The 71,764-nt window shown below is 43.9% G+C and overlaps 4 protein-coding genes and 2 pseudogenes across 4 annotated transcripts; 2 read left to right on the top strand and 4 right to left on the bottom strand.

Annotated features, from left to right (window-relative positions):
- The first annotated feature begins 4,381 nt into the window (after positions 1 to 4,381).
- Positions 4,382 to 6,546, top strand: LOC136485715 (CBS domain-containing protein CBSX5-like). Its single transcript, XM_066482561.1, has 2 exons — positions 4,382 to 4,862; positions 5,569 to 6,546. The coding sequence occupies exons 1-2, from the start codon at positions 4,540 to 4,542 to the stop codon at positions 6,383 to 6,385; spliced, it is 1,140 nt and encodes a 379-aa protein (XP_066338658.1). The 5' UTR covers positions 4,382 to 4,539; the 3' UTR covers positions 6,386 to 6,546.
- Positions 6,547 to 8,629: 2,083 nt separating this feature from the next.
- Positions 8,630 to 10,748, top strand: LOC136458070 (uncharacterized). Its single transcript, XM_066458079.1, has 3 exons — positions 8,630 to 8,645; positions 9,103 to 10,514; positions 10,620 to 10,748. Exons 1-2 carry the CDS (start codon positions 8,630 to 8,632, stop codon positions 9,738 to 9,740), a joined length of 654 nt encoding a protein of 217 aa, XP_066314176.1. The 3' UTR covers positions 9,741 to 10,514; positions 10,620 to 10,748.
- Positions 10,749 to 11,821: 1,073 nt separating this feature from the next.
- Positions 11,822 to 13,642, bottom strand: LOC136485710 (uncharacterized). Its single transcript, XM_066482549.1, has 5 exons — positions 13,420 to 13,642; positions 13,048 to 13,271; positions 12,771 to 12,932; positions 12,436 to 12,671; positions 11,822 to 12,345 (listed from the first exon to the last, which is right to left on the bottom strand). Exons 1-5 carry the CDS (start codon positions 13,493 to 13,495, stop codon positions 12,084 to 12,086), a joined length of 960 nt encoding a protein of 319 aa, XP_066338646.1. The 5' UTR covers positions 13,496 to 13,642; the 3' UTR covers positions 11,822 to 12,083.
- A 6,718-nt stretch (positions 13,643 to 20,360) lies between these two features.
- Positions 20,361 to 21,695, bottom strand: LOC136485687 (protein RMD5 homolog; annotated as a pseudogene).
- On the bottom strand, positions 21,569 to 31,183 carry LOC136485700 (protein HEAT INTOLERANT 4-like; annotated as a pseudogene).
- Positions 31,184 to 38,072: 6,889 nt separating this feature from the next.
- On the bottom strand, positions 38,073 to 39,673 carry LOC136485677 (uncharacterized). The gene is made up of 5 exons (XM_066482528.1): positions 39,517 to 39,673; positions 39,185 to 39,402; positions 38,946 to 39,107; positions 38,606 to 38,841; positions 38,073 to 38,486 (listed from the first exon to the last, which is right to left on the bottom strand). Exons 1-5 carry the CDS (start codon positions 39,587 to 39,589, stop codon positions 38,231 to 38,233), a joined length of 945 nt encoding a protein of 314 aa, XP_066338625.1. The 5' UTR covers positions 39,590 to 39,673; the 3' UTR covers positions 38,073 to 38,230.
- Positions 39,674 to 71,764: the final 32,091 nt, after the last annotated feature.

Here is a 71,764-nt window from a genome sequence, read left to right as displayed (position 1 = left end):
CGTCACTGTTTTTGTTCATAATGAAGTGTTTAGGATTGATCCCAGTTTGTCGTCTCTCTTTTCCGGCAAAGTGCCGGTCCTGAGATTTTTAGGGCCTCAGGGCCCTTCAGTATAAACATCAAAATAATACATTAATATTACTAAACACATGTATAAACGGAATATTACCTATAAACAGTTAAAGAGTATCAAATGCAATATTCATATCAAATAAATTATAATATTAAATTACTTTAAAATTTCTTCAATGTCTTCTACATGGTTGATTATCTACATTAGTAGCAATTATATCTAATTCGTATGGATTTCTTGATGTGCTTATATGACTTTTAAAGAATTTATCATTTGATACTCTCTATGATTGCAACAATTCATCGACTTGTTTTCTCTTTATTTTCTCACTGCCGAAATTTGGTATGAATAAACTAATTGCAATTGGAAGAAAAGAAACGATGCTGTAATTTTAAAGAGAGAAATGAAACGATTACTAATGCAATTGGAAAGGCACAAGCTCTCATTTTATACATGCAGTCTTCTTCCTCGTTGAGGGGCTGTTTGCCGGGCCCAAATGGTCAATTGACAATGAATTATAACTAATAACTACTCCCCCCGTTCATAAATGTCTGTCGTTTTCGTTTTCCGAGAAACAACTTTGACTAATTATATATTAAAAACATTAATATTTATAGTACATAATTAGTATCATTGGATATATATTTGAATCTAGTTTTTTAATAAATTTATTTGGAGATACAAATATTGCACGTATTTTTTATAAATCGAGTTAAACTTATTGACACGCAAATCGTGGCGATACACATCTCTTGTGTTCTTGCCCCTACTTTGTTGTAAAATTGTGATTTTGCCCTTGTTTTTCTAACTTTGTGATTTTGCCCTTAACTGTTCACAAGTCAACGCGATTTTGCCCCTGGTCAACGGTAAAAACAGGGGCAAATTCGCGTTGACCAAGGGCAAAATCGCGTTGACTTGTGAACAATTAAGGGCAAAATCACAAAGTTAGAAAAACGAGGACAAAATCATAATTGCACATCTGTGTAAGGAGCAAAAACACAATTTTCCCTAACTAATAATACATACATATACATACCATATACCAAATATATTGCTACCTACATCAGTACTAGTATCGGAGGCCCCTTGTCCCAGGGGGCCTAGGGCGGCTGCCCCGCTCGCCCCCCTCCAGGGCCGGGCCTGGATGTCATCTATACGTGAGTAGATTTTTTGTACGTGCGTGCTTTCATTTTCTGATGGATGCGTGTTTTCCGAGACAGCAATACGAAAACCACATCTCCGTACGGACGGTGTTGTAACCAGCCAATTCGAGCTGCAATGCTGCATCCATGGTCAAGAGAGCGGCGGCATAGCAAGCACGGGTCTGGAAATTCGTGAGACGTGACCAACGGCAGGCTTATAAGTCGTCATTTTTCAGTCAATGAATATTATTTTTTTTCTAACAATAAATCAACTAATAGTACTTTTAGCTATGGCTTATCAATCAAACAAACATGGCACAAGTTGATCTCGAAGACAGGACGACGCGAGGAGATTTTTTGCATACGAAACGCGTGATATATTGATATGCATTTTCTTTTCTGTGCGATTGAGTGTGCGGCCGCGAATTTGAAGCCACGGTAAGCATCGTCATTTTACCAATCCACTCGCTTTTTCTAAAAGGGATGACGGGTGTTAAAAGTTGATAACGAAAGATTAAAAGAGAAAAAGCCTATTTACTTGGTCGTATTTGGTTTATAAGCCATGGCTTATCAACCAACGAACAATATTTTTCTCTTATACTAAATTAGCCAACGGTACTTTCAGCCATAATTTATAATCCAATCAAACCCAAACCAACTGGGCGAAAGACCGTGCCCGTTGGGCGTTGGCCCACTGCCAGGCAGCTAAGGTACCGTTTAGTTGGCAAAATTTTTGGCGAAATGCCACTGTAGCACTTTCATTGTTATTTGACAATTAGTGTCCAATCATAGTCTAATTAGGCTTAAAAGATTCGTCTCGTAAATTTCGTCTAAACTATGTAATTAGTTTTATTTTTTATTTATATTTAATACTTCATGCATGCGTCAAAGATTCGATGTGACAGAAAATCTTAAAAAAATTAACATTTTAGAGTGGAACTAACATGGCCTAAAGCAGCACATGTCCAAATGGCCTAAAGCAGCACATGTCCAAATGGCTGCGCTCTGGATGGATGCGCAAATGGTGGTCAAACGAAAGTCCAAAAAGTTACCCCTACCACTACTTCGCTACGCTACTGCCCGCCGAAGTGGACCAGCATGCCAAAGTATCTCACATAGACATGCTATTACATTATTTCTGTATAGGTAAATAACTCAATGTAAGAAAAGTATACATCAATCATATATTTATTTCATCTGTTCAAAATTATATTTTTTGTGTTTTTTTCTTGGTACATGATTTCGTTTTATAAATTTGGACATAATGTATATTTAACACATAACAAAAATTATATAAAAACATAAAAATAACCTATAACTTAGAACAGACAAATTCAAGATGATATATAGCATCGAGAGAAATATATAAACATCAGCCTAATTTTATTTCCTGTATAGAACATATTTGATTAATGAATCCTAGTGTACAATTCGCTTCCCCGAAGCTCGACACGGGTAATAATAATAGAATTGGAGAGCATTGCAAAGGTTTGTGCTAAGCCATGAAGTCCGGTTGTACTTTTATGAATGTTTCTGGTTAAGTCGAATTCGTTCTGACCTTTCAAAAAAAGTCGAATTCGTCCATCTAAGTAGTGGCACCAATGCCCACGTTAGATTTAATTAGATCCAGCATGGCAGCAAATGTGATCTACATAAAACAAATCAATTGGTATAAACTAGGAATTACTACAGTATACGATAATAAACATTCAATATGATATATATAGTAGACCTAATGGCCCCATTCGCTTGGCTGAAATTGGCTCAAAACGTTGTTTCGGCTGAATTGTTGTGAGAAAAAATATTGTTCCGGCTGAAAAAAAAGGATCCGAACAAGCTGGATTATAAGGTAAGCCGAACGGGACCAATATTTGCTTAATCGGCAGTGCTAGCGCCCGCACGTCCGGACAGACGCCTGCGCTCGCACCCCGTTCCAACGCTGCACTCCGCGCATAGCCCGACCCCACGCGGCGTCTGCACCACTCTCCTGACTCCTCGTGTCCCCTCCAGCAGCTGCAACAATCAGTCTGATCTACTTTTAAAAACATCTAGATGCAAACAGTTGCAACGAACATCTGAAGACAGATAAAATACTTGAGACATGCGTTTGAAACATTTGAAAACAAAAACACCTGAAACACTTGAAAACCATTGCAAATATACACAACATCCAGATAAACACACTTGCAACATAAGTCTGAAAAATAGATGAAACATTGGGAACAGACGTTTGCAACATATGTGTACAACCATTGCAACATATGCAACATCCCGATCTACTTTTGCAACATCTATACAAAACACTTGCAACATACTTGTGAAACATTTAAAACATACGCTTGCAGCATGCAATTTCAGCGCAACATCTCTTTGCTGCTTAGGAGAATGTAGGCTCGTCGGTGTATGGACTGGCATGAGATCCGTGGCTGCTTGGGGTTCATTTGGGCTAGCGTTGTGGCCCACGAACGAACGCTTTCGGACGGCCGGACGTCCTGCTCCAAGCATTACTTTGAAAGTTAGCTAGGTAGATAAACTCTAGTCTAATAAAGCAATCTGAAAAAATTAATATACGTTGTATACTTTAAAAGGAATTTTTGCGTATGAGTTTCATATTTTTTACTGAAGAAACGTCACTTGAATTGTGTTCTACCTCCGTCTAGAAAAAAACGTAATTCTAACTTTAAATCTGAACAGGTGGAGTAGATTATTATAGAAAGTTTATTTTTTTTAAAATGTAATAAGAAACATTAAACAAATCGTATGGAGTCTTTTTTTGCAGCACTCCGACTGTACTGCCTTTACTCTGGACTTCTGGAGCAGAGAAGGAAACGTTTTGCAGTTTGCTCCACCGGCAAACCTGCAGAAACAGCAGATCCCTTTCCACAGTCAGCACTCGCAATCAGCCGAAGCCAGCTCAGCTCGGCTCGACTCAGCTGTCAGCTCAGCTTAGCCGGCTTCAAAACTGTACGCCGTTCGACGCCACCACCGAGTAAAACCGCGGCGGGGGTTTTCTCCAGCTCACCCCAAAACAACCCAGCTCTCGCCTCTCCCAGGCCCACGAATCAGGGGACCCACATGTCATTGAGATACCCTAACCCACAACGCGTCGCAACCCCCTCTCCCACCCGCAAAGCGGCAAAGCCTATATAAACGCCCTCCTCCCAACGAGCCGCGGCTGAAACGAAAATCCGCTCCTCCCCCTTCTCGTCTTCCTCCCAAATCCCACCAAGAAACGCGTCCCGGTTCCTCGCCGCTCTCCCTCCTCCTTGAAATCTTTGAAAGGGGTTTCGATCTCGAAACCGCCCAGGGCCCGCCCCGCAAGTGCATGGCAGTGAGCTTCCTGGCCAATGAGGTGTCGGACCTGTGCATCGGCAAGCCGGCCGTGAGGTCGCTCCCGCTCTCCGCCGCCTCCGGCGACCTTGCCGCCGCGCTCCGGAGGGTGGCCCGCTCTGGCGCCGCAGCCTGCGTCGCGGTGACCGGACCAGCGCGCACCGTCGTCGGCCGGGTCGGCCTCGCGGACGTGCTCTGCTTCCTCTGCACCGACCCCGAGGCGCTCGCTCGCCCCGCCGCCGTGTTCTCCAAGCCGGTCTCCGCGCTCCTGCCTAAGGACGGCGCCGGAGAGGTCCGCCGCGTCGATCCCCGCTCGAGGTAAGGCTCAACCTTTTCCCCTCTTCCTCTCTTTTGGGTTTTTGGCTTTTTTGCAAACGACGCGTGGGACTCGTTCAAGATTGGACGTTTGCTAAGGCTCTCACTAGGAAACACGATTTTTGGTCAAAAATCCCCATAAAAGCTGCGAAAAAATAAATTGATGTGCCGGCTAGTGTCATTTTTTATTTTGGGTCCAAGTCCAAGACAGAAGAGCGTTCATCCTCATCATAGTTCCTTGGAGAGTTTGATGTCTGCTTTCCTGCTTGGAATATGCGACCCGATTCGAACAATTGACTGTCAGTACTCGTGGTGGTGAAGAAAAAGCCGCATCCGGGTCAGATCGTCCGACTCAGCGGAGACAATCTTGTGGTGCAGCTCGGTGTGGCCCGGTGTGGGTTCCCGGAGATTGTGACATGCACCCCTGTCTCCTTGCGAGATGCTTGATAGGATCAGGATCAGCTGCTTCTTTTGGGGGGGTCTACTTGTGGCTGGAAAACGGCGCCGCTTGATCGAGTCTTGCAATGAAAGGAGGATCTTGGCATGTGGTTGGAAAAATTGTGCGTCTTAATCGAATCTTTTCTTGAAAATAATGGTGATTCTTTTGGGATCCTGTCTCCGTGTCTTGTTTGTTGCCTATTTAATCACGGGATTCACGGCATAGATTCGGTTCGTTTTGAGCTGACCAGTGTGAGGTTTCTTTCTGCAGTATCTTGGAGGCGCTTGATGCGATTCTGAGCGGGGCGCAGGTGCTCGCCGTCCCACTCCGCGCTGGCGGGCGCAGGAAGCAGCTCGGCGGCGGCGGCGGCGGCGCCTCCGGCGCCGGCGACTTCTGCTGGCTCACGCAGGAGGACCTCGTGCGCTACTTCCTCAACTCCATCGGCCTCTTCTACCATGTGGCCGCGCGCTCCGTGTCCTCCCTGGGGCTCGTGCGCACCGACTTCCTCTCGGTGCGCCCCGGCGAGGCGGCCCTGTCCGCGGTGCCCCTCATCCGCCGCGCCGTCGCCACGGAGACGGCCGTCGCCGTGGTCACCGAGGACGGCCACCTCGTCGGCGAGATCTCTCCCGCCCTCCTCGCGGCCTGCGACGAGACGGCGGCCGCAGCCATCGCCACGCTCTCGGCGGCGGACCTCATGGCCTACGTCGACTACTTCGGGTCGCCGCCGGAGCACATCTTGCGCGCCGTCAAGGCCGGGTTGAAGGACAAGGGCCTCGATGCCATGCTCGCGCTGATTGAGGACGAGACGCTGTCGTCGTTCTCGTCCCTCTCCTCCGCGTCCTCGTCCTCCGACGAGGAGGCAGGCCGGGCGCAGCTGAGGCGCCCGTCGTCGGGGAGCTACGGCCGGCGGTCAGCTGAGGAGCCGGTGGTGTGCAGCCCCGCGAGCTCACTGGTGGCCGTCATGGTGCAGGCCCTCGCGCACCGGGTGAGCTACGTGTGGGTCCTCGACGAGGACAACGACTGCCGCCTTGCTGGCATCGTCACGTTCGCGGACGTGCTGAGGGTGTTCCGGGAGCAGCTGCTGTGAGATCTGAAGAGTGTTTGCTGGTAGAACATGAGCTGTTGTCAATGGACAAGTGCCTTCGTTGGTGTGCTTTAATTAAATTGCTTATATATTAATAATAAGGCAGCACTGTTCTAAATTTTAAATAGTACACAACCTAAAGGTGCTTTAAATGATTTTGAACTTGTGGACTTGCTTTGGAAGTGGAGCACACAAATCTCCCGTGTGCTTGATCTGTCTAATAATTATGTGCATGTGAAAATGACTTTGTTTGTGTGGAAGTCTGATATATTTTGCCATCGGTAAAAATTTGGGGCTAAACATGTACTCAGTGTATTTACTGAATAAGTGTCACTGTGTCTAAACACACACCAACCAGACATCAGTAGAAACAAAATCTTGCATTTTTATTTCTAGATTTCAATACTTCACAAATTCAGAATAAAAATCTCTTGATTCATTATATATAAACCAGAATCTGTCATGTTTACAAGAAAAGTGGTTTCTATCCAAAAGCTAATTACATTAACCATGGGTTCATCAGAAACCATGGTGGCAGCATGCCTGCCCAGTCCATTTCCATGGCAGCAAGGATCTCCACGTCGGTGTAGTGCTGCAGAGTTAATCCATGGAGTCTGGGCCGGAGCTCCATCTTTCCTGGTCGGTGCGAACTCCATCTTCTCCTGACCGACGCGAGTTTCGCCCCCTCCGGGGAGGCGTAGTAGGGCTGCAGTGGTGCAGGACGGGCGAGCTTGCGGCGACATCCCGAGCAGCGGCGGCGTGAGCAACGGGAGGGCTGCGGGGGTGCGAGGCACTGCGTGGGGAGCGGGAGGAGCAGCAGCGCGAGGCGTAGAAGGGCTGCAGTTGGTGCGGGAGGACAGCAGCAGCGCGAGGCACTGCGTGCAGCGCCAATGCGGGCGGAGCAGCGGCGGCGCGCGGCGTGCGGCGTGGCAGGGCGGCGGCGTACAGTGTGTCCTTGTGGCCCGGCCCATAGGAGAGATATAATTTTTGTTTAAACCGATGGATTCTCTTTGAACGTTGGATAGAAGGCCGAAAGGTACGCGGTGCCTTGCCAAGGCTCCGAATCTGAGTCCGAGCGAAGACGGGCCGACGATGGTTTTTGCCATTTGGACCGTGGGTTTTGCCGTTTTGGCACTTGGACGTTGCTCGTGCAGTCGAGCTGGGAACGGTAGCATATAGTTTCTTCTTTCTAAAAAAAATCATTTAGTAATTTAATAAGTATTTCAAGTCACTCAAAAATGTTAAGAGCGTATTTGTTGGTTTCCTCCACCTTTTCTAAAATCTCGCTCTTAAAAGATAGAGTCCGTTCGGCTTGCTGAAACTTGACTGAATTGGCTGAAAAACACTGTTCTGGCTGAATTGTTGTGAGAGAAAAGCACTGTTCCGGCTGAAAAAATAAGCTAAATAGTGCGGATTATAAGGTAAGCCGAACGGGACCAAAAAATAATTTTTGCATTAGAAATCCCGAAATATTTTCAAATTATTGCAACTACTTCTATATTGGTTGCCCGTACGTGGCTTGGCTTGGCTCGCGAGATGCAAAATACTCATGATTGGTTGTCTGGACTAGTACTTGGGCTTGAGCCGGCTGATGTAAAAAAGGGTTGGCGAGCCTGGATCCCAGAGTACACTGAAATCATTTGCTTTCTCGCAGGCCTGACTGCGGCTGTGCACCACGCGCATTCGTGCAAAGCCCAATCAGCGTTGGCGCGTAGCTTGATCTAGGCAACCAAACAAAGTCTTTAGCTAGCCATGTTGAATTACAATAGGTAACTAAACATAGAGCACTTGCATGCACGTAGTCTGACTGGCTAGAGCCTAGCTACCAAATACGAGCTAGGCTACCAACATACAGCAACCAATCATTCCTTAAGTCTTAGCCCAGCTTTGCCCACCAAGAAAGCCAAGGAGAAAACATGTTTGGTTTGTATACTAGTTTGCCTCTGATTTTTTGTATTTGACTCGCTCGAGCAGACGAGCCGATTCGGCTCGGCTCCGCTGGTTTGCCTTGCCTAGCGAGGAGAGGAGAGGCTAGCGAGCGAGACACCCAAGCAATCTCAAAGTTATAAGGCGTATACAATAGAGATTGTTTCTATTCTGGTTTCATCATATTAAATATGAGTATAGTATCTAGTTTCTTACATTGTATACTCGAATATATAAAGAAGCCACTCATATTCATGGAATTCGCTCCCATCCTCCTATCAACAACGACATTTCAAAGACATCCCGGTGCACGGTGGTTTCATGGCTCCGAGCAATGGTGAGAGATGCGGCCCCTTCCATGTTGAGGCTTTTTTCTGTGTACCATTAAAAAAGATGGTCTTTTCCTACAGGTCACTAAAAAGTTCGGACTTACCTAGGTGTCATGACACTTTATTTCTTTGCCCCTCAAGCCATTCCGTCCATTTTCGCTGGTAACGGTGTGTAACGACGAGGAGAAAAGACCGAAGTGCCCTCAGTTTAGGGAGGATGAATGAAATTGCCGTTTGCCCTGTGTGCCACTCCCTGACAAGAAGGCTTCACACTTTCACATTTGCAGGAGTGAAACTCTGTGTCTGGGTGATGTTCTTTTTTTTTATACGTTACGGTTAACATGACTTGTTTATCTGACCCTTTTTTGCAGCAGTTGTAGATGCTACTTATATATTTTTTTCTGTAGTAGCTTAAGCTTACAGAGAATTGATTGGTTGATGTTGTTGGTTCATTCTGTTTTCTAGCTTTCCATTCGACGGTTCTCTTTGGCCAACCTGCCAGGAGCCCAAGGAGGCAGGAGCTGTGTGCGAGGGCCCGCGCTTCGCCGCTTCATCGGCGGCGTCGCGGGCTCGCGGCGACGGCAACACGTCCTACTTCCACACGGGCGCAGGGACCGGGACTTCTGTCTGCTCTCCGAGGCCAACCTCCACATCAACGCGCACTTCATCTGCAGACCAGGGCGGCCAACGGCGTCGTGGTGGAGCTCGCCGGGGCGTTCAGGATCACGGCGAACGCGGTGCCCATCACCGAGGAGGACTCCAGGGCCCACACCTACGGGCTCCGCGATGGTGACTGCCTCACGCATCTGGACCTGGCGTTCAAGTTCTACTCCCTCACCGACGACGTGCACGGCGTGCTGGGGCAGACGTACAGGCGCAGCTACGTGAACCGGCTCGACGTGTCGGCGAAGATGCTCGTCATGGGAGGCGAGAGGGACTTCGCCGCGTCCGGGCTCTTCGCCACTGACTGCGCCGTTGCCCGGTTCGCCCGTGGCAGTAGTAGCGCCGACGATGTGCTTGCCGTTGCCTCCGATGATGACCTGGCCGGCGGTGTCAAGTGCTCTACCGGCCTCGACGGCGTTGGAGTGGTGTGCAAGAAGTAAGATAGTCTTCACACGCTCTCGTGCCGTTCGTGCGTCGCAACAGATAAATAAAGTGTGGACACGTACGCACATAACACAATTGTGGGCTCAAATCAGTAGCTTGCTACTCCATGAACCGACGAAAGTAGCCGTGTGAAACCACGGAATGTGTGTAGCTCCTGTGTTCGTGTAACACGTGAATTATATTTGGGGAGCGCCGGCGCCCGGACGTCCGATGGATTCCATGGACCCACTCTCTCAGCGCGCCAAGACAGCCGAGCAGGACTATGCCAGCATGTACCTGTAGCGGCGCCTGGAGGAGGCGGAGGCAGAGAAGCAGTTCCTTTTCGAGAAGATCAAGCTGCAGGAGAACCAGAGGCCAGCTGTGGTTGTGGGCAGCAGCAGCGGCGCTGGAGGGGACTCTGCGCAGACGATGATGCTATCAAGATTCAGGACCTGCTCAAGAACGTCCGCAGCATGCCAGCAAAGTCGGAGGGTCACTAGTCAGAATAAGAGCTACTGCTACTGCTGAGATTTTCGGTAATTATGTGTGATCTACTGATTTGTTCGAGTTGAGGTGTAACGAATTGTGTGGTGCTGTGACAAATTTGAATCCCTTTACGTTATTGTCGCTAGGCGTGTTGATGCTGTTGATGTACTGTTGTAGGCTTATATACGTATTAACTCGGTTGTTGCAGGTGAGCATAGTGTGGTTCAAACAATGTTAAAGCTACATCGTTAGACATGAAACAACATAACCAACAGTTGTGGCTCTCTCTCTATATATACACATGCGTGAGTTACTGAGCCCTAGACCAAACACTTGTATGCTTGGTGAGTATGTATTGATCTTGACTGATGCGTAGACATCTTATTCTCTGATCTCTGTACCCGTGATAGGTCGTCATGTAAGCACTGAAGCACATGTAACATCTGTTATCGGGCTGACACGATTGGGTTGAGGGACATGCGGATGCGGTGGGGAAATAAGGTGACTTGCAGCGTCACTTCTGCAAATGTGAAAGTGTGAAGCCTTCTTGGTCAGGGAGTGGCACACAGGGCAAACGGCAATTTCACTCATCCTCCCTAGACTGAGGGCACTTCGGTCTTTTCTTCTCGTCGTTACACACCGTTACCAGCGAAAATGGACGGAATGGCTTAGGGGGCAAAGAAATAAAGTGTCATGGCACCTAGGTAAGTCCGAACTTTTTAGTGACCTGTAGGAAAAGGCCATCTTTTTTAATGGTACACAGGAAAAAGCCTCTTCCATGTTGGCACCCCCATTCTAGCTAGTGCGTTATCCAAGGCTGGCGCCCACATCCTTGCCATGTTGTCCCCTAGATCAGGCTGTTGGAGATGGCACCTCGAATAGAACAAGTGAAGTGGGCGACGTGCAAGAGAGGGGAGGGGATCAAGCCATGCATGGTGACGTGGAAGAGAGGGAGCGGCAGGAGAAAAAGGAGGTGGCGGCGGATCGGCTGGAGCGGACAGATTGAGAGTAAGGGAGGGCGTCAGATAAAGTGGGGGTACTTGTTATGCATGCATGTCCATTTCTAAACATTAAGACAAAATATCAACGGAAGTTTTATCACTTGTGGGTCTATTTAAAAGAGCATCCCATCTTTATACAATACAGATGTTCTTAGAATCGGACTGTCATACATTGAACATGTAAGGGAGAGATTGGTTTGATGACCAGTAAAGCCTAGCTTCCTCCTACAATGGGGGCTGAGGGCTGAGGGCTGAGCTGGACAGACATGTTGTATATAACATCCTCGTATTTAATTCACTGTAGTAAGAAGGAGAACGTTTGTGTTTTCTGTGAACGTTTGTTGCATACTCCTAGGTCACTGTAAAAGCTAAAAATGAAACCCAACATCTAAAGGAAACGTGTGGTTTTCGTTGGAAATATGCACCTAAAATTAAGTTGAAGAGGACTGTAATCTGAGTGACAGGGATTCATGAACATATTTCCCCAACCAGATGAGCGAAGCTGATTTCCCGTAGAAGCTAATGTTTGGGATGGACTAGTCTTGCATTCCTGCTGAAATTATATTGGATAACAGGAAAACAGGTCAGAAAAATAAAGTGACGCAGTCCTCGTCCACTGAAACAGAGGCATCGCTTGCCCGATGTGATGGGAGGCCAAGCAGTTCACACTTCATTCTTTCTATCAGTTCACTGCACAGGCGAAGCACCAATGTCCGTCAAGCAAATTGCTCCAACATCATCGACATCGAGTTGAGATACAGGATCCCCAATTCAGTTAAACAAGACGCATAAAGAAAATTCAGACCAAGCCAGTGGGCCAAGCATCCGATGGCAACAGACACGCAATTATTGCCGCAACTGCTAGTAAAATTCTCACGATGCGACGGGGTGGCCCTTGGCCTTGAGGAAGTCGAGGAGGAGCTCGTTGACCTGCTCCGGGAGCTGCTCCTGCACGAAGTGGCTCCCCTCCGGGATGTAGGTGATCTTGAGGTCCGGCATGAAGTTGTCCATGACGCCGCTGCGCAGGGCGGTCTCGAACCCCGGGAACTTGAAGCAGTAGTCTTTCTCCCCCATCACCATGAGCACCGGGGCCTGGAACTTGGCGTCCAGTCGGTTCGGCATCTTGTGTATAGACCTGCCCATTCCGCGAAAGCAAGCGGTAAACCTGGCAAATGGCAGTATGGCACCATGGAGTTTCTCGTAGCAGGATGACAGCTGCTCTCACCTGTATGGCATCTGGAGCGGGTAGCGGAAGCCGGACTTCTCGTAGAGCTTGGCGTAGACGTCCAGGTCCTCCTCGGTGAACCACTCCGGGAGGGGAGTGGACAGGTCGGCCAGGTCCATGATCTCCTGCCCTTCCTTGGCAATCGGGATCTCGGCGCCGGAGAAGAGCACGTAGACGGTGCGCACCACGCGCCTCACGTCGTACCGCCCGAAGTCGGCCTCCGCCCTGCCAGGCTCCTGCAGGAAAAAAAAAAGGAACGAACTGGTGGTGATCAGAAATTGGAGAACCAGAGCAGCAGCTACTCCAATCATCAGAGATTCAGAGGTGGCACGTACACCCCAGCGCAGGACGTAGAAGCCCTCGGGCATGGTGTCGAAGGAGAAGGGAACGGGGCTGAAGGGGATGCCGAGGCACACCACGCCGCAGGTGCGGTCCGGGTGCTGCAGCGCGAACTCGTACGCCGGCATGGCGCCTAAGTCCTTGCCCACCAAGAACGCCTGCGGGCACGTACGTTCGAGTGGACGATGACGCATCGATCGATCAGTATCTCTACGTAGCCCGTACGGTACGGTCACTGCAATGATCTGATCTCTCATCCGATCCATTTCTTACCTTTGGGATGGAGAGCGCGTCGAGGATGGAGAGCGCGTCCGCGACGAGGTCGTCCCAGGACCAGGAGTCCTCCTCGTTCTCCGGCGGCTGGTCGGACAGCCCGTACCCGCGGCAGTCCGGCGCGATGGCGCGGTACCCCGCCGCGGCCACGGCCAGCATCTGGTGGCGCCACGAGTACCATATCTCCGGGAAGCCGTGCAGGAACACCACCGTCCCCAGTTCACCTGCCACAAATTAAACGAGCCAAGAATGACGACGCGAGCATGAGAGAGCAGTCCAGCGACCACCGGCCACTCGCTCGCTGCGTTGGCACCGAATGGAACACGGATTTGCAGCCAACGACCACGCAGCAGAGGACTCGATCGATCTCACCTTTGCCGACCTGAGCGACGTGGAGGTTGATCCCGCGGGCGGGGATCTGGGTGTGCTCGATCTCCTGGTGCGCCATTGATGCTTCGCCTCTGCTTGCTCCTCGAGACCGGACAGAGGGCGAGATGCTTCAGCTTATAGGAAGGAAAGGACACCAGCTGGTCAGGCCCCAGCTGCTATGCGCATCAATGGCTGGTGACTTGCACACTTGTATCTTGTCTCTTGTCTGGTCTGCGCCTCCCTCTGTCCGGGCTTGTCCTGAGACAGACAGACAGATGCTGGTGACTCGCACATTTGGCGGCCAGTCCCTCGTGCTGATTAATGTTTTTTTTTTGGGAAAAGCTAAAGGCCACCTGGTTGTTTTGTTTGCTCTCAACAACCGATTTCTCCGCCATCCGATCGGTCCTTTCCTCGTTTCTTATGCGTTGGCCTGCTCTCGCCTGGCTGTTTTGTTTTACCGTAGTACTAGTTTAGTGGCACACGTGGAGGGATGGCTGACGTGTGCTATTGGTGTCGTCGTGTGGACGTGGTAACCTATACTATAGTGAGAGGGATTTTCTAGATTTCTTTTCCCGTGACAAGGTGAACCTGCAGTTACATAGTGAACAAACGAAGTTTTACTATTTTAGCAATGTGTGGGGCTGCAACGGCAGGAGTCGATGGTACGCGCGAACTGAGTCTAGCAGTTGGTTAGGTTTGTTATGGTCGAACCTGTCCATTTAAATTTAAGTTCTCGATTTACTATAGGTGCTTGTATGTTTCTAGATTTATTTTAAGATTTAAGAGCGTTGTACTTTCAGTGGTAGATGATGCTCTCATGGACAGTGAGGCGCTTGTGGTGACTTCATCAATCTCGAAATGTGCCTGCACAGTCTTTCGGAGGTACTTATAGAGGGTATGGTTTGCGTACGTGTGTTTATAGAGGTGAGTGTGCATGTGTATTAAGCGTCTGCGTCTGTACTTGTGTAAATCGCAAAAAAAGAGTTGGTGGTACACCATATTCTTTTATGTAGGGTTTTGTTTTTATAATTTGGTCCTCAGTTGACAATTTGTTCTTTTTTGCTTATTGTTTTGGGTTGTTTTTACAGTTTGATATTTAGTTGGTAGCTTTATTTTTATTTCCTGTTTTTCAGGGTTATTTTAATACTTTAGTGTCGATGTTTCACCACCGATAGCCTGCCATGGGGGTACCCGGGGCAGTATGTTCGGCCTTCAGCGTATGCAGAACTCAACGGTAAACGCAAGAGACAGACGATTTATCCTGGTTCGGGCCCTCGATCGTGATCGAGTAATAGCCCTACGTCCAGTTGGCGTTAGCCTTTGCGTTGGATTGATTGTGAAGTGTTGTGTTGCGTTATCTTCTGTCTAGGAACTCCGCCCTCCTTTATATAGTCAGGAGGCTAGAGTCTTAGTCAATTTACAATAAAATTCCTAGTAGGATTACAGAATAATACTACTACTAAGTTTACAGAGAAAGAAATCCTAGTTAGACTAGATCTTCTCCCTGCATTATGGGGTATCCGGTGGGTTCTGTATCGACAAGCCCCCGATACTTCATGGTTGAGCTCTGGAATCCTCATCTTGTTCCTTCAGGTCTTGCTGAGCAGGAATAAGCGTTGTCCGAGTGCTTTTCTTGAGTGAAACCGTGTAGGTGTAGCGCTTCTTGGGATCTTCGATTGGTGTGTGCTTTTTTGAAGAAAAAAATACATCCGCCTCAGTGTAGCCCCCGAGCCTCTTGCTATTTGGAACAAGAAGCTGGAGGGTCTTGTCTTGAAATTGTTCTGATTCCTCGTCCAAGTTTTTTATCAAAAAGAACTCGGATATTGCATGGTCCGAGTTCTTTTTGACATGAGTCCTTAAAGTTGTTTGTCTTGAAGAAATCTTCTTGGTGACGTGCGCTTTTTTCAAGGAACTCAGATATTGCTTGGTCCGGGTTCTTTTTGACATGAGTCCTTGAAGTTGTTTGTCTTGAAGAAATCTTCTTAGTGACGTGCGCTTTTTTCAAGAAAAAAAATACACTCACTGAGTGTAGCCCCCGAGCCTCTTGCTATTTGGAACAAGGAGCTGGAGGGCCTCGCATCTTATGTTGTACAAAAGAGCTGAAAAACCTCTTCTGTTGCAGCCCCCGAGCGTATATCTGGGTTCTTTTACCCAAAGAGAACTCGGGTGCATGGTCTTGGCATATTCTTTGGTATTCTGCTGTTGTCAGATGTGGTTGTATGGTAGTGGTTGATTGTAAATGTCATTTGCTCACGAGTTGTACCGTGTTGGTATATCCTTTCGAATATGCTTGTCCATGAGTACTGTTCCTTCACGCCTGAGTCCTCTTTCATTGAATTCTGTCTTTTCACTGTGCCCTTTGTTAGGTTTGTTCCGTTGGTGCTCCTGGTCCATGTGCACCGCTTCTTTGGTCTATAAATACCCTCCTGGTGTGTTTTGATTTATTGAGCATTTTGTTGAGTGGTCTGAAATCTTCGTAGCCATGAATATAATAGTTTCTGAAGCAGAGCAGCCCCCGGGCGTATCTCGTAGTTCTTGTATATCTCGTCGTAGCTGGAGGGAGTCTTGTGATAGAGATTAGAGGTAGACTAATCTCGCAGCGGCATTGTACCAGGAGGTACGTTGCGGTAGTTGGAGGAAGTCTTGTGATGTGGGATACGTTCCTTCATCCAGCAGTTCTGGGTAAATCCCCTTGCTTGCCTTGCGACTGTCCGGTGCAGATCAACGCTTGATCTGGTGTCACGTCGGACTTGGGTAGACAAATGCCTGCTGGGCTTCCCTGTTCTATGTTGCCCCGCCGTGCTGCTGACTTCTGCCTCGGATGTTCTATATCCGTCCTTTGAAGAAAACAGTGTAGCCGAGTGCGGTTTGTTCTACCGAGTAGCAATTTGGAACACATAGTCGTTCTAGAGCCTAGTTGTGTCCGGGTTCCTTTTTGCTACCTTGTTCGTCGTAGTACCAAGTTCGTTGGGTCTTGTTAGACGTGCAATCTTATATTTTTTAAAGCCATTTATAATGGAAAGAATCTTGTCTTCTGGGTTGTTATTCCTTTTTCTGCTGATGTCCTGGTTGTTTGCGAGATTTCTGAGTTCTTTCTATAGGAATCGAGTTCTTGTGTTCCTTATGAGGCAACCCTTCGCTGCTTCATTGTTGACGAGTTCTTTTTGTAGCGATATGTTAACTCTGCCTTGGTGCTGGATGGATAAGTTTGAAATCTGTCCGTTGAATTGTACCGTTGTGTAGAAGTGTGCTGGCCGTCATTTCAGCTTTGTCAGTTGTGTTGGGAAATGAACCGTTGCGTTCTCATGCCGTATTAAAATGGGCCTAATGGGCCGTAAAAATCTATTTAAAGGCCTTCTTTTTTTTCTTTATTGCCCTGCTTTTGCCTTGAAACCCTAGTTCTTACTCTGCCGTCGCCATTGTCGCCGTCATCTGAGCGCCGCCACCTTACCGTCGTCGTTTCTTAGTGCCTTATTACCTTCGCTAGTATATGGGTAGGAAGAAGTCCGCGAGCAAGTCCCAGGCATCCTTTGTAGACGAGGAGGCATCACTTTCTGTGATCAAAAATCAAGAATTCATGGTCATGAGGGCTGCTCAGAAGGTCTGGCCGGCTCCGACTATGACTGAGGATCAGTTGCGCAAGCTGCTATGCGCATCAATGGCTGGTGACTTGCACACTTGTATCTTGTATCTTGTCTGGTCTACGCCTCCCTCTGTCCGGGCTTGTCCTGAGACAGACAGACAGATGCTGGTGACTTGCACATTTGGCGGCCAGTCCCTCGTGCTGATTAATGTTTTTTTTTTGTTTCGGAATCACATGTTGGTAAGAAATTTCTGTCACCTGATTCTCGACTCCACTCTCCACATGGGAAGACTTTTTTTTTCATGAAGAATTCTCTTCCGACCCCTCGCTTGCTGACCATTTTGTTTCAGAATCACATGGGAAGAATCACGCAGTGACCATTTTGTTTCAGAATCACATGTTCTCATTCTCATCTTATCAAACGGATCTATCGGCACAGGCAGATCATGAAACCCTTAGCTGCTCTGCTGCTGAGCATGAGAGCATGCAACCCTGCACATGGAAAGACTTTAACCATGATACAGAGAAACTACGATAAATCTACGTCGAATTTTCTACATCTCATCTCTGAGGCCTATTGCTACCGTTTGCTGAATTTGTTCATGAGTACTCCGGTCACGTCCTCCCTAGAGAACTCCTTGCGTCATCTTATCTCACAAGCGACTCCAGAGTCTAGTTAAATAGCAAGCGACAGAAGACGGGAGATCCATACCAAATGCACTTAAAAAAAACACACACACTACTAGAGCAAAGATTTCCAGAGACAGGCAACACACATATCAATGGTAGGATGACCGCCTTTGTTAACGGCAAGCCTAGCGATCGGACGTCCGGTCCTAGGTCTGTGTCCGGGCGTGGCTCCCATTCAACGCAACATCTGCGCCCCCTCACATAGGCTGCACCAGCGTAACAGGAGAGCGCCCGCCCGCCGCGCCCACGCCACCACGCACATGCGCCCTTGCTCCAAATCGCGATGTACACAGCCCCCTCCGCCCAATGCCCATCCCGCTCTGGAGGCAGCGTCCGTACGTACGGAGCTCCCTCACTTGCACCCGATGCACGCTGTCCCTTGTCCCGCGCCCATCACCCATCCTCGTTCGTATGGATGCCCTGTCGGCTCCGGGAGAGATGATGCAACAGAAGGTGGGAGGAGGAGAGATGCAACATCATATCTACTTTTGAAACATCCAAATACAACGGTTTTAACATACGTCTGAATGCAGTTGAAACACTTTAAACATGCTTTGAAACACTTGAAAAAACACCTGTAACACACTTGAAAACCATTGCAACACAAATGCAACATCCAAATAAAAACACATGCAACATATGTGTGAAACATATGCAACATCCAGATAAACACAATTGCAACATGCGCCCGAAAAACACAGATGAAACTTACCTCTGAAAACATCTGGAACACTCGAAACATACTATTGCAACATGCGCCCGAAAAACACAGATGAAACTTACCTCTGAAAACATCTTGAACACTCGAAACATACTATTGCAACATGCCTCTGAAAACAATTGCAACATATGCAACATGTGCAACATCCCCGATCTACTTTTGCAACATCCATATGATTCAACAGCACCATACATCGGAAACGTCTGAAACAATTGAAACATACAATTGCAACATAGGGGAGAGAGAGAGAGCCTGGCGCGGGGAGTGCCATGGCCGTCAGACCTACGGGCATTGGGGGCTCTCGGTGCCTGAGAAGGGTCGTGCGCCCATGCCGGGGCCGCCGCCGAGGTCGCGCGCGTCCCCACACTAGAGTTAAGGCCGGGGGTGGCCGGCCGGAGAAGAGGAAGGAGGTCGCCAGGGGTGGCCGCGTGGATCAGAGCTCATGCTCGTGCCGGGGATGTCGCCGCGCCGGAGCAGGATGAGGGAGGGGGAGGCAGCGGGGGGTGCGGCTCATGCGACGTGCGTGGGGGCGGGGGTGGGGGGCGTGGCTTAGCAGAGGAGCGTTGCGGCGGGTGCAGAGATGCCGCGGTGGGGGAAGGGGCGCGGGAGGAATGAGCGGGTGCGGAAATGAGCAGGCGGAGACGTCTGTCCGTCCGGACGTCTGGTATGTATCATTATCGCTTTGTTAATGGTCTTAATTCGACATGAGGGGCCAAATCTCTGATAATGTTCAAATTTCGCCATAACTAAAGATGCAATTTCGTGTTCTTCCATGTTATTCCGCATTTGATGAGAGAATTTAAGGGCTGTTTGGTTCGTTGTATATGCCCTGGCCTGGCTCTCGGGATGCAGTTTCCCAGCGTTTGGAAGCCTGGATCGGGTTCTGGGCCTGTCCGTCGGCGCGCAACGAGCTACCCGGAGCCTGGCTCCTGAAAAACGGATTTCAAATCCGTTTTTGCCGGGCCTGGCTGGCACGGGCGCAGCGCGCGTACGCGCGTGAGACGGCGCATGCACGAGGCAGGAAGGAAGCGGGGCAACCAATCGCCATCTGTGTGTAGCCTGGCCGGATGAAACCGATTAACCAATCACGCTCGCATGCATGCGTCGGGCCTGGCTTCCTTCGTTCGAGCCAGCTTGGCAGGGAAACGAACCAAACGCCCCCTAATTCTCATTAGGCAGTGCCATGTCAGCGTTTTTAGGACAGGGCAAGGAGAAGCAAGTGCATATGTGCACTCTCCAATACAGCAAAATGTCGTCTTTGAAACAATGCATTGGAGCTATTTCAACTACTAACTAAATACCTTCTTGCTTATGTGACACTCTTAAAACACATGCATTTAGATAGCATTTGGTTTGGTGACAGGTAACGTAAACAGTAATGGAAATAGCTGACTGGGGGACCGGCGGGGGATCATTCAGCCTGTTCGCTGGGTCGTAAACGATCGTAAATTTCTGGCCAGAACAATATTTTTCTCTCACACCAAACCAGCAAACAGTAATAATCCATGATCGTTTCAGCCGCAGCCGAACAGGCTGATTGATTCCTAAGACCCCGTTCGCTTTTCCAGGAATGACGCCAGGAAGAGTTCCTGGCCGGAATTGCTATTCAATGTATATAGGCTTTCAGTTTCCGGAATGATTTCTGTCGTGATTTTGCCTTAACCGAATGGTGCCTTAATCTGTTTGGTTGCATGTGGTAACGGTATTGATCCGGAGATCGGAGGCGCTCGAAGTCTCGGAGCGAGGACGCGGCGGATGTGAATAGGTCGTGTTGATTCCTTTTGCGTAAGTACTAATGAATTAGTTTATTCATACCACATCAAACTGGTGCGATGATCCTACTGGTGTAGTATTGTGTGCCACCACCAAATAAAGAATACAGTTTCAATCAATCGGCATAACATGGTACTGTGGTACCAGAAGCGCTCCATGGTCCCACTTTACAACAACTCGCCCACTCGACAACCTGCATGGTTGTAGCACCATGAGATGAGATAGTCCCAACATGTCCACTCGTGCACCAGCACTTCCAAATTCCTTGAATCTCCAGAAGAGACTTAAGCAACACACTGGAAGATGCATCTGTACAGATTAGAGCAGGGAACAGGAGGGGAAGCATGTACCAACAGGTTTGCAGTTTTGCGCAGCCAGAAAAGATTAACACATCTAGAGATGCAGCTGCTTGCAATGCGACGCCACAGCCTCCGAGGGGCAGGACCTCGAGCTGCTTTTCGATAGCTTCATGATGGACTGCTTGGAAACAACATGTCCACAAGGCATCGGCATTGGGGGGTTCTCGTCACTGGACTGCTCCTTGAGCACCGGGCACACAGAGACAGAGTGGTACTGGAATTTTCTGGTCCGATGTCTATGGGGACAGGGAGCTGCTTCATAACTTGCCACTCATGCTTCTTCGCAGCCATGACTTGCGTCAGCTTCAGCACAGTTGGTAGTCCTTGAAAACCAGCTGATACTGCAACACTCAGTGGGCTCTCCCTAGACTGGCCCAGAAGGCTAGAATTGATGGGTGAGCTCCTCAGCTAGCTTGTCCCAATGCGCGGATGACATTAACTCAGAACATGGGGATTGATCCAGCCGCCCAACCCATAGAAGGCAAGCCAATAGCTTCTGGAATTCTTCCTTGTGCACGGCTGCAAAGGGGACCAAGTGAGTCCTAGCATATAAAAGAGCCTCATCTTTGGCCTCACCAACAAACTGAAGCTGATAAAGCTTGAACTAGCATAGACCCATTCTGCAACAGCTGCTCATGGTTTTTGGCAGCTTAACTGAGGGCAGGCTCGAGGTTTCTCGCTTTCAAGGCTTCAAGCCTAAAATGGCAGCTTCAAGGAAGCTCCACCTAATTCCCCACACTCATGCACAAACATGTCGCCTAGATCAAACAGGCTTTGGCGGTAGAAATGATTCGCTATGATATTGTTTACTGTATGAACCTCAAAATCCACATTTCTGTATGCCTTAGATATATCTGGATTGAAAGACTTCTCAAGGAGCTTGAGATATTTGCTCAGGGCAGCATTGAGCTCCTTTTGGCTGCCTTCAAGTTGGTTTCGTGGTGCCATTTCATTCAGCTTAGCTTTCAGTTCTGCAAGGATGGATGGGTGGTCAACATTTCCAGTAGAGTCTGTATTCATCATCTGCAGCTTCACAATAGCCTGCTCAACTTCATTCACTATTTGATCAAACAGCTTCCAGAGCTTTAACAGAAGATAATGAACGTTTCTCAGCAACTCGATCAAATCCTTCTCTGAGGCTGTCGATCTCCATTAGCAGCTACCTGGATATGACCAAAAACATCATGTAACCAATTATTTCAATGAGAAAATCACTATCAAGAACATTAGAAAGATGCATCACATGAAATCAAACTGCTAATAGATCACTACACTTTTGAAATAAAAAATCATAGCATAGGTTCAAGTGTTCAACCTTCAAGAATTACAGATGATACTTCAAAAGGATCAAAATGCACATGGAGGCCAGCCCAATGCATGACTGACCTCGAGTCTATCTATAAACATGTCAGCAGATAGGATAGCATACAAGTATACGGCCTGCAATTTAGACAGCAGATAAGTTTGCAAATCACATTAACGCAAGAACTAATATGTTTTCATGAAGAATATTTAAGAGCTACTAGAAAGGTAGCAAAGCAATGAATGTGTCCATGAGTGCCTACGTGAATACTCCAATGGTCTTAAGCTTGGCAAGGCAAGAAATGGTAACAAATGCCTACGTGACACCCACCATACACATCATAAGAACACAGCAAAACAGAAGCAGAGGGAGAGGGAGAGGAAGGAGAAGGAAAATGAAAAGGAGAAAAATGAAATGGCTTGCTTGGGACTGAATGGCTTTGTTGCTGTAGTAGTAAAAAGGAAAGGGGAAGGAGAAGAGGTGGGGCTGGCCCAGACAATACTGTTAGCAACAATCTTGTGCGTGCATGAACGTGTCCAGGTTCAGTCAGTGTCTAGGTTATTTGCTATTAGTGCTACCTAGATTTCAGCTTATAGATAATAATGGGCAGATCATAAAGGCATTGAATGCATTAATTAGGAGATTATTATACCATACTTGAATGTAACATTCAGCTCTGTATGAGAAAACAGAAAAGCTGCAGGCATTCCACCAGCAACAATCCAATGTCTGTTTGTGTCTTGTGTGAGTGTCCTGGGCATACTCTTGGAGGGCTGTAGCTACGTATCAAATACACCCCTTCACAGTAGATATGATGTAGGCCCCGACCTTCATGCAGTGCTTTTACCTCAATGCGATACAGCGCCACCGCACCACCACTCCCCTCCTCACCCCGGCAGTCAGACCATCACTCATTTTCCTCCCACCCCACTGCCACCGACCCCTTCCTTGATTCCCTCTCACACTTCTCTCTTCTACACCCTTTCACTGCTTTGGCAAAGTATCAGGGACACACCCAGGCTTGTAGTAGAGCCTTATCGCCTAGGGAACAACACCTTTAAGAATAGTGATAAACACCAATCGATTCCTAAGATGGCCAAATAAACAGGTTGTAAAAAAAAAGGGGGACAGACCCAGTGCCGGAGGCTCCCACATGAGTGGGGTCTGGGGAAGGGATAAACCGAGACAAACCTTTCTCCTGCAAAATCTGCGGAGAGGCTGCTTCGAACCCACGACCTGGTGACTCAGTGAGACAGCTCTCACCACTGCACCAGGCCTACCCTTCAAACAAATCACCGATTAGTTAGCAGTACTTAATAACACAGGACTAGAGATTCACTGAACAATTAGCAGGCCATTGCATGTATAACCTTCTAAAACAGAATCATTACTGAACTTCAAAAACAGAAAACTCCTAGTAATTTTAGCACGACTTATTTTTTCCATGACTACCAATACTTCAAAAGCTTAACTTAGGGCATGGAAAAAAGAAAGATTTTAAAAACTCACATCAGATAATGGGCATTCCTGTAGTATCTGTTGATGTACCTAGCCTGCAGAAAACATTAGGTACAAAGTTAAATCTATTCAGTTATGCTTTAACTAAGGAATGCTTAACAGCAGCACTGCATACCTTTACATTGTTTACATCAGGCGTGTCTGGGGTTTTCACAGGATAAAATTTGTAAAATTTGATATTCTCGAATGCCTCTTTCATCTTAGGATCCATGTCATCAATAGCTTTCTTCCTGGCTTCTTTAGCCTACATAAGTTTGTGGAAACATTAAATACTAATGCAACAAATCACTTGTGAATAAAATAAATAGTTCCCATGATTGCGAACCTGTTTCAGCTCTCTGTTCCTTTCTCTAACCTTCTCCTTCAGGAACTCCTATCAAATAAATGTGGCAGCAAAATGTAAGTTTAAGACTCAAATGTAACCAATTCCTGAAGATTAGCTTAGCCACAGATTAAGCACAAAATAAATGCAGTACCTTGAATTTTTCTTTCTCACCCTCTGGCATACCTTCTTGAACTTTCTGATCTGCAAAATCCTGCATTGCAAGACAAAAATCAACCCAGATGCACTTTCATGGGTAGCAACTCTAGCATATTGAGCTTCAAAACACATTTCAACACAAACCTCGTAATCATCCATTTCCCAGTCAAACTCGTCTACTATCTGCAGCAAGCAGCACAAAGTAAACAGTGATTCATGACAACAATCTACAGCTATATGAAAACAAATAGAAATCTTACCGGGGGTTCTAGAGGATATAAGAAATTGATAACTGTGTCATCTTCGTCTTCAAGAGGTTGCAGTGGCATATAATCTGCAGAGATGATAGACAAGGTTCATACATAGATGACAAGACTACTAAAAAAATCATAAAACCAGATAATACCATAAATATTCAACTGACTTATTGACTTATAATTAATTAGTAGAATAGTTCGAGGATGTCCGAATCAATGTTATCAAGTCGTCCGACTAACCACGATTAGTCAAGCTGATCGGTGCCATGGCAATCAGTTATGCACTACGATTAGTCGTGTTAGTCAGGCAGATCAGTGCCATAGCGACTAGAATCGATTAGACGATTTGATAACAGTGGTGTGAATATCAATGTTCAAAACAACGCTAGACGCTAGGCGAACGCTAGCCTATGGTTTAGAGTTTAGGAAGTTTAAACGTGATTAAACGTTTTTGTTTTATTTTTTATTTTTGGTGATGCTAAGTTATTGAGGCAGACAGGCAGTACACATTCAATCTTAACCCTAAATCCCCAATCCAATTCATCAATTGAGTGATTGACATGCAGAAATCAAAACTACAGAGCATGGGAAGATGGGGAGAGACCGAGAGAGCACCTGGAGAGAACGAGCGAGGGGTTGGGCCTGCATCGGCCGGCCACTGCGTTGCCGTTGTCGACTCCTGGTCCTGCGCCGGCGGCCTGCCCTCTGTTGCAGGCGAGGGCCCCTGCGCCTGCGGCCTCTGCGGCTGCCAAGGAGAAGGGGAGCCCCAGCGACGACCCCTACGGCCATACCAACGGCGGCCAGAAGCGACCAGGCGGGAGGCCTAGAGGTAGGCAGAGGCGGGACTGGAGTCAGGAGTGCGACAAATCCCGACTCTATTTCTTGTGGCCGATTTGTGCTCCCGCGTCGGGGCCGCCTGCTGTTTTCCGCGCCCTCCCGCGCTTCTTTCCCGCGCGCGATTCCTTCCCTCTTCCCGCCCGCATGCCGCGCGCTTCCCTGCTCGCGAGCCGCGTGTTTTCCACCGCCTAGCTCCGTTTTTTGACCGATTCCGCGCCGTTTAATCGCTGCCGCACGTGTAAACGAGCGCCTAGGCGCGCCCAGCGTCTAATTGAGCGTCTACCCCCTAAACGCAACGCTGGGCCAACGTTTAGCGTTTAAACTAGATTAAACGACGTTTAATAACGTTTTTTTGAACATTGGTGAATATACCAGGGCACAGGTAGGGCTGTATAAGGGTTCAGTGGGAATGTTAGGTTATTTCAAATGATTGTTTGTGCCACCTAGAATGTTCCTAAGCACCACCGTCCCAGCTAGCTTATGATTTATGCCTAGGTTTAGGTGGGCATTGTGCGTTATGTGTTGCCTCAACGTTTGCCTAGGGATTTTTATAACAAAACATGCTTGGACACTAGACAACATGACTACAAAACGAGTACAACACTCATGTTACAAAAGTTAATTTCAAGCCATAAACAACACAACAATCAGCCAACTAAGTAGAGACTACAGAGTTCAGAAGACACTATGTTTCTTCGTGGCCATGTTATTCAACCGCCATTCCAATGAATTAACTGACATAGTTGCCATTTAACTAAGATATAGTTGCAGCATCATAGAATATTATGCACAAAGTCAATTAAGCTTACAAGGCATACAGTAGTCAAACTTCTTGACTCTCTCAATTTTGAGATGCTTCAGTGCAGACCTACAAAAGGTATAAACCAGAGATTTTGTAACTTGAACCAGTGGTAACAAGAGTCCTTGAAAAAGAAAGGAAATATAACACAACAATGGATGAGCACAAATATGCCGTGTAAACAAATAAATAACAGAAAAAATATAAATCCTAAAGCATGAAATTCCAGAACCATAAATTCGTATTACTAACCTTCGTTGCGTGCATCCGAGAGTGAATATTTTTGTTTTCAAACTGTCAATCCTGCTAAGCCTACAGACAAAGCAAAGCCAAAGTTAGAAAAATAAGTTACAATGACTTAGGAGAAAAGGTACACATATATATAATGAAAACAACAAGTAACAAATATCGTTCAAAATGACAATACAGAAGTACCGGTCCTCAAGGGGAACATAAGGCACCCATGTCATCTTCATAGCCTTCATTGGCACTATTTCCTCATTTTCCCTTTGGACAGAGTTTATCCCAATTTTATCTGAAGGACGGAACGGACAGTCTACCTGCAAAATTGAGTTCAAGTGTTAAAATGAGTCCCGCCACCCAGAGATAGATAGCAAAATATTTGGCCCATAAACAAATTGTTTGATCGAGCCACCATAAACTAAAAATATAAAAAACACTTGTCACTTCATTTTAGAGTCAAAACACCAATGAAAAGGAAAAGATCACAGGCCAAAAACCTTTATCTGGACAGCACCAATATTATTATATAAAGAACAAAATGATATAAGGTACTCCCTCCATGCTAAAAAATAAAGTCGTTTTGGACAGCGACACGGTCTCCAAAGTATTACTTTGACTCATTGTTTTTATAAAAATATTTATCAAAAAGTGATATATGTATATTTTTATGAAAGTATTTTTAAGACAAATCTATTAATATGGCTTTCACATTTCCAAACTCAACAACTTAAAAGTTATTCATGATTTATATTCCCAATGTTTGACCCAAAACTTGTCCAAAATGACTTTATTTTTTAGTACGGAGGGAGTATTAAATTTGCCTACCAAAGTATAGTTACCTTGGTAATATCAATGGACAAGCTAGATTAAGTCTCTTGCCTTTTTTACTTTCAAAATGTTTGTCACAATTTTTAATCTTAAAGACTGACATATTTCCAATGATGTGCAGTTGATAGTACTAAATAAAAATTGCAAGCAACACCCACCCACCAGAGATGGTATGCATTGTTTACTGATGCAAAAGTACAGACATAATTGCTTAATTGTTTAGCTGGCATAGCCATGATCTAGATGAATAGATTTTCATGTCCAGCGGTTGTGTGGTTTGCTTCTATGGCTAGCAGCTAGCTGGTATCCCCAGCAAGTGTATGGTGAACCTTATTTGCTTTCAATAAAAGCAGAGTTATCCCAAGAGGGAGATGTTTATCATAAGATGATGTGGAACTACAGGGGCCGTTTTCAATAGCGCATGTTTCCAACAACATGTTTTGGAAGTTGGAACTCAAAATAGTGGAGTAAATATACACACAGGGTAACTGTCGAGCCAAGAGGGTAGACAAGAACTTACAGCAACTACAATTGGGATAAGCACTATCTTTGATTCGCCATTAACATCCAATAGCTGGGCTGCATGACAACAGGAGCCAATTAGTCTTGTATGGAACAATAATCAACAGCCTCAAAAAACTAGTAAACAAATGAAACAGATGGCCTATACTAAAATTCACTTTACGAATCCAGCACATAAATAGTTGAAAGGACCTAGGATGCCGCCTAGAGGGGGGGTGAATAGGCGTTTCTGAAAATTAACACCTTTAAAAGCGGAAACGATTAGCAAAAGGAGTTTCCAAAATGAAAACTCCAAATAAAGAGTAGTACCACCCCTCACAAGTTAGCCACAGAGTATATAAAAGATACTAAATGAATCTAGGAGCCAAACACCTGCAACCAAAGAGTTAGAACACAATACAATTCAGTTTGGCGCAGGGGCTAATACCGGACGTGTCCGGTATGTATACCAGACGTGTCCGGTATTCACGACTTCAGTGGAACAGCCCCGAACTTGCTCCTTTTGATTTCTATCTTCAATCCAAACTGCAGGAACCTATTAGAGATAGTAATATACACAGAGAACCTGCAGAATAGCTAGAGCAACACAAATATCAAATGAAATACGAATTGAGACACGATATTTGTTTTACCGAAGTTCGGACTCGTTCGAGTCCTACTCTCCATTGAGGGGGCTGCGGGCGACCTAGCGAAGGTTAGCCCTAGAGGGTACCACGAAGGTCACTCTAGCCGGAGTCTTTTCCAACTCCTTTTCCTCCTTCCACTAAATGATTCCGAGGCGGCGGAATCGACCGTTACAAACTTTCCGAAGCAACCACAATCTCTCGGTTGCTCTCCGGCGACGCCTAGCCGTCTAGGAGCGAAGAGTCCAAGAGTAACAAATGCGAATCACGAGATTGATAATATGCACAAGTGCTCAAGTGGTGGCTTGCTCTCTTTTTCAAATTCTCTCTTGACCCATAAATTGATTTTGCAATTTGGATCACACACTCACTGAGAGAGGGTTTAGGAGAGTTGGCAAGGCTAAAAAACATGTGTCTATCTCAGCAGAATTAGCAGCCTCCAAAGGTGGAGGCTTGGGGGTATTTATAGCCCCCTTGAAAAACTAGCCGTTTTATAGCCGTTGCCATACCGGCATACCGGACCCGTCCGGTCTGACTTACACTGCCCCAACGGTAACTAACTAACAGTAAAGTTGTGAGGCGTCGGAACTCCCGACTTACGTCGGAACTCCCGACCCTCGGCAATTTTGAAAATCATGTAACTGAGTTGAAGTTAGTGAGGTGTCGAAACTCCCGACGCAGGCCGAAACTCCCGACCCTCAAGACTTTTGAAAACTAGCCGTTGGCCTCTGGTCATCCATACCGGACACGTCCGGTATGACTAGGACAGTGAACCCTCCAAGTCAGTTGAAGTGCGAGACGTCGGAACGCCCGACCCATGCCGAGACTCCCGACCGTCGGAACTCCCGACTTACGTCGGAACTCCCGATGAACCAACCTGAGAATAATAATTTTACAGCTGCTGGACAAATACCGGACACGTCCGGTATGAATACCGGACACGTCCGGTATGGCCAGACCAGCAAGAAATCAATTAGCTCTTTTGTCTCTCAAATACTCAAAACTCACATGGATTGGCTTAAGCACTTATGAAACATTATCTATCAATATGATGCATCCCTCTTAATAGTACGACATACCTATTAAACTCAAGATCAAAGGAAAAATAAATTTATACCACTTGAGTTGATTGCTTTTGAATTGATGCCGTCCCTTCCAATCTTCATCAAGTAAGGGTGCTAACAAGTTGATGTTGATCTTTTCACTTGAGCATAGCCATCTTGAGCATGTGACTTGATTCCATTCATCAAATTTAAATAATCCCAAATGTATCAAGTCACTTCCATCAAATACTTCATTATAGATTTGATCCTTCACATCAATATGACCATCTTAGCTTGATTAGTACCTCAACTAAATGCAAGTACTTTCTTCTTCATCCTAGCTAGGTTCTTCGGCCGCCAAGCCGTCGCTTGCCCTTCACCCTTGCTTAGTACCTCGAAGCCTTTCCTTGCTATCTTCACCATCTCAAGCCATCAAGTCACATCTTGTGTTGAATCATCCATTCATATGTATTGTTATCTTTTTCATTTTAATTTAGCAAGCTTCAAATATGAGACCATTCCATATGCAATCCCTCATGTCTCATTAACCAATAATCACGAGCTTGCTTTCACATAGTACATGGAAATCCCACAATAAATAAGCCTTCACATGAATTCTATTTGCATTGTTGTCTTGTGCTTGAACTAGATTGTTTATACAACAACACATTATTTTGGCTTTCATTAAGTTCCTGTGAGATAACCTATTACCTGTCCACACTTAGCAAATGGGTTAGTCCTTTAATCACGTTGTCATTCAATCATCCAAAACCCACTAAAGGGCTAGATGCACTTTCAATAGTGTTGCACATATAGAATTGTTGAATTTACTAAACAAATAGCTCTTCAAGATAAAATTGAGATTAATTAGCCCAGATAGCACTGGTGTGAGATATTACAAGATTAACAAACATGCATCAAGGATTAATGATAGCAGATTAATTTTAGAAACGAGCTGAAAACGGAGTGCACATACGCTCGGTGCATCCAAACATATAAACTGTCTTTCCATGAAGCTCTTCCCCTTCTTCTAAGGCTTTCTGTTCACCAACAACAACCACATATCATCGTGAAGGGGGAACACTAAACACTCAAAAAGCAAGATGGATTAAAAGTTTAACTTTGATCACCATACCTCTAAATTTTCGAAGCTCCAGTTGAACTCCTTTACCTTATCAATGTTTTCCCACTGCACATGATATGGCAAGTTACATAAGTTGTTAAGGAAAAGATGAGAGCTATCTCCAAATGTTAATCACTAGCATACACACTAGTGCAAATTAAAGGAGTCAGGGATGGGAGCAAACCTCAGTGCCAACAGGAAAGCAGATAACCATAGATCCTCCTGAACATAGCAAAAAATCATTAGTCAAAATGCACGTAACGTAAATAGCGAAGTCGTCATACAAGGCAGCCAAACACAATCTAAATCGTTATGGTAATTTCCAAAAATAAACCTGTTCGAGCCAACATGCAAGAAAATGCTTCTAAAGCCATCATGTTCTAATTTACCTTAAAAACATTCTCAGTGCTAATCATACATGGTTCTCAGGCCTCATATATCAGCCGCAACACATGGACAGAAGAAAATGTTGACCTATCAAACTGCACACTTGAATCGCAAAGCACATAGATTTGAAATTTTTCATCAATAACGAATTCCTAACACCACGGTAGTGCATTGCGATTTCCTACTCAGATGAGGAGAATCCAATAGTAAAACCCAAGTATAATCCTACATAACCATGGAATGTCACATTTGAGGATTACCGGCGGCAGAATGGAGCCATCATCCTCGGTTTTTTCGACCAATCAAAGCACTGCAAATCTTGCCGCTAGAGCAACAATCGTAAGTGAAGCCGCCCGCGAGCTAATTAGATCAGGACCAAATGACTACTCGGGGTTACCAAAAACCTAAACCGAGCCAGGCCACCCTAGAAAACAAACTCACCAGATTTCTTTTCTCTGGGAAGTAATCCGTCTCGAGCTTGGGCTTGGGCTTGGGCTTGGGCGGCGCCTTGACGCGTTTCCCCCGCCCCCGAGTTGCCGGCTCCGTCGCCGCCGCCTCAGGCTTGCTCGAAGCACCGGCGGCGGCCTCCGGCTCGACCGAATCAGTGGCGGCCGCCTGGGGCGCCATGCGCTTCTTGCCCCTCGGGCGCGCCATCAGTCTCGGTTGCTAGGGTTAGGGTTGCGGCTCGCGTTTGGATTGTGAGAGGTGGCTTTGGCCTTTGGATGTGCGTTCGGCGGGCTGCAGTAGCCGTTGAATCGAACGAACCCGATGACAGCTGGCGTGGTTTGTCGACACAGTGCGGGATGAGGGAAACACGAGAGAGAAAATGCTTGCTAGAGATCCGCGTCGTTTGGCAGCGAGATTCAAATTAAGTGCGGATGACACATGGGCTCCACCTGTTACTGATCTCTTTCTGGATGTGCCAGTTGTAGGTAAAGGGCTGTTTGGTTCCTTTCCCTCCTCCTAAAATTCCTGTCACATCGAATGTTTGGATACATGCATGGAGTATTAAATATAGACTAATTACGAAACTAATTGCACAACTTGCGACTAATTTACGAGACGAATCTTTTAAGCCTAATTAGTCCATGATTTGACAACGAGGTGCTACAGTAACCATGTGCTAATGATAGATTAATTAGGCTTAAAAAATTCGTCTCGGAAATTAGCCTCCATCTATGTAATTAGTTTTGTAATTAATTTATATTTAATGCTCCTTATTAGCCTCTAAACATTCGATGTGACATAAATTTTAGAAGCGCCTAAAGAACCAAACACCCCCTAAGTATGTTGGTGTTACTCCACAACATTTGCACGCTGATGATTGGACTATGTTGAATAGAATTAATCACTGAATCAATTGTTTTATACAATGGTATAAAAGTTAGTGATAAAAATATTTTTTTGATTAATCAAAAGAATAAGAGGGAGAAAAAAAATGCAACGAAGGATTGCACACTTTTTTTTTTCTCATAGTTCACCTACTTTTTTACTTAATAATAGAAATTATATTTGTTTTGGTAAGCACAATCAATTTAATTAGGAAGCATGTGATGAGGCCGATATGTGGTTACATTTGATTCAAAAATAAATAGATTATTTTATACTTATTTAATCTAAATAAGGTGCACCAATAAATTCATCGATGACATCTTCAAGAAGTATAACCGTTTATAGGGTTGGTAACAGACAACTTTCTCAACATATTCATATACATTATCATAGTTGTTTTCTCTTTCTGTTGCCCATCCAAATGGAGCTGCAATCTCCTGTTTCATTAATAATTGGATATATTGAGAGCTCATATAGCACTAACGTACTACAGACTAATATGGTTAGATTAGAGTAGTGACGGTGAAATCCTAGCTTGCCATCTAAGACTCTCAAAATTTATGCTGCTGTACCTTAGCAAGGTATGGGGTTGAACATCACAGGAAAAATACATGAATAATTAGTAAGAAATTAAAATATGGCAAAATTTTTGCCGTTCTTTTGAAAAGAAAAAAAAAAATTGAACGACAATCCTAGTGATCTGGACTGACTTCTTGACAGAGGTGGACATGTTCGTCAATCTTTCAGCCTGTTCGGTTGGTGCTGATACGGTCATATACGATCGTGAATTATTACTGTTGGCTGGTTTGGTATGAGAGAAAAATACTAACTGAAAATTTACGATCGTTTACGACCAAGCGAACACCCTGTTTAACTTGCTAGTTGCAAGCCGTCCGAGTCGTTTCGCTGCGTGTGGATTCGACTGTGTGGTTGAACACGCAGCTCCTTGCAGATTAGCCAAGCAAGTGACCAAGATGAACAAGGAGCGGATCCCTTCGCGTCAAGTCATCGAGCAGAACAAATCAAATGAACAGGATGCACCAAACGTTTTTTAGATAATGGATGCACCAAACGTACATCTAGAGGTGACAATGGATTAGTATCAAAATCCATTGGATAAATCCTATTAAAATCTAGGAAAAATTCCAAGTCCAAACCTATCTTGATGCAAAATGATTAATGTATATTATAATTCAATTGCTATTAAGTCCAAATCCTGAAATCCATCGAATATAATCCAATAATAATAATAAAACTATCATAACTACCTAACCTCATAATTTAAAAGCTCACGTTTGTTAGGAGATAGGGTCGTTAGGCGTCCGCCTAGGTCTGTTAGGCATGCGCCATCTCTTGTACACAAAGATAGGAGAATTTGTTAGTTTGTTGTAGAGTCTATCTCTTATAAGGGTGTATTTAGTTGGGGATGTGAAAAATTTTGGGTGTCACATCGGATGTGTTAGAAGGATGTCGGGAGGGGTTTTTGGATACTAATAAAAAAAACAAATTACAGAACCCACCAGGAAACTGCAAGACGAATCTAATAATACTAATTAATCGGTCATTAGCACATGGGGGTTACTGTAGCATTTAGGACTTTTCATGGACTAATTAGGCTTAAAAGATTCGTCTCGCGATTTCGTCGAGAACTGTGCAATTAGTTTTTTTTCGTCTATATTTAGTACTCCATGCATGTGTCCAAACATACTCTTTTACTATATGAGGCAAAAAAAAATTTGGAAACTAAACAGGGCCTAAGTTGGAATGTTGTACAAGCCACACCAGGGGTTGTTCCCGGTCATTATAAACATGGAGCCGGGTCTGACAAGGGAGAGGCAACTCGTTCATGCCATTTTCTCACCGTTCACACCTTAAAGTTTTAGCAAAAACAATTAAAATTTATGAGATATGTGTCGACACGATTACTTGCTACTTCTGTGCAATCAAACATGACTAAATATAGATATGGACCTCAAGTCAAAAGCTTGATCCTATAACAAAAACGGCGTATTCATACATTAAATTTAAGCGGAATTGATTATTTGCTGTAAGTAATTCACTACGATCGTTCGCTACTTTGTGCAGATTAATGTGAATCTTCTATAACTAAAAAGAACAAAGTGTGGATATTTTTTGGTGCGACATTTATTTTGGTTCGTCCGTCTGCCCATGCCTGCGATCCCCGCCTACTTTGAAGGAAACAAATCGATCACCTGATGCCACATGCATGGAAGGAAACAATAATCATGCACCGCGCGATGGAAAAAGAAAACTGCCATCCCTGCGATACCCACCTGCTTTGAAGGAAACAAATCGATCACCTGAGGCCACATGCATGGAAGGAAACAATAATCATGCATGGAAGAAAACAATCATGCGGTGCCCATCTCTCGCTCGATCAGATATCTTTCATCTCTACGAAAACCGAATCATATGGTATTGTCCATAATTTGGAGGGTATTAAATTTAGGCTGGATGCATAGTAGGCCACCTAGCTTTATTCTTGCAACTTCTACCTCTTTATGTGTTAGTCTTTGCCAATGGTATAATTTGTTTGCAAAGCTCAAGCAAGACAATTGATAAAGATCAAGCAAGACGACTCAATGAGGTTGGCCCTTAATTTTAGTGTTTCCAGCATGCAGATCTGAAAATTAAAAAGTGGCTGCTCCTTGAGAATATCAGTGGTGTCAAATAAAAGATGTGAAGGTTATACATGGTGAGACTGGTCAACCTTCTGCAATTTCCTAAACGAATATTCCCACCGTTAGTATATAGATCCATTCCCCTACGTTTCTTTGTGCTTCCATTAGCATATAATATGAAAGTATTGTTGTGTTCATTACGACTTTCAGTTGACTACTCCCATTAGCATATACTTCCTCTGCCCTAAAATATAAGTCGTTATAGGATACGTGTAGGTCAAACTTTCTCAACTTTGACTAGGTTTATAAAAAAATACGTGCAACATTTATATCTCAAAATAAGTTTATTATGAAAATATATTAAATGGTCTATGTAATGATACTAATTATTTATTATAAATATTAATATTCTTTTATATATAATTAATCGAAGTTAAAAAAAGTTGACTTTTCGGGAAGCGAGAATGAATCTCCTACAACTAAAAAGAACAAAGTGTGGGCATTTTTTGGTGCGACATTTGTTTTGGTTCATCCGTCTGCCCACGCCTGCGATCCCCACCTACTTTGAAGGAAATAAATCGATCACCTGAGGCCACATACATGGAAGAAAACAATAATCATGCACCGCGCGATAGAAAAAGAAATTGTCGTCCCTACGATCCCCGCCTGCTTTGAAGGAAACAAATTGATCACCTGAGGCCACATGCATGAAAGGAAACAATAATCATGCATGAAAGGAAACAATCATGCGGTGTCCCTCTCTCGCTCGGTCACATATCTTTCATCTCCACGAAAACTGGATCATATGGTATTGTCCATAATTTGGAGGGTATTAAATTTAGGCTAGGTGTATGGTAGGCCACCTAGCTTTATTCTTGCAACTTCTGTCTCTTTATGTGTTAGTCTTTGCCAATGGTATAATTTATTCGTAAAGCTCAAGCAAGACAACTGGCAAAGATCAAGCAAGACGACTCAATGAGGTTGGCCCTTAATTTTAGTGTTTCCAGCATGCAGACCTGAAATTAAAAAGTGGCTGCTCCTTGAGAACATCAGTGGTGCCAAATAAAAGATGTGCAGGTTATACATGGTGAGACTGGTCAACCTTCTGCAATTTCCTAAACGACTATTCCCACAATTGGTATTTAGGTTCATTCCACTGTGTTTCTTCGTGCTTCCATTGGCATATAATATGAAAGTATTGTTGTGTTCATCATGACTTTCAATTGACTACTCCCATTAGCATATACTTCCTTTGCCCTAAAATATAAGTCGTTATGGGATGCGTGCAGGTCAAACTTTCTCAACTTTGACTAGGTTTGTAAAAAATACGTGCAACATTTATATCTCTAAATAAGTTTATTATGAAAATATATTCAATGGTCTATGTAATGATACTAATTATGTATTATAAATATTAATATTCTTTTATATATAATTGGTCGAAGTTAAAAAAAAGTTGACTTCTCGGGAAGCAAGAATAAATTCTATTTTAGGACAGAGGGAGTATATGGAAGCAGTATTGAAAATATTTTAGCAATCAAGTTCGTCTCTATCTGATTGATAAGCTTAGACATCATAATGGCATAAAAAATTTCAACTCTCATGGACACCCTCATGGATCAGTGCAAAGCATCATAATCCTACAGCATACACAAATGACGACCTTAAAATTATAATATTTTTAAAGGGTGGACAATAAAGACCATCTTAGACGTTCTGGCATTAGAGTATATATGTGCAGGCACATAGACATAGTGGTGCAAGTGAGCAGCCAACAGGAGTCGAGAGTTAGGGGGTGTTTGGATCCCAAGACTAAACTTTAGTCACTGTCACATTGAATTTTTAGATATCAATTAGGAGGACTAAACCTGAGCTAATTATAAACCTAATTACATAAGTTGTGGCTAATTCGCTTACCAACGCCGTGTACAGGATGATATGGAGATGTGGTGGAACTTATTCGTGGATTTGTTGGCGTATGAAAGAAATGGATATCAGAAATCTCTTCCTGCCGGTATAAAAAATAATCTTAGCCGCATCACGGAAAGATCTACATAGTAGAGTTTATGAGCCTGCGACGCCACGCTCTCTGTGACTATGTAAATTTCATGAACTTAGCTTTTTGGATTAAATGTCACTTTAACGTCGGTCATATACTTTTACAGTATTGTTATTTTATCGTACGATCCGTGTGTTTTTAATACAAAAGTTTAGTTGTCCCGTAACAACACACGGGCACGAACCTATTTGCATATATACTTGAACCTGTGTATACGTGATTATATGGAAATGCAGTGGAACTTATTTATAGATTTATTGGCGTAGGAAAGAAATGGATATCGTAGAATTCTTTTTACTAATATAAAATATTATCTTAGTCGTATTACGAAAAAATCTATACAGTAGAGTTTGTAAGCCTGCGACGTCGCACTCTCCGTGACTGTATTAATTTCATGAACTTTGCTTTTTGAATTAAATGTCACTTTGACGTCGGTATTTAATTTAACAGTATTGTTATCTTATCGTGCAATCCGTGTGTTTTTAATATAAAAAAAGTTATCCTGTAACAACGCACGGTCACGCTGCCTTGTAGTAGTATAAGTAGGATCCATGTCAAAGAAAAAATGGGACCCCAAAATGAAAAATCTTGTGTTGACACCTTAAAAAGCTAGTGAAATAAATTGTTTTTTTTTCTAGAAATGACTTAACATGGTTGTTGGCTACTCTACGTAGATCACGGTGACTAGATAAAATATATGTGGACCCCACTTCAAAAGTCAGGCCCTAATTTGAGACATCGCGTTCACACATTAAAATTTTAGTGAAACTAACTAAAATTGATAGAGATGACTTATTATGCGTTCTGTTCGCTTGGCTTATAAGTAGTATTTTTTCAGTCAATGAATGGTATTTTTCTCTCATAATAAATCAATCAATAGTATTTTCAGCCATGGCTTATCAGCCAAACAAATAAGACAATGATTGCTACCTAACTTTGTGCAAATCGTCATTACGATTGCTCGCTAAGATTAGATATATATTAGGTCCCATGTCATAAATTTAAATCTAGCCATTAAAGGCTGGTCAGCCTCTAAAGTAATCACGTCCACCTAAACCCAGTTGACACAGTCAGCCTGCTCGCTGCAGGCCTGCGGTTATTTTTGTCACGGGATAGCATATCGGATGTTTGATACTAGTTTGAAGTAAAACATAGTTTAATTACAAAACTAATTACATAAATAGAGACTAATTTGTTAGATAAATCTATTAAATCTAATTAACCCATGATTTGGTAACATGGTGCTATAGTAAACATGTGTTAATGATGGATTAATTAATCTTAATAGATTCGTCTCCCAAGTTAGTATTCATCTGTGCAATTAGTTTTATAATTAGCTTATGTTTAATCCTAATTAGTATCCGAACGTCCGATGTGATAGGGATTCAAGTTTAGTTATAGCTAAGTAGATAGTAGTTGATTGTTTGTAGCCATAACTGCAGCTGCAGCTAAAATAAGCATCCAAATCATTTTGGATTTTGTAGATCCCATTCAATCGCATCCAAAGCACCTCTACCTACAGCAACGATCGAGTAATGTAACAACGATCATCTTTATTGCCGAGAAAAAACGTACATCTTGTTTGAGTATGTGCTAATTAACACGGTCATGGATCCAGGCAACGGCAATACAGAAACCCCAATTGCTCAAGAATCATATTATTCTCACGGTCACAGTCTCTCACCCTCTCCTTATGCCGCGGAGGGATGGTCGCTTAGGAAGCCGAGGAGCAGGTCGTTGACCTGCTCCGGGAGCTGCTCCTGCACGAAGTGGCTCCCCTCCGGGATGTAGGCGATCTTGAGGTCCGGCATGAAGTTGTTCATGATGCCGCTGCGCATGGCGGTCTCGAACCCCGGGAACTTGAAGCAGTAATCCTTCTCCCCCATCACCATGAACACCGGCACCTGGAACTTGGCGTCCAGCCGGTTCGGGATCTTGTGTATAGCTCTGCCCAATCAGTTTTCCATGGAAGCAAAAAAAGCAAGGAACATCAGAGTCTTTCTAGTCTCCAGTCTCTGCCGTTCGTTTGGCTGCGGGCGAGAGGAGCTAGTGCGGTGGCGGCTAACCTGTACGGCATCTTGAGCGGGTAGCCGAAGCCGGACTTCTCGTAGAGCTTGGCGTAGGCGTCCAGGTCCTCCTCAGTGAACCACGCCGGGAGGGGCGTCGACAGGTCGGCCAACTCCATGATCTCCTGCCCTTCCTTGGCAATCGGGATCTCGGCGCCGGAGAAGAGCACGTAGACGGTGCGCACCACGCGCCTCACGTCGAACCGGCCGAAGTCGGCCTCCGCCCTGCCTGGCTCCTGCGGAAGAGAAGCAAAAGGAACACCAGCTGCAGAGTGTCGTGTCGATTTCGATAAGAAGAAGAGTTCAATCACAGGTGATGCGGTCAGTCAGTGCTACGCACGCGCCAGCGCATGATGTAGAAGCCTTCGGGCATGGTGTCCAAGGACATGGGCACCGGGCTGAAGGGGATCCCCAGGCACACCACGCCGCGGGTGCGGTCCGGGTGCTGCAGCGCGAACTCGTACGCCGGCATGGCGCCGAAGTCTTTGCCCACCAAGAACGCCTGCACGCGCGCGCGGCAACAACTCAGTTCTTGGAATTGGATGGTCCTTCCATCCGTTTGGTGAGCTGTTGCTTTACCTTTGGGACGCTGAGGGCGTCGAGGATGCCGAGCACGTCGGCGACGAGGTCGTCAAGGGAGGCCTCCTCATCCTCCGGCGGCTGGTCGGACAGGCCGTACCCGCGACAGTCCGGCGCGATGGCGCGGTACCCCGCCGCGGCCACGGCCAGCATCTGGTGGCGCCACGAGTACCATATCTCCGGGAAGCCGTGCAGGAACACCACCGTGCCCAGGTCACCTGCAACACACAAACCAACAGCACGCAGCCGCCACACATGATTGATGCTCTGCTTCTCCGCGGGGATCCATCAGCTCAACTCAAGCAACGATGATGATGATGCCAGAGACTCACCTTTGCCTACGTGTGCGACGTGGAGGTTGAGGCCGCGGATGGGGAGGTGGGTGTGCTCGATCTCCAGCGCCATTGCTGCTTGCTCTTCGACGCCGGCCGGCGAGCGAGATGTTTCGTCAGCTTTATAGGGAGAGGAAATGGACAGTCAGTCTGCCTGCCCTTCCAAAACCAAAAAAACGAAAACGAAAACGAAAAAAAAGCCATTCAGTCAGTCTCCCACGTGTCTGTTCTGCTATGGACTTGTCGTTTGGGGCCCTTCCGCAGTTCCGCTGGCAGGAGTACGTCGCTTGCAACCTGTGGTGTTTTCCGAAGGCGAGACAAGGACAAACACTGGACAGGCAGGAACCAATGGACCATAGAATCCATCGATCAGTATCACTGCACGTCAGCACCACAGCAGCAGTGGCGTGCAAGACCATCTGTGGCCTACTCAAAGTCACGGTACAATAGTGGTTTCTTATCTCCTTTTCCACCGAGCAGAATTATAAGTCATCTTCGTCAGGGTTTTTATTTACCGTACCACCACAGTATCTCTATTCTGGGCTCCTCCCATCACAGGTTCACACCCAGGACCACCTTATATACCATTTACCCACCACAGGTATCCATTTCCAGGGGTGCCCAGGTAGCACCCCATGGCAAGACTTGCCCCAGGCTCGTCGTATACTTCAACTTGATCGACACAACCTTCACCCTCCACACACCCAAGTCACACACGCAGCACTCTCCTCATAATCCAGATAACACCAGTTTCCACCACACATTAATGTAGTTTAAGCGTAGTAGAAGTATAAGCAGTGGAATATAGCAGTAAGCGTGTGTCTAGCCTAATAGCAGGGTATGCAGGGGTAAGGTTGCGTCAAGGTAAAGGCCATCAAGTAAGCATACTACCATGCAAGTCCTATCATAGTATGATTATAACAGTAAAGTAAAGCAATAACAGTTCTATATTAGCCATGCGTAATAGGTGCTACGAGATTGGGTGAGATGTGGCACCTTCAGTGAAGTCGTCTCCGTACTCCTCACGGTACTCACGATCCTCGTCCGTCTGGTTCTCCTCCGAGTCTGCATACATTCGAATTATAGTCGCGTTAGCGACGTCTATAGAGTAGCACAAAGAAGCAATGAAAATTCAAAAGAGCCAAATGCACTCAAACATGGGTTCATTGCGTAAAGCTCTATTTTAGATGAATTTTGGTCCTGGTTTCGTATTTTCTAAGGTCGTATGAATTAATTATGAACTTCTGAAGTTTAAATCATCTCTGAAAATGAAAAAGGCTGAATTAATCCTGGACTGACACGTGTCACGCTGTGATTGGTCCATGTGGCATGCTGATGTCAGCATGACGTCACCGGCTCGGTTCCGAGCCGACAGGTGGGGTCCTGCTGACGTCATCTTGACATCAGCATGACGTCATCAACGTCATCAGTTCCGACAGGTGGGGCCAGGGTCTCTTGGGTCACTGACTTGTGGGTCCGGTCAAAGTCAACGTTAAGTCAACGGTCAATGGGTCATAGTCACTAACGTGTGGGGCCAGAGCTGCTGATGTCAGCAGGTGACGTCACCATGACATCATCATGACGTCACCTCGGCTGTGTTGTTACTGACAGGTGGGACCCGCGTGACGTTGTCATGACATCAGCATGACGTCACTTACTGACATGTGGGTCCAGAGTCTATGTGTCGCTGACATGTGGGTCTAGTCAACAGTCAACGTTGACCGGTCAACGGTCAACACGGACCAGGTCCAAACTGGCCCGGTTGGGCCTGGATATGGGCTGGGCTTTGGCCCACCACGTGGCATGCTGTGGCGCTACCACGTCGTAGCCATGGGCCTCCACTGGGCTTCGTCCACAGTTCGGCCCACACCGCGTGGCTCACGGTGAACTGGTGTTCACGGTCCATGGACCGTAGGCTGGTCTTCGATGGACCGAGTCTATCCTTCTTCCCTTTGGCCTGGTCCATGTGGACCGGGTGCAGGCGTGTGTGGCCAGCGAGGAAGGATTCCTCTGCTTCCTTCCCTGGCGTGCTCTCGCCGGTGGTGTGCTCACCGGCGAGCTCCCACAACGGCGTTTGCGTTCAATTGAGGTGGGGAAAAGCTTCGCCAGGCCTCGGTGAGTACGGTGGTTGGGTCAAGGTGGCGGCTAGGGCATCCTAGGGCTTTGGCCACGGTGGTCGGCGGCTCGGTCATGGCGGTGCTTGCCGGCGGGGCGTCTAGGGGTAGTTCCAGGGGTCCTGGTGCCCCGTTCTTTTTCAGACGACTAGCGGGAGATAGGGTATAGCGTCGACGACGACCATAGGGCGTGGTGGAGTCCACGCACGGTGGTGGTGCATGGCGAAGCTCCAACCGAGGTCCGGTGCTCATGGCTAAGGTGCTGCGGTCGGCTATCGGTGTCTGGGTCTACGCGACTATCCTTCGGGCGTCACGGTGGTGCTATGGCTACGTCCTAGTCCGCGCGAGGTGGCCGGGTGAGCAAGTGGTGGCCGCGCCATGATGGCGGCGTCGTGAGCGCGGCGTGCGCATGCTCTGCTACGGTGTCCAAGGGCTAGGGGGAGGTCTCAGCAAAAGGACTCACCGAGTGGTGCTGGCGGCGTTCGGTGGTGGTGCGGTGGCGAGGTGCGTCGTCGGGGTAGGCGCTCAGGGCGGCGCCAGGGCTCCGGTGATCGTCGTCTCTGAGCTCCCTGCTCGCCTCCCCTCTTCCGAATTTCCTTCTCGGCCCTCTTCTCTCGGTGCGGTGCGGGCAGTTGGGCCACCGAGCGGCGGCGTCATGGGTTGAGGAATTCCCTAGGGCGCTCTGGGCGTCGCTTTATAGCCTCGAGGTCCGAGCTCCATCCATGGCGGATGGGGCGGACGGCTGACGATGCACCGATTGCATCGGACGGTATCGCGGACGTAGGTGGTTGGCGCGGAGGTTGCGTGGGCGCGGCGCTAAGGGGACAGGGTCAGGTGATTCGCGTGACCCCAGGCCCACGCCTATCATTTTGGTCGAGACTCGGTCGGAGGAGGTGTCGGCGTGGGGAGGAAGAAGATACTGTGGCCGGGAGTGGCTGACGTGTGGGGTCAGGTTGGCTGCGACAGCAGGCGAAGCAGAAAGGCGTGCGGGCATGAGCAGCGCGCTGGGCTGGCTTGCTGGGCCGGTCGCTGTAACATCTGGTTTTAAGAACAAAACCAGATACGCACCATATGTGAGCCCAGGAAGTCAAATCTCACATATATCTACAAATAAAGGTAATATCAAAAGACAATGCTTAAATACGTAGCGTATTAGTATAAAGAATATAACCTCAGAGTATAGACAGCGTAAAGACAACTCCGATCTTCAGGCGAAGACTCCAAATCCATAGGGACAACTGACTGGTTGATCACAAGCCTAATTCCTCCAAACTCTAGCAATCTAGTACCCATCCAGGATTTTTATCCAAATAATTGAAAATAAAGCAAGCGTAAGTACATGTCGTACTCAACAAATATAACATGGGGTTCATGAGGCTCAAAAGACTGACATTTGTTAACTGCGATTAGCTTTTAATTGTCACAATTTTAGCAAAGGAGTAGCAACAAGTTTATCACAAGCCCATAAACACATGATCAGGTAAGCATGAATAATGAATAGCATAAACAGTAATCATTAATGAGCATCTTCATCATCCATATCATTAGTGATCATCTATTCCGTAAATGTTCCAAGGCCGCTCATGACCGTGAGCACGGCTGATATACCAGTTTTACACTCTGCAGAGGTTGTACACTTTCACTGTGAGTCGTGATTTACCTGTTGACACCGTTTTTTGCACGTGTCAAAATGATCAGAGTGGGCTAATCGGCAGGAGGAAAGTTACTGTATACGCTGATGGCCGATGAAAATCAGCTTGTAAAGATGGTTGCCGATGAATGGTGGTGATCGATGGAAAGGTTGATTTAGACTCGGGCGTTGCCGATAAGGTTGGAGATGTTATTGTCGATGCCGATGAAGGAAGGTTTGAAAACTACTGCCGATGAAACAGGAAGTATGCCGATGGAAAGGAGGTCGGTGAGAATTCCATCGTAATTGAGGCGGACAGGGAAATAGATAGGAGTTGATTTCCTTTTCTATATTTAGAGTATGATTCATGTAAGAGTCACGTGTTTCCTTAAATATGGACTTGGTGTCCTAGTCGTATTTGGTTATGTCTCTTTAGATTAGGGTATAAATATAGATTGAGGGCCAATGTAATAAATAATGAATCAATATCAAAACCAATTTTTACTCCTATTTGCATCTACTTTTCGGTGACTTCATCAATTTGCATATTTTTCCTTTTTACGAGTTCTCATTGATTCGGCGAGTTGCATCGCCTCAGTGCGACCTTCGACGATTCTCGAGTTCCGCGTGAGTACCTCTTGGCCGTGACTTCTGGGCGTATCACTGTTGTCAGGACCAAAGTGCTCGTATCTTCATCCTTGTCGATTAATAGGTCAAATCGACTGGCACGCTTTGGATATCGATTCGGGTATTAGCCCTTTGTGTTTGCAGATCCACTTTTGCATCAACACATCTTTTGGCACGCTCGGTGGGACCAATCAATCCGATCAATATGTTCAATTCCGAGATCGATTCAGGGAACATTATCGCGGTATCAGAAGAAGATCTTAAGGAAGAGCAGAGGCAGGCTATGGAAAAGGCTGTAGAAGAATACATGCAGCTTTGTCTGAAATTGTTTAGCCTAAACAAGAGTGGACAAGTCATCCAGAAGCAAGATTTGCCGTTGCCTCGGCAGGTCACCTTTGACTCCAATCCTGGTAAACCTCAAGAGATAGTTAATTCTACAGTAAATCATGCTTTGATTAATCATTCCAATGTGATGTCCAATACTGTTCATAATGCTGTGGTTCGAACTCTCAAAGAAGGACAAGCGTCACTGCATTACGTTGGGCCTGCCTATCACCAACCAGAGCCGGCATCTGTCAATACTCCATCAGCTCCCTCGGCCGTTGTGGGTACAGAAGTTACTTCTCCTCCAGTATCGGCAGGCTTACCTAATATTCAATCTACACCGATACGATCAGATCCGGTACTACCAGGAGGACGAGTTCAGCTTAATACAGATCTATCGGCATCAGCTATGTCAGGCCCTGTGTCTCAGAATAGCTAGATTCCTGCTAATTGGTGGGGATATGGTATGCCTTCAGAGTCATCTACTTTCAATCCTGGGTTACCTCAAGTATTTGATGCAGTAGGAAAAGCTCCTATACCATCGGCTGTTTTGCCGATGGCTCAAGTGCCTCAATATGCCACAGCAACTACTATGCAACCAACTCCAGAAGGTTTCTAGATGCCTTTGGTTCAAACACCCAATTCAAGTCCATCGGCAAGCTTACTGCCGATGCAGCAGAAAGCCCCTGCTATGAGTCAAACTGGGGTTCAGTTCATGCCTCAAGCTGGTTATAATTATCCAACAATGTCAGCAAATTACCAGCCATCGATAAGTTTTGTACCGATGAGTTCTAATAATGGTTGGTCAGGACAGTTACCTGTTCAGCATATAGTTCAACAAAATCAGCAGGTTACAGGGATTCAACAAGGTCATATGCAAGCTGGTTTCTAGAATCAAGCATCGGTAGCTCAGCCGATGAATCCTTTCCAGCAGGTTAATGGACCACAAGTAACGGCAAATATGCCGATTGCTGGAGATCGTGGGCCACAAAGATATGTGGAGGGATATCAGCAGGCACCTCCTATAGAAATTCAGCCAGTTCGTCAGCAGGAGGCTGATGCTTTTTGGGCCGATAAGATAGCAGAAATTATGAAGGATCAGTTTGGGATAAAACCCAAGGTCAATACTTATTCTTATCGGACTCCATACCCTCCTGCATATGATTTAATTCCTCTCCCAAATCGGTACAAGGTACCAGATTTTACTAAATTCTCTGGGCAAGATGATACATCAACAATGGAACACGTGAATCACTTCATTATTCAATGTGGAGAGGCAGCTAGCAGAGATGAATTAAGAGTTCGATTATTTTCATCATCTTTGTCTAGATCGGCATTTACATGGTTCATTTCATTACCGCCAAATTCTATTATTACTTGGGTTGATCTAGAAAAACAATTTCATAAGTATTTCTTTGCTGGAATCCATGAAAAGAAGCTTACCGATTTAGTAAAATTGAGACAGCGTAATGATGAATCGGTAGAAAGCTTTGTGCAAAGGCTACGAGATGTAAAAAATAAGTGCTACAGTCTGGTGCTGGATGATCGGCAGCTTGCCGATCTGGCTTTCCAAGGGTTATTGCCACATCTTAAAGACAGATATGCTTCTCAGGAGTTTGAAAGCCTCAGTCATCTTGTGTAAAGGATCTCTGATCAAGATACTAGGGTTTTTGAACCTAAAAAGAATTGGAGTAAAAAAGTATCATTTGTTGAAGAAGTAGGAGATTCTGATTCTGATGAAGAACCAGTTATCGGCTTAGCTGAGTGAGTTAAGAATAAAAAGCCGATATCTTGTCCCTTTGGTCAGAAAGAACCAGAAAAGTTTACCTTTGATATCACCAAGGCCGATAAGATATTTGATCTTCTGCTTCAAGAGGGCCAAATTAAGCTGTCACCTAATCATGTGATCCCATCGACAGAAGAGTTGAAGAAGATCTTGTACTACAAATGGCACAATGCAACTTCACACAGTACAAATAAGTGCAAGGTGTTCAGGCAACAGTTACAATCGGCTATTGAATCTGGGAGAATTAAGTTTGGTACTTCCAAGACCCAGAAGCCGATGAAAATTGATCAACACCCTTTTCTAGCAAATATGTTGGAGGCCAAAGGGAAGACCAAGGTATTGACGTTAGAGGCTACTGAGAAAAACGCATCAGTGGATCCCCAACATCAGATAACTACCGATGATGCAAAAAGTAAGGGTTTGCTGGGAGAAAGCAGTAGTTCTAAAAACCCTCCTCGACCTGGCATTGTGATTACCCATCGAAGGCAGCAGGAGGGTTGGCGTCAGCGTAAGGACCGATATCGACAACAGCAAGAAGAGAGACGTCAGGAAGAATGGTATCGGCATAAAAATCATTGGAGGTGCCCGTTTTTCATCCATTGCTGGGAAGAAGGTATTAAATTGCCAACTGTTGAAAATTACCCTGAGTGCAATGGTTATTATGGGGTCAATCGGTCAGAAAGGAGGTTTCAACCTGGCAATCAGGGTTTATTTATCAATGAGCCGATCAGAGGCAGAGCATCAGTGCATGATCGGCTAGGGGGCAGACTTAGTGTACATGAAAGGCTTGGTAAATGCGCTGGATATTTTCCAAGGAATCAAGAGGAGCTTGAGGAGATGGCAAACGCAAGAGTTCCCGATGAAGAAATATTCTACAGGGACCCTAATATACGCCGTGTAGAATCAACTGGGACCTGTTATCAGCCGGTTTGGAAAACCAAGTTTCCTCGATGGTGCCCGGAGGGTCTGACAAAGACACAGAAAAGGAGGATGCAACGTGAGCATCAGGAGGATTTATACCGAGAGGAAAATTCCTCCAATGAGAGGTCCGGTCATCAGCAGTGGTAGGTAAAACACAAAAATAAGGGTCCATCGGTAGATGTTAATATGGTATTCATGTTGCCGATGGAGTTTTTGGCACTATCTGATAATGAGGAAGAAGTTGTTCTCTCTGATCAAGTAGCTCAGTTGACACTAGATCAAATGATGGCTGTTTTTGAGAAACCTACCGATGACGAGAGACAGCATCTTAAGGCTTTGTTTGTGAAAGACAAAGTTGATGGGCAGCCTGTATCTAAGATACTTATCGACGGAGGGGCTGCGATTAATATTATGCCTTATGTGATGTATCGGAAACTTGGTAAGGGAGATCAAGACTTGACCAAAACCGATATGATGCTGAAGGATTTTGAAGGCAATATGTCACCGGCTAAAGGGGCAGTATGCGTTGAATTGACCATCGGCAGCAAAACCTTGCCGACGACGTTCTTTGTCATTAATGGCAAGGGTGCATATAATCTGCTTCTAGGGAGGGATTGGATTCATGCTAATTGTTGTGTTCCTTCTATAATGCATCAATGCCTCATACAGTGGATTGGGGATAAGATTGAGTTTGTCCCTAGTGATTCTTCTTATATCATCGCATCGGCAGAATCAGATACTTATGAGCGAACTAAATGCATATCAGGAGAAGTTTGGGAAAAAGAGTTCCTTAGAGTTACTGATTATGAAATTCCACCGATCCAAGCAGTCGGTTCTGAAGAAGAGTTTTAATGGATAGGTTTGCCGATGATAGAAAATTAGGTCAAGGGTTCACATCGGCAGATGATTTAGTAGAAGTAGATATTGGTGATGGCGATAGGCCAAGACCTACTTTTATTAGTGCTAAGTTAGATTCCAAGTGTAAGCAGCAAATAACTGATTTGTTAAAAGAGTATAAAGATTGTTTTGCTTGGGATTATACTGAGATGCCTGGATTAGACCGATCGATAGTTGAACATCGGTTACCTATCAAATCTGGATTTCGACCACATCAGCAGCCAGCGCACCGATGCAACCCTAATATACTTCATGACATTATAACTAAATTAATTGAGGCAAAGTTTATTCGGCAGTGTTGATATGCAGAGTGGATCTCTAATGTGGTTCCTGTTTATAAGAAAAATGGAAAACTTTGTGTTTGTATTGATTTCAGGAATCTTAACAAAGCCACACCGATAGATGGCTATCCAATGCCGATTGCTGATTTGTTGATTGATGCTGCAGCCGGACATCAAATTATTAGCTTCATGGATGGTAATGCAGGTTACAATCAAATATTCATGGCTGAAGAAGATATTCCCAAGACTGCTTTCAGATGTCCAGGTCATGTAGGGTTGTTTGAGTGGATAGTCATGACGTTTGGTTTGAAAAATGTCGACGCTACTTATCAAAGAGCTATGAACTTTATTTTTGATGAATACATCGGCACATTAGTGGAGATCTACATTGATGATGTAGTGATTAAGTCTGGAGATATCACAAAACATCTAGCTGATCTACAAAAGATACTAGAGTGCACAAGGAAGCATGGATTGAAGATGAATCCTAATAAATGTGCATTTGGTGTATGGGCAGGTCAATTCTTGGGTTTTATGGTGCATCAGTGGGGCATCGAAATCAGTAGGAAGTCTATTGATGCAATTAACAAGGTGGTTGCTCCTGCCAATAAAACTGAATTGCAATCTTTGATCGGTAAGATTAATTTCATTAGAAGATTCATATCTAATCTGTCGGGTAAGATCAAGGCTTTCAGTCCATTACTTAACTTGAAAGCCGATCAGGAATTTGTATGGGGAGCTGAGCAGCAGTTTGCCCTAGATGAACTTAAGAAATATTTAACAAATCCTCCAGTGCTAGTTCCACCTCAACACGGGAAACCTTTCAGGTTGTATTTGTCAACTGATGATACCGTTATCGGTTCAGCTCTTATTCAAGAATTTAAAGGGAAAGAACGTGTTATTTATTATTTGAGCAGAAGATTAGTGGATGCTGAGACAAGGTATTCGGCCATCGAAAAATTATGTCTGTGTTTATACTTTTCTTGTGTCAAATTAAGACATTATTTGTTATCTGCCGAATGTACGGTCATATGCAAAGACGACGTAGTCAAGTATATGCTATCGATGCCAATATTAAGTGGTAGAATCGGCAAGTGGATGTTAGCATTATCAGAATTTGAACTACGTTACGAATCGACTAAGGCAGTTAAGGGGCAAGTTATGGCTGATTTTGTCACTCAGCATTGTAATACAGTGGACTCTCTGGAGGTTGCTCCTTGGACACTTTTCTTCGATGGGTCCACATGTGGTGAAGGAGCAGGTATCGGCATTGTGTTGATTTCACCTCAAGGAAGGAAGTATGAGTTTTCATTGCCGATTATTGCTACATCGACAAACAATCAGGCTGAATACCAAGCCTTGATAAAAGGGTTAGAATTGCTGAAGGAGATACGTGCCGATGCTGTTGAAATCTTTGGTGATTCTATGCTAGTTATAAATCAATTGGCTGGGATTTATGAATGCCGAAGTGAAGTTTTAATTTCGTATTATGAAAGATGTTTGCAATTGTTGAAAGGGTTTAGATATTTTCGTCTTGAACATATTTCTCGACTACATAATGAAGAGGCTAATCGACTAGCTCAGCATGCTTCAGGGTATCAGCCTATTCAGGAAGTGCTAACATCGGCAGTCGATACCGATGACTGGAGAAAGGAGATTGTCGATTATTTAAAGGATCCATATAAAAAGGTTGAAAGACGTATAAGGTTCCAAGCTACCAAGTATGTGCTCCTCGATGATGAATTATATTATCGAACTATAGATGGAGTTTTACTCAGATGTGTTAGCAGTGATGAATCGAAAAGCTTGATGGGTGAAATTCATGAAGGAGTGTGTGGAGCGCATCAATCGGCTTTCAAGATGAAGTGGATGATCAGAAGGAATGGATACTATTGGCCGACTATTCTTGAAGATTGTTTTAAATATTTTAAAGGATGTCAGGGGTGTCAAAAGTTTGGTAATATTCAAAGAGCGCCTGCATCGGCTATGAACCCTATAATTAAACCTTGGCCGTTCCGGGGATGGGCTATCGATCTCATCGGTCAGATTTATCCGCCATCGAGCAAAGGGCATAAATTTATTCTGGTTGCTACCGATTATTTCACAAAATGGGTTGAGGCAATTCCTTTAAAAAAGGTGACATCGGCTAATATGATCGATTTTGTGAAAGAGCATATTGTTTACCAATTTGGTATTCCTCAAACTATCACTACCGATCAGGGTACTATGTTTACATCGGGAGAATTTGATGAGTTTGCTGTAGGTATGGGAATTAAAGTTTTAAATTCTTCTCTATATTATGCTCAAGCTAATGGTCAGGCTGAGGCTTCTAACAAAGGGATCATCAAACTCATTAAGCGCAAAATTAAAGAAAATCCTAAGAGGTGGCATACAGTATTAAATGAAGCCTTGTGGTCATATCGGATGTCATGTCATGGTGCAACCAAAGTAACGCCCTATTAGTTAGTATATGGACACGACGCAGTATTGCCTTGGGAAATTAAAACTGGCTCTAGGCGAATACGTTCTCAAAATCAGCTGACAGCCGATGATTATGATACTCTTATGAAGGATGAGTTGGAAGATGTGGCGGGTCATCAGTTAAGGGCTTTAGTTAGCATCGAAGAAAATAAGAAAAGAGTAGCTAGATGGTATGACAAGAAGGTGAAGGTAAAGGAGTTTGCTGATGGAGATCTAGTCTGGAAATTGATTTTACCGATTGGGACTAAAAGTTCAAAGTTTGGAAAGTGGTCTCCTAATTGGGAAGGTCCATATCGGATAAATCAGTCTGTTCCTGGTAACGCATATATTCTAGAAACCCTCGAAGGGGTTGTGTTTCCCAGAGCATTAAATGGAAAATATTTAAAGAAATATTACCCTAGTATCTGGATGGATGCATAAAAGTATAAGTGCCGATAACAGTCCTATCGGCTAGAATTATACAAGGATGTCAATGTCTCATAAAGTGCCGATGCAATAGACAAGGGTTACAAGTTTAACAAGGATTGGATAGCCAATATCGCACGTAGGAGAATCTGGTCAGCTTCCTTCATGTCTTTGATGTCTTCATCGGCAGCACCCTCCACAGGCTTGAGTTTTTTCTTCATGGCTAAGGCTTTGCGAGCCTAGATGTCTCTTTCTTGCTGAAGGGCCTTGATGGCATTGGGTAGCTAGCTTTCTTCTTGTTGGGCATGAATTAAGGCTGCCTCGACTTCTTTCAATTCAGCCAATAGAGCCATCCTCTTTGCCGATAAATCTAAGATTTTCTGCTTAAGTTCAGCACCCGAAGTCTGCAAGTTGCCAATGCCCTTGTGCTTCTCATTGGCAATCTGTTTTAGTTGTAGCATCTCTTCTTTGAGTTGAGCCTGAGCTGCTCTTATCGGTAATGCGTTGAGCAGCCCGTTGATATTGTAGTTGGCGGCTTTCTAAATGGGCTGCTGGGAAGAGTGCTTCTTCAACATCGGCAGGGACCTAGCCATGGATTGTTTTGAAAATTGCCTTTGCGAGGTCCGAGTCATCTACCAGTTGGGTGGTATCCTGCTGTAATAAGTCCAGGAGAGCTTCTAACTTGGACTTAATTTCTGCCGATATTGTTCCCAGTGCAAGGGAAGAACTTGTTTCCTCTCCATCATCGTCAGAAACATCAATGGCAAAGGAAAATAGGCTGTTTGGGGAGTCTTGTTCCTGAGAAAAAGAAAAAGAGGTCAGCTGAGGATAAGTATGAATATTATAAATCGACTAGGTCAATCGGCTTACCTATTTCAAGGCAATTTCCTGTACTTGGCTGGAGGAAGCAGCCTGGAGTATGCCGTGTGGAGGATCGGCTGAGCTTGCCGATGGGATATCCTCTGTGGCCTCATTGGTGGTTGGCCCTTGGGGTATAATGACCGATGGTATGTCCTGTACAGGAGGATTAACTGCTTGCTCAATTACATCGACTGATTCTTGCCGGCTTGTAGACGTTGGGGCAGATGTGGGGATCGGCATGGACTTCTGTTGTTTTGGCTATGCCTCGGCATCTGTTAAGGCTTTGCGCTTTGCTTGGGCCTCAGCAACGGTTGGCTGGGGGGCATCGGCACTTGTTGGTTGTGGAGCTTGAACATCTGGTACGCTTGCCGATGTACCCATTTGTTGCTGCAAAACAAGTGCAAGGTATGATATTTAATAGATAAAATGTAAAATCAAAGGAATACCTCTGAAGGTTTGTCAGAGGTAGTGGTGCTTGATGTCGAAGGAATTGCCGATGACGATCCAGCAGCGGCTCTTACACCCTGATGATTAATGTTAATACAGTCTGTGATCGGCATGAGTAGAAATAAACAGGGTTGTTACCTTGAATGCCTTGATCAGGGTTGTAGCAGCAGCCAATGGAGTGGCCCTAGCTGTAGCCAATTTGGACTTGGAGGTGATGGTCTTGGCACGGGTCTTCTAGTGAGTCAAAGCAGCTAAGGTGGGGGTGTTGTAGCCGATTGGTGATATCGGGGAAACAGGCTGAAGATCGAAGGGTTTCCCACTTTTGCTCATAGATGGTGCTGGGTTGTTAACCTGTCACGAGAAAGTTAGTTACCGATATATGAAAGGAAAAAGCAGAAGGGAGTTAAAAGAAACTTACCACGTCATCGGGGATGGCGTATTCAGGGTCGATCATGTGCCGATATGTGTGAGCAGATGTTGCAAACAGTTGTTCCCTCCACTCTCACCACCATTGCTTATATGATTCGGTGATGAAAGATGTTGGCGTCCAGATGGATATATCGACACCTGTAGTATCGGCATCGGGGGAAAGTCGCACTACCCTGCTCCAATCTGTTCCGCAGGTGATTGTTTCTCTGGGTTTGATCATGGTACGCTTGCCGATGTACCCATTTGTTGCTGCAAAACAAGTGTAAGGTATGATATTTAATAGATAAAATGTAAAATCAAAGGAATACCTCTGAAGGTTTGTCAGAGGTAGTGGTGCTTGATGTCGAAGGAATTGCCGATGACGATCCAGCAGCGGCTCTTACACCCTGATGATTAATGTTAATACAGTCTGTGATCGGCATGAGTAGAAATAAACAGGGTTGTTACCTTGAATGCCTTGATCAGGGTTGTAGCAGTAGCCAATGGAGTGGCCTTAGCTGTAGCCAATTTGGACTTAGAGGTGATGGTCTTGGCATGGGTCTTCTAGTGAGTCAAAGCAGCTAAGGTGGGGGTGTTATAGCCGATTGGTGATATCAGGGAAACAGGCTGAAGATCGAAGGGTTTCCCACTTTTGCTCATAGATGGTGCTGGGTTGTTAACCTGTCACGAGAAAGTTAGTTACCGATATATGAAAGGAAAAAACAGAAGGAAGTTAAAAGAAACTTACCACGTCATCGGGGATGGCGTATTCAGGGTCGATCATGTGCCGATATGTGTGAGCAGATGTTGCAAACAGTTGTTCCCTCCACTCTCACCACCATTGCTTATATGATTCGGTGATGAAAGATGTTGGCGTCTAGATGAATATATCGACACCTGTAGTATCGGCATCGGGGGAAAGTCGCACTACCCTGCTCCAATCTGTTCCGCAGGTGATTGTTTCTCTAGGTTTGATCACATCGGCAAAACAAAGTTTGATTGGCAGTTGCCCAAAAGCCAATTGACGGGATACTGTCGATGGATTGTAAAATTCATACGTGATATTGGTGTTTTTCCCGCTACCGAATGTGTTTACTGGGATTGCCCTGGGAGTAATGATGGCCATCATGAGTTCATTATCCTGATTCAGAGTGTCATCGACAAAGTTGAAAAGAAGGGAAATCTATTTTCTTCATCAATATAAGGTACCCAGGCCCTATGATCACGAGAAAGACCATTGTAGAAGCTTTGGAAGAATCTGCCGATCTGGTCTTCATTGGCCTCTGTTCCAGGGAGGACAATTATGGCTTCACCAAAATTGAGGGGTGAGCGTGTTGCCGATTCCTCATCCCCAAGCATGTGGTCTTCAGCAATTTCTCGTGGGAATTGTTGGGCAAAGAAGTCCCATTGCAAATGTTTGTGCATATGGGCATTCAGCCACATGTTGATAAACCACCATGGGCCTCCTAAGTTGCCGATGGGTTCGCCAAGTAAAAGTTTCTGAGACACTTGATGAAGAAGATGATAAGTGGAGCTCAGAAGGTATCGGCCAAGAGGGAACCTTACACCATTGGCCAAGAGTTCAGCCGCGGGGAGGAAGGTGTTGGTTGGTCCTACTGATCGACCACAGAAGATAAATTTTTCTAACCACATATTCAAGAATGTGGCATGTTCCCTCTGGTTAACTGTCCCGGTCTTCTGGCATTCTTGAATATATCCCGTCCAATCGCCGATGTTGCGGGTATTCACCCTATATTCAGATTTTCTGCCATAGATGGAGCCTTCATCGGCAGTTGAAATGTCCAAGCCAGTGAGCATGTAGACATCGGCAAGTGTGGGAGTAGCTGGGCCATGTCCAAACATGAAAGTGTTTGTTGTGTCTGACCAGAAGTAAGCAGCTGCAATCATCATTGACTCGTTCTTTTGCATATCGGCAATGGATAGCCTAATGCATTGGTCTAGCTTCCATTCTGCCCAGTGTACTTGCATCGACCTGTTGACCCTCAAGTACCAATCTTTCCACCCTTTGGTGGTTTTGGGCCAAGATCGGAATGTATCTTTCCATAAATCCAGAGAGAAATTTTGGGCTCTAAAAGGGATTCTGTTAACCTCTGCATTAATCAGATCAGTTGGATCTGGGTTGCCCATTGGTCCTAGCCATTGGAAATGCGGTTGATCGGTTGGAATAACTAATTTGTTGCAAAGTTCCTAAATTTAGAGGATTCGAAGAACAAAGAAAAAGAGAAAAATTACCAACTGTATGAACTTGCAAAGACCAGAGGAATCGAGGTAAAAAGTAACGGAAGTGAAACGAACCGCAGGGACGTTGAAGTTGATTGCCATTATCTTGAGGTAGATGGGGGCACGAGCTAGAGACTCGAGGTTGACGCTGGAGAAAAGTTCTTGTTGGTTGAGGTCGCGCAGTTGTTCGTCGGAGTCACCGCCGGAAAGAGAGAATGCCAAAGATTGGAATATGAGGGTAGAGGACGAGTGTTCCGGAGAAATCTATTTATAAGCCACTCAGAGTAGGGGTATTTTGGACTTATCTCTATGCCGCGTGCATGTGGGTTGAGGTGGTTCAGATGGATATGGTAACTGTTCGCACGATAATCAAGAGATTGTACGGATGATTTGATGGCAAGTAATCATAACTTGGAAGAGATCTCGGTACAGGATATTTTAATTCTGAAAATGGCGGCATTATTATGTTAGGATCTTGCCGATGGATTATTGTTTCGGTATCTTAACCATAATCAGGGCAAGAGTGGTTGGAAATTGTGCGATATTTACTGAGGTGCGTGAATCAAGACTAGATTTGATTAGATTTGATAACAGATCAAGTTTTGGCTTGGAGGATGAGTTACGGTAATTGGGCGAAGGCAAACGTTATCTGGAGTAAATTTCGGAGCATTAATGGTTTTATACTCTGAAATTGGGGGGCATGTGTTGACACCATTTTTTGCACGTGTCAAAATGATCAGAGTGGGCTAATCGGTAGGAGGAAAGTTACTGTATACGCTGACGGCCGATGAAAATCAGCTTGTAAAGATGGTTGCCGATGAATGGTGGTGATCGATGGAAAGGTTGATTTAGACTCGGGCGTTGCCGATAAGGTTGGAGATGTTATTATCGATGCCGATGAAGGAAGGTTTGAAAACTACTGTCGATGAAACAGGAAGTATGCCGATGGAAAGGAGGTCGGTGAGAATTCCATCGTAATTGAGACGGACAGGGAAATAGATAGGAGTTGATTTCCTTTTCTATATTTAGAGTATGATTCATGTAAGAGTCACGTGTTTCCTTAAATATGGACTTGGTGTCCTAGTCGTATTTGGTTATGTCTCTTTAGATCAGGGTATAAATATAGATTGAGGGGCAATGTAATGAATAATGAATCAATATCAAATCCAATTTTTACTCCTATTTGCATCTACTTTTCGGCGACTTCATCAATTTACATATTTTTCCTTTTTACGAGTTCTCATTGATTCGGCGAGTTGCATCGCTTCAGTGCGACCTTCGACGATTCTCGAGTTCCGCGTGAGTACCTCTTGGCCGTGACTTCTGGACGTATCGCTATTGTTAGGACCAAAGTGCTCGTATCTTCATCCTTGTCGATTAACAGGTCAAATCGACTGGCACGCTTTGGATATCGATTCGGGTATTAGCTCTTTGTGTTTGCAGATCCACTTTTGCATTAACATTACCCTTTTACCCGAGGCGGCCAACCTCTTGACCCACTACCAACGAAGGTCGGCAGGGTTCACTATGAAGCCTTTCAAAGGTTCGTCTAACAAGTTAGGGCCATTAGATTCACTCGGCAAACAGATGTAGAGCCCCCCTTCCTAATGGCACATTGACACGCAGCCTATACACATGGGGACAGAGGCCGCACTATACCCGATTCGGCAAGCCATTCTTATGCCAATAAAGGTAACCACTAACAAGCTAGAAAATGTCCTCATACTGAGCTAAAGCCAGAGCTATGTAGCCCTCACAGCTGTACTGTAAGTCTCGGATAAATCACTTACAGATAAGTCCTTAGGGAGAGGAATCTAGAGCACCATAAAAACAACCCAATGCTCTAGCCCCCATATTCCATATTGCTAAAAAGCATCTTTTAGTGTTTATTGCATATTACATTAGTCAAGTTACAAGATCATGGTTGTAGTTGAGCACTAGCATCATACTACCCAATGCAATAACCCAAAGGTAACAAGGTATAAGTACAAAAGACTAGGATATCCTTATTGGTAGCCAAGGTAGACACATGCAGCATGAACTAAATGATTAAAGGTGAATAGGTGAATAGGTAACAAGGAAGATCCCATGCTATACTTGCCTTAAACACCGATCCTTCAGTAAGCTTTAATCTTCAACGTTCTTCTTCTTCTTGACCACCACGTATATCTCACCGACTGGACTTAATCATAAAGCACCACACAAGCATCCATACAATCATACATGAAGCAAATAATAGGTCTAAATTAGAACAATACACCAAACATCAAATTAAGATGAAAAGTTTGTAAAACGAATCTACGTCTTACTATGAACACACAAACGCGAAAAGCACGCTAATCGGAGCTACGGTTAAAAAAGATACAACTATCGATATATTTACTCATAAAACTATTAGCTTCATGTGTCTTAATGGTATAAAAACATATATAAGATATTTTATAGAGATTATAATTTAAGTCAAATTTAGATTTGATTTATAAAACTAAAGTGAAACAAATCATATTCTATTTATAAAATCTAGTTGCATAATTGTTATTTAAGATATGATTCAAACCATGAAATTCTAGTATTAGTAATATGATAAACACTATTACTAATGCGTAGATCTTGACGCTATGAATCTAACGCAACTTGAATGGACTAAAACGGATCTAAGACGCAGAAGATATGATTTAAACAAGATTTCTTTTAGTCAAATATTAGATTAAATCTAATCACAAATTTTAAAAGTTAAAAACATACTGAACAGTAGTATAAACACGTAGATTATGAAATTACGAACCTAACGCAATTTGAACGGATCAAATCGGAGTTAAAACAGAAAAGTTATGGCTAAAACAAAATCAGTAGCAAATCTGTAAATAACTAAAAACGTACTTTTGAAGTGAACCGACTAAAATACGCTTTTAAAAGAAGAAGACGAAGTCTGGGAAAACATTTTGGATGGCGGTCTTACCTAGGGGTACCTCGGCGGCGTAGGAGGAGCAAGACGACAACGGCAACGACGACGGCGAGAGAAAGAGGAGAAAAATATAATTTACTACACGAGGGATTTCTCAAACTAGGGGCTCCCCATATGATAGTTTTGGTGTGCTTTGCCCAAGGGGTTGGTTGATATATATAGGAAGAAAAATCCCCCACATCCACGTCAACTAGCGATATGGTACTAATTGATGTTACCCCCTCCACATTTACTAATGGGCCTAAATAAACATTAAAGCCCATTAGTAAATAAATGCATGGGCCTTTAGGATTTATTAGGATTATTGCACATGGGCTTTTGAGCGTTGGGATAAATGAGAGATTTATTATTTTCGGAATTAATTAATTTCATGGATAAAATAATTCTAGAAAAGTCCAGAATTAATATTTAAGCCACAAAAAATACTCCGAGACCTCCGAAAATTTGGGGAAAATTCCCGGAGACACTTTGGAACATGATGAACCCAAATAAAGTATTTGGAGCTCATAAAAAGAATGTTGGGCACTTGGAACATAAAGATTAAGGTGAAGGAGGTAGGAATTAAATTCCAGAAAGAAGCTAGAAAATTCCTAGAGATAGATATTTGTCTCCTAAACGTATAAAAAACACACATTTTACACATAGAAATACGAGGTGCGACCGGCATGAATGCAACAAACACGTTTCTACCTTATGATAAATTTTAAATTAATAAATTTTTTTATTTTCCTATGTTTTCATGTGCACAAAAATTCACAAATAAATCATTTTAACTCTATTTTCAAAAGTAGCAAATTTTGGGGTGTTACAATTCTATCCCCCTTAAGATGAATCTCGTCCTCGAGATTCGGAAGATGTCGACTAGGAGATAGGGATACTTTGTCTCTAGACTCTTTTTTACTTCATCGTGTAGTTCCATCGTCTTGATAAGAATTTCGTCTTACTTTGCATACATGTAACTCTTACTCCAAGTAACTTGTCAAACTGATTCTAAGATTCTGACAGGCACCTTGAACAACTCTCAGGTAACTCCAATCACTAGGCCACCTTTTTTTTAGTCTGTAATATCAATTCTTTTTCTTAAAATATTCACCTTCCAACGAAACCTGACGAACTTCTTGGTCAGAAGGAGAATCTACCACCAATCTTCAAAATATTAATGTTTTCCGGCTATGTTGCTCAAATTTGGAATACGATTCTTAGTCCTTGGTGTCACCCGAACCTTCTTAGCATGACTCTCTGTTGCTAAGGGCATCGGCCATGACTTTGCTTCTCTAAGTGATAGCACTTTTCTAAGTCATAATCAATTTCATTCCAACGAAGATATTACAAGCTCAGGACCAACTTGGTGAAGATGTCCTATAGATTCTTGTGATCCTCCTATATGTCATTTTTTCTTCTAAGAAGATATTACTACCATGCTCCATAAGGGATAACTCCAGATAACATGTTAGATAGTTCAACTCACACTTCCTTAGTTGACTTAATGAACTAGCCACTACTTTGCTTCTCACATAAGGGCATATCCCACACCCTAACAAGGTGCATCATTGTAGATATGATACTCTTGTCCGGATCTGACAAAGCTAATTCTTAGGTTTTACTCCAACCTCCTATTGGACTCCTTCAAACACTTAGCTGAAGTTTCTTGATCCAAACTAACTTGAAAACTTCTCCGGTAGCTCTACCAAAATCTTGATGATCTTGGATAAACCTTCCTTGAACCTTTAATCAAACCTCATTGAGACTCTGAACTTCTTTCACATCTTTGGGTACCACCACGCTTTTGCTGCGCAAACTAGAACATAGGATACTTCATCTTCTAAATTCTTCCACTTGGCTACCCCCCTTAAGAAAAGATAACTAGGGGATACCAAAGTATAGCTTGCATCTCCTTCTAGATGAGTTAACTAATATCAAGACGTTCTGTCATCCCAATGATACTCCTGTGTATGGGTAAGAACAAGAAATCTGGAATTCCTCACGAGCAGAAAAACAGCAGCGTCGTAAAACGGCTATAACTCTAATTATGTTAATCCAATGAAGTTGTAGCTTATACCGTTGGAAAGATTATAAAATTCTCCACAACTTCCTTATAGAACACTTTTCCAAATTCTGCAGTTAACTTGGTCAAAAATAGTGCACAACAGAAACTGTTCCAGGTTCCAAACAGCACAGACACATCGCCTTGTGATTTTCATATCTCCATAACCAAAATAGCTATTAGGGTGATTCTTAAGCTCAGAGAAAGATATTGAAGTCTACTATTGTATAGAATTTTGTCATGATTTTTGGTTATCCACGAATAGAGATATAAGCCGAAGAATGCAGATTGCTCCAAAAAGATAGGATATGGAGAACAGAAAAAAAACATATCCCAACTATTTATTATGCTGATCCTTATGCCTTAAGCCTATAAACTAAATAAAATTGTGGGAACATCCAACAAGATCATTGCAATCATTATAAAGATGCAAAACAATCATAAGCATTATAACAATTCAACAAGTAATAAAGATGCACAACTCAATCATTGACTCAACTTGCGTTACTATCATCCTCATTGTACTAGGGGTAACAATCCTAAGACTCGTCTTCAGATTACGCAAGAAGGTGATAAGGAATAGTTCTAAAAACATATCAAACCAAGTAGTAAAGATGAGAACAAAGACTTTAAAATAAGCACCAAGGAGGAGATAAATATCAAGGATAGATATATAGTAGAGAAGAAAATATCAAGATTTATAGAACAAGGATTTTTGTAGCAACTTATAAACCTTAAAACGACCAGTTTCTACTAAGCTTACGTCCTACAGTCAGCATTGCTTTGATACCACTTTGTAATATCCGGTTTTAAGAACAAAACCAGATATAAAACTAGATACGCACCATATGTGAGCCTAGGAAGTCAAATCTCATATATAGCTACAAATAAAGGTAATATCAAAATACAATGCTTAAATACATAGCGTATTAGTATAAAGAATATAACCTTAGAGTATAGATAGCGTAAAGACAACTCTGATCTTCAGGCGAAGTCTCCAAATCCATAGGGACAACTGACTGGTTGATCACAAGCCTAATTCCTCCAAACTCTAGCAATCTGGTACCCATCCGAGATTTTTATCCAAATAATTGAAAATAAAGCAAGCGTAAATACATGTCGTACTCAACAAATATAACATAGGGTTTATGAGGCTCAAAAAGCTGACATTTGTTAACTGCGATTAGCTTTTAATTGTCACAATTTTAGCAAAGGAGTAGCAACAAGTTTATCATAAGCCCATAAACACATGATCAGGTAAGCATGAACAATGAATATCATAAACAGTAATTATTAATGAACATCTTCATCATCCATATCATTAGTGATCATCTATTCCGTAAATGTTCTAAGGCCGCTCGTGACCGTGAGCACGGCTGATATACCAGTTTTACACTCTGTAGAGGTTGTACACTTTCACTGTGAGTCGTGATTTACCCTTTTGCCTCTTGACCCACTACCAAGGAAGGTCGGCAGGGTTCACTATGAAGCCTTTCAAAGATTCATCTAAAAAGTTAGGGCCATTAGATTCACTTAGCAAACAGATGTAGAGCCCCCCTTCCCAATGGCACATTGACACGCAGCCTATACACATGGGGATAGAGGCCGCACTATACCCGATTCGGCAAGCCATTCTTATGCCAATAAAGGTAACCACTAATAAGCTAGAAAATGTCCTCATACTGAGCTAAAGTTAGAGCCATGTAGCCCTCACAGCTGTACTGTAAGTCCCGGATAAATCACTTACAGATAAGTCCTTAGGGAGAGGAATCTAGAGCACCATAAAAATAGCCCAATGCTCTAGCCCCCTTATTCCATGTTGCTAAAAAGCATCTTTTAGTGTTTATTGCATATTACATTAGTCAAGTTACAAGATCATGGTTGTAGTTGAGCACTAGCATCATACTACCCAATGCAATAACCCAAAGGTAACAAGGTATAAGTACAAAAGACTAGGATATCCTTATTGGTAGCCAAGGTAGACACATGCAGCATGAACTAAATGATTAAAGGTGAATAGGTAACAAGGAAGATCTCATGCTATACTTGCCTTAAACACCGATCCTTCGGTAAGCTTTAATCTTCAACGTTCTTCTTCTTCTTGATCACCATGTATATCTCACCGACTGGACTTAATCATAAAGCACCACACACTCATCCATACAATCATACATGAAGCAAATAATAGATCTAAATTAAAACAATACACCAAACATCAAATTAAGATGAAAAATTTGTAAAACGAATCTACGTCTTACTATGAACACATAAACACGAAAAGCACGCTAATCGGAGCTACGGTTAAAAAAGATACAACTATCGATAGATTTACTCATAAAACTATTAGCTTCATGTGTCTTAATGGTATAAAAATATATATAAGATATTTTATAGAGATTATAATTTAAGTCAAATTTAGATTTGATTTATAAAACTAAAGTGAAACAAATCATATTCTATTTATAAAATCTAGTTGTATAATTGTTATTTAAGATATGATTCAAACCATGAAATTCTAGTATTAGTAATATGATAAACACTATTACTAACGCGTAGATCTTGACGCTATGAATCTAACGCAACTTGAATGGACTAAAACGGATCTAAGACGCAGAAGATATGATTTAAACAAGATTTCTTTTAGTCAAATATTAGATTAAATCTAATCACAAATTTTAAAAGTTAAAAACATACTGAACAGTAGTATAAACACGTAGATTATGAAATTACGAACCTAACGCAATTTGAACGGATCAAATCGGAGTTAAAACGGAAAAGTTATGACTAAAACAAAATCAGTGGTAAATCTGTAAATAACTAAAAACGTACTTTTGAAGTGAACCGACTAAAATACGCTTTTAAAAGAAGACGAAGTCTGGGAAAACATTTTGGATGGCGGTCTTACCTAGGGGTACCTCGGCGGCGTAGGAGGAGCAAGACGACAACGGCAACGACGACGGCGAGAGAAAGAGGAGAAAAATATAATTTACTACACGAGGGATTTCCCAAACTAGAGGCTCCCCATATGGTAGTTTTGGTGTGCTTTGCCCAAGGGGTTGGTTGATATATATAGGAAGAAAAATCCCCCACATCCACGTCAACTAACGATATGGTACTAATTGATGTTACCCCCTCCACATTTACTAATGGGCCTAAATAAACATTAAAGCCTATTAGTAAATAAATGCATGGGCCTTTAGGATTTATTAGGATTATTGCACATGGGCTTTTGAGCGTTGGGATAAATGAGAGATTTATTATTTTCGGAATTAATTAATTTCATGGATAAAATAATTCTCGAAAAGTCCAGAATTAATATTTAAGCCACGAAAAATACTCCGAGACCTCCGAAAATTTGGGGAAAATTCCCGGAGACACTTTGGAACATGATGAACCTAAATAAAGTATTTAGAGCTCATAAAAAGAATGTTGGACACTTGGAACATAAAGATTAAGGTAAAGGAGGTAGGAATTAAATTCCAGAAAGAAGCTAGAAAATTCCTAGAGATAGATATTTGTTTCCTAAACGTATAAAAAAACACACATTTTACACATAGAAATACGAGGTGCGACCGGCATGAATGCAACAAACACGTTTCTACCTTATGATAAATTTTAAATTAATGAAATTTTTTATTTTCCTATGTTTTCATGTGCACAAAAATTCACAAATAAATCATTTTAACTCTATTTTCAAAAGTGGCAAATTTTGGGGTGTTACAGTCGCTCGGTCGCGCGAGTTGGGCCGGCCTGCGCGCGAAGCAGGGCTGGCTTGCGGGCCGAGCAGGCCGAGCCGCCGCGAGGCTTTCCTCTTTTCTGTTTTTTTTTCTTCTCCTTTGTTTGAATTCAAATTTGATTTGGAATTTGAATTCAAAATTGGTGTACCTTATTCATTGGAGTTTTAGATATGAGGCCCACAACACTCTTTTATATATATTAGGAACTTTATTTAGCTATTTTGTATAACAAAAATAGGTGTAGTTTTGTTATACATAAATAGAAATACTTTTCTCTTTAAGCATTTATTCTTTGGTTTGATTAATAATTACTTTATGGTTTATTTCTTTAAAGGAGTTGTTAGGCATTACATAAAGCAAATGGAAATCCAAATTACTATTTGAATTAACAATGTATGCTACCTTTTATTTGTCAGTATTTAAATAAACATAATTAACAAATGACATGGCATGCTCATGAAATTGTTTAGTTGGGTTACAACTAATGCAACACCTAGGGTTGGCTTCTACAGATGTCACTCAATATTGCATGGGATTTTGAAGAAAAAATTTTATAATTGTGATTTTTGGTGTGTGAATTTTTAGGTTGTTACATGAAATGGACAGTCAGTCTGCCTGCCCTTCCAAAACCAAAAAAAAAACGAAAGCGAAGACGGAAAAAAAGGCCATTCAGTCAGTCTCCCACGTGTCTGTTCTGCTATGGACTTGTCGTTTGGGGCCCTTCCGCAGTTCGGCTGGCAGCAGTACGTCGCTTGCAACTTGGTGTTTTCCGAAGACGAGACGAGGACAAAACACTGGACAGGCAGGAACCATAGAATCCATCGATCAGCATCACTGCACCCAGTGGCGTGCAAATCCTTTTCCACCGAGGCCTTGTTTAGTTTACATCAAAATTCCAAGTTTTTTCACTCTCTCTCCATCACATCAATTTTTGGACGCTTGCATGGAGTATTAAATATAGATAAAAAAAATAACTAATTACACAGTTTAGTTGGAAATCACGAGATGAATCTTTTGAGCTTAGTTGGTCCACGATTGGACAATATTTACCAAATAAGACGAAAATGTTACTATTCATCGGGTTGAAAAAATCTTCAATCTAAACAAGGCCCGAGTTGGACTGAAAACCTCCGCGAAGGCAGCTGTACTTGAAAAAGATGCACGTCTCGTTTTTCTAAAAAAGCAATCAATTTTAAATTAGACAAATATATTATATGATTTAAAAAAATAGTAAATAAATGCACTATACAAATATATTATATGATTAATCTAATACTATCTTCATTCTAATATTTTCTCGTTTGAGTTCTGATATTGATATCCCAAAACATCGCTTTTGGAGCGAAAGCCCACCCACCACCAATTGAGCCCGATCTGACCTGGACACGCGCCACGGCAACATCAGCCCGAATCTTGCATGTTCTTCTGTCAGCTAGGTTTGCTTGGGAATTGGGGAATTGTTTGATTGTGCTGGTTTTGTTCGATTCTTTTGTAAGTAGGAATTGGTTCGCCTGATCGGTGTATATACAATCGCTCAACCGAGGTTGCTGGCCCAAATGATCACAAATTTGCAATGTCTTGAGTTTTGTTCCACAAATTGAGAATGATTGCAACTTTGCAATGTCTTTTGCTCCACAAATTGAGACTATGGTGGCTGGGTAGTATTGTCTACGGGAGACTAGTGGAGGTGGGTCGATCCTGAGCAGGATGGTAATAGGACCTACGGAGTGCTCGTGAAGCTGATGGCAAGGAAAGAGCAGGAAGCCAAGTTGGAATGATGTCAGCTGAAGGTTGGTGTAGTTGGGGTCATGGCGTCTTAGTCAGAATGTGATGGTCATGTATACTTCATAGAAGATCCCAAGTTGCAACATCAGGAACACCAAATCTACAAACACATCAGGAAAAGGCCGTTCAGTCAGACTCGTTTAGTTCTTCAAAAGTACACTATGTAAAAAGAAGATTTCTCGTCATATTAAATTTACATACATGTATGGAGTACTAAATGTAGATGAAATCAAAAATTAATTGCATAGTTTGCTTTAACTTTACGAGACGAATCTTTTGAGCCTAATTAGTCAATGTTTGAACAATAATTCACAAATACAAACGAAATGCTACAGTGAAAAATCGTGCACTATATGCAAACTTTGCCGAACTAAACGCGCCCTCAATCTCCCACGTGTCTGTCCTGCCTAGGACTTTCGTTTGGGGCCCTTCCGCAGTTCCGCTGGCAGGAGTATGTCGCTTGCAACTTGGTATTTTCCGAAGGCGAGACAATCCATCGATCAGTATCACTGCACGTCAGCACCACAGCAGCAGTGGCGTGCAAGACCATCTGGGGCCTACTCAAACGGTCTGTTTGCTGGTTAATTTCTAGGCTGATTTAGACTGCCTAGTGCTGGTTTATTATGAGAGAAAAATACTATTGACTGACTAATTTGGACTGGCTGAAATCAACAAGCGAACAGGCTAAAAGTCACGGTACAATAGTGGTTTCTTATCTCCTTTTCCACCGAGCAGGAAACCTCCGCGAAGGCAGCTGTACTTCAAAGTGATGCACGTCTGGTTTTTTTGAAAAAATACAATCAATTTTAAATTAAACTAGTTTTATAAAAAATACAGAATAAATTTACTATACAAATATATTATATAATTAACCTAATACTAACTTCATTCTAAATTATAAGTATATAGATGTCCAAACGTGTCGCTCGGGCCGGCAAAAGCACGGCCCCGTAGGCCTGGCCATCGGCACGGCGTGCCTATTACTCCCTCCCTTCCAAATTCAAAGTTGATTTGACTTTTTTGGTACGTCCATTTTGCTATGCATCTAGATATAATAATATGTCTAGATACATAGCAAAGTAGATGAAAAAATCAAAATGACTTATAATTTTAAACGGAGGGAGAAATTTTTGGGTCGAACCGGCTCGAGTAGACCGCCACAACTAGCATGCTGGGCTAGCCCGTGGCTCACCAAACAGAGCCGCGCGACCGGCGGGCTTGCCTTCGTGGCTGTTGCGCTCGAGGCTGGTGCACCCGAGGCATGTAGGCGAGGCCACGAAGGGAAGAGAGAGTTGGAGCAGATGTCGAGGAGGAAGGAGAGGAGCCGACGTTCATAGGGGTCGTCGTGATAGGGTCTGGGAAAGAAAAATGAGCCGACGCTCATAAGAGTCATCGTGGTCGGGGCGTCGAGGCCTTAGACGAGAGGAGGAAGCCTCAAGCAAAGAAGACCCAAGAAGGTCAGAGGGGTCTGCCTCGGGTAGGGAGGAACCTCACGCGAGACGCGGCTCTACGCTGAGTAGAGCAAGCGGCACCTCCGGTGAGATTACGGTTAGAAAGCTATGATCCTAGATTATATATATAATAAAGCCAGCCTATGTCGTGCGTGAGGAAAAAAGCGGGCCATGCCGTGTCGCCTAACATGCCTGCGGAGCGGCCCAAGCGTGACACGCTGGATTGGGCCATGCTGACACAGGTTCGGTGGCCACCGGGTCGCGCGCGTCCTCGTGTTGGGCTAAAAAACAGGGCTTCGGGCCAGACTGTTGGGGCCATGTGTTGCATGGCCATCCATAATTATAAGTTACTTTGGCTTTTCTAGATATAGTATTTATCTAAATATACGCTATGTTAAGATACATGGTATTATCTATATATCTAAAAAAACAAAATAACTTGTACTTTAAAATTAAGAAAGTAATATTAATTTAATATCATAGATTTTTTTATACATTTAGTTAAACTTATTACTGATTGATTTCTAAAAAAGTGAGGTATACATAGATGGATAGAGTAGGCTCCTAACAGATAAAGGCATGTTTAGATCCATTAGCTTTTAGCTAGCACTCGGTGTCTCTCTCGTTGTACACGTGGACCCCACGGGACGTTGCCGGATGCCGGGATCTTGTACGGCGGGCTGGAGATTCCGCAGATCGGTTATGTACACTGGCGTGCAAGCCGCAGCCCCTAATAAGAGCAATTTTAATGAGCTTGTCTTATAGCCAAATCATATCATCTAACGACAAGCTTAAAAGCCTACTTGTACAATAGTTTGTCTCTTCATATTTCAAAACATATATTTTTTACACAATACCTATCTATCAGTCGCCTGATTTTTTTAAGTCCAGGCGACGCCCTGCACTCGTGCCATCACTGGTGTGTTCCGTGGTGCTAGAAAAGCTGGTGCATGGTCGGAGCGACGACGCTGTCGCAGCACGCGTGCACCTGCGAATACTGAAGCTATGCGACGGAGCATGTATGAGGCAAAAGAGGCGGATTTCCTTGGATGCTCCTATCATTAATGTGCAGAGTAGTACTAGTAAGCTAGTAGCGGCTAGATTATTTTGTTAATTGTGTTTTTGTCATACTATATTATTATTTTTTGTCTTTGTCTTTCTACATAAAATAATTGTACAATGTTAATTGTCTTTGTGCCAACATATATCAAATTTTTTCTGGTCCTTGGTTTTGTCTAGCGAGTTTTTTATTCTCGGACCTGAAAATTACAGATTACGGCCTACAGAAATTACAAAAAACTAAAGCTACAATTTTAGTATAAAACATGTGCAATAACCATCGCCTGAAATAAAATTAAAATTCAGACACCTAAATTTTAGCAACTCCCTATTTTTTAATAGCACATGGGTCCCACCACCACCTACCTTTCTCCTCTCTCCTGATTTGCGCTCGCATCAATGAATGTTGGCCTGACACCCTCACTGCCAGGTTGGGGAGAGACGTGAGGTGAGGTAGTGGCGGCCCCACATAGCACAGGGGAATGTGCTTGCGCCCGGCGACGGATGTTGCGACAAGGGCATCGTCTCTTCCACGTAGACATTTGCTGACATAGCTTGACTTATGCTTGACTATAAGTCAAGCTGAGATGTATTAATGATAACTCATACATGCTGACCCTAATATGTAGGCAAATACCAGCTTTTGATTGGTTGTTGTGGGGAGCCGTATCATTGCATTGCAGGTCGTAGCTTTATTTGATCTTGTTGACCCAAGCACGCGTAAATCACGGCGACCAAACCTTACTTATTTGGATTTTGGAGTAGTTTAATTGTGTCTACGTCATCGTGTGCGCGGGTTGTGTGATGTATGAATCCATCGAGACCGATGGACGGAAAATCACGGCCATACGTACTTCACTACGTACGTAATTATTACTAGTAGCCTACGTACGTACTACTCGCACACTGCACATATGGATGGCGATTGCATGCACACTTTGCACACAGAATCTTATTCCAGCTAAATGTAGCCACGTCCGTCGTCGGTCTTGATCATGTAGGATCGATTGAACGAATGTGTACATTTGTGTAATCATAGATCCGGTGTGAACCTTCTCACACCCTTTGCGAAGATTCACCGTTCTATCCATGGCGCCGCAGCAGCTTGGACGTCGGTGTAGGAGCAGCTCTGGCTCAGTGAAGTCCATAGTGGTACGGTGATGGCCCTGCAGGAGCGACGGCGGTGGTGGCGGGTTCATCCCGTCGCTGGCAGCACGTCTTTAGGATTGGTTTAGGATTTTCTCTGTAGGTGGGTAGCAGCTCCGTTCAACCTCGTGACCCGAGTCTAGTTCCCCACTCCTCTATATATATATGTGCTGTGCGACAGGGGCCTACCAACCAGTTAGGGTTAGGCTTCCCTGATCAGGGAGCGGAGGCAAGGGCCTAATAGGCCGTTGGGCCTATTGGTGGAGATCAACTAACATTCTCCCCCTTGATCTCATTCATCTTTTAATTTCATATCATTTACTTTTATTCATTCTATTATAGATTAGCGCATAGAGCATGTCTCATCGTCCCGGTCCATTGCCGATAGATTTAACAGCTACAACACACTACTCTGTTATGAAATAGATACTAATCTTTGGGTCTTCTTTTGTCCAGGAATTTTAGGCTTCCCTTAAACCCATGCTAGCTACATGTTCTCTGAACACCATGTTCTCTAAATATGTTGGGTGGTAAGCCTTTTGTAAGCGGATCCGCGAGCATCTTTTCTGTACTTATATGCTCAAGACTTATGACTTGATCCCAGACTTTATCTTTCACAACATAATACTCTATGTCAATGTGTTTGGCAGCACCACTTGACTTATGTTGTGAGCATATTGTACTGCTAGATTATAATCACAGTATAGCTTTAAGTGGTCTATAGATGTCGTCAACTACCTTCAAACCGGGTATGAACTTCTTTAGTTAGTTCACCTGCCCGTTGCCTCATAACACGCTACAAACTATCATACATTGTGGACGATGTAGTGACAGTTTGCTTTGAGCTTTTCTATGAAATAGCTCCCCTTTACGAGATGATAGAAAATCCACGTCTGGATATATATTCACTCTCGCATAATCAGAATCTGAATATCCCACTATGTGGAGTCAATCAGATCTTCTATACGTCATCATGAGGCCTTTCATTCCTTGCAAATAACGCAAGACTTTCTATATCAATTTCAGTATTCTGTTCCAGAATAGCTCTAGAATCTGCCAAGTAAAAACCCGGTAACAAATGCCAAGTCAGGGCGCGTACATACTTGAGCATGTTGCAAGCTTTCGACGGCTGAAGCATATGAAACCACTTTCATTTGATTGAGCTCATATTGGTTCCTGGGGCATTGAAAATCCCCATATCTATCATCCTTGACTATAGGAGCAGGTGAGGGACTACATTTATGCATACTGAATTTCTTTAAGATTCTTTCTATGTATGTCTTTTGTGACAGTCCTAATACCCCTTTTCTTATATCTTGGTGAATCTCGATCCCTAGAACGAACGAGACTTCACCAAGATCTTTCATATCAAGTTTTGAGGACAAAACTTCTTTGTCTCCTGTAGTAGACTGATATCACTACTAGCAAGTAAGATATCATCCACATACAGGACAAGGAAGATAAACTTCCCATTCTTAAACTTTGTATTGACACAATTGTCCTCTACATTCTCTTTAAACTCAAAATTCTTTATTGTCTGATCAAACTTCAAGTACCACTGTCTTGAAGCTTGTTTTAATCCATAAATGGATTTCTTTAGGCGGCATCCCATTCGTTCTTTCTTTCCATGACAAAACCTTTCGGTTGTGCCATGTAAATATTTTCCTCCAAGTCTCCGTTGAGAAATGTTGTCTTTACATTCATCTGATGTAATTCTAAATCGTAATGTGCCACTAATGCCATTATGATTCTGAAGGAATCCTTACATGAGACTAGTGAAAATGTCTCATCGTAATTAATCCCTTCTCTTTGCATAAAGCCTTTTACCATAAGTCACGCTTTATATTCCTCTATATTCCCTTGAGAGTCAAGTTTTGTTTTGTAGACCCATTTTACAGCCTACTCTTTTGGCTTCTTTAGGAATTATTTCCAAGTCCCAAACTATATTGGCATTCATTGATTTCATTTCATCTTTCATGGCCTCAAGCCACTTTGATGAATGATCACTTCTCATGGCTTCTTCAAATGAGGTGGGATCATCCTCCATTTGAAATTCCTCAGTGTTGTACACTTCATAATCAGCAGGAATAGCTGATTTTCTAACTATTTGAGATCTTCTAGGGGCCTCCACTTTTGGCATATCTTCTGTTTGAGGCTATTGTTGCTCCCCCCATGTATGGCAATAGGTTCTATAGAATCCTAAAGAACAGGTTCCTTATCGTCATTCATTGTTGCCACATGTGGGATAACAACAGGTGCTAGCACCATAGTATCTAGCACTGTCGGTGCAGCTATAGCAGGTAGTGAGAAAATTGGCTCATGAATCATTGGAGTGGGCGCTTACACCTGCTTCACTTCAAGGTCAATTTCTCAAGCTACCATGCTCTCCCTCATCAATTCGTCCTCTAGGAAGACAGCGTGTCTCGTTTTCACAAACTTTGTATGTCTCTCTGGACAGTAGAAAACAAAAACCTTTTGACTTTTTTGGGTAGCCAAATAAATGGCACCTTACTGTTTTGGGACCTAACTTCCCAATTTTGGGTTAAATATTTTAGCCTCAGCCGGGCTCCTCCACACACACGCAAGTGGTTTAGTGAGGGTACACTTTCTGTCCACAACTCATACGGTGTTTTGGGCA

Source organism: Miscanthus floridulus, chromosome 1, assembly GCF_019320115.1.
Source record: "Miscanthus floridulus cultivar M001 chromosome 1, ASM1932011v1, whole genome shotgun sequence".
NCBI lineage: Eukaryota > Viridiplantae > Streptophyta > Magnoliopsida > Poales > Poaceae > Miscanthus > Miscanthus floridulus.
This window is presented reverse-complemented; position numbering and strand designations above follow the sequence as displayed.

Excerpts from the sequence above, each read along its gene's own strand:
- LOC136485715 (XM_066482561.1), top strand. The coding sequence starts at position 4,540 with ATGGCAGTGAGCTTCCTGGCCAATGAGGTGTCGGACCTGTGCATCGGC. Across the intron at positions 4,863-5,568 it reads CGCGTCGATCCCCGCTCGAG|TATCTTGGAGGCGCTTGATG; the intron begins GTAAGGCTCAAC and ends TTCTTTCTGCAG.
- LOC136485710 (XM_066482549.1), bottom strand. The coding sequence starts at position 13,495 with ATGGCGCACCAGGAGATCGAGCACACCCAGATCCCCGCCCGCGGGATC. Across the intron at positions 13,272-13,419 it reads CGTCGCTCAGGTCGGCAAAG|GTGAACTGGGGACGGTGGTG; the intron begins GTGAGATCGATC and ends AATTTGTGGCAG. Across the intron at positions 12,672-12,770 it reads TCTACGTCCTGCGCTGGGGT|GAGCCTGGCAGGGCGGAGGC; the intron begins GTACGTGCCACC and ends TTTTTCCTGCAG.
- LOC136485677 (XM_066482528.1), bottom strand. The coding sequence starts at position 39,589 with ATGGCGCTGGAGATCGAGCACACCCACCTCCCCATCCGCGGCCTCAAC. Across the intron at positions 39,403-39,516 it reads CGTCGCACACGTAGGCAAAG|GTGACCTGGGCACGGTGGTG; the intron begins GTGAGTCTCTGG and ends TGTGTGTTGCAG. Across the intron at positions 38,487-38,605 it reads CCGCTCAAGATGCCGTACAG|AGCTATACACAAGATCCCGA; the intron begins GTTAGCCGCCAC and ends CTGATTGGGCAG.